General features: G+C 38.1%; 3 non-coding genes across 3 annotated transcripts; all 3 read right to left on the bottom strand.

The window, feature by feature from the left end:
• Positions 1 to 24,020: 24,020 nt before the first annotated feature.
• Positions 24,021 to 24,124, bottom strand: LOC112725876 (small nucleolar RNA R71). The gene has a single exon (XR_003164957.1). It is a non-coding gene; the product is annotated as a small nucleolar RNA R71 (small nucleolar RNA).
• Positions 24,125 to 41,229: 17,105 nt separating this feature from the next.
• LOC112725033 (small nucleolar RNA R71) lies at positions 41,230 to 41,337 on the bottom strand. Its single transcript, XR_003164164.1, has one exon. It is a non-coding gene; the product is annotated as a small nucleolar RNA R71 (small nucleolar RNA).
• An 8,491-nt stretch (positions 41,338 to 49,828) lies between these two features.
• LOC112724979 (small nucleolar RNA R71) lies at positions 49,829 to 49,932 on the bottom strand. The gene has a single exon (XR_003164114.1). It is a non-coding gene; the product is annotated as a small nucleolar RNA R71 (small nucleolar RNA).
• Positions 49,933 to 72,089: the final 22,157 nt, after the last annotated feature.

The raw sequence follows: 72,089 nt of genomic DNA, 5'->3' as shown, positions 1-72,089 counted from the left end.
TTCTCCACTGTCTGGGAGGATAAACTTGGTCTGCATGATATCAACAGTGTTATACGCACCTTCCTATATTTAAAATAATCGACATTTAATAATAATAGAAGAGTCTTACATTAACATAGTTCCACATGAATTTCTTAGCTTTAGGAGTTACAGCATGCCAGCTAGTGTACAAAAGACTCACAAATCTTTTATTTCTCCCAATTGTTCCTACAAAACTAGTTAAATTAGACACACTTTGATCGGTTGGTCCTACTGGCTGTCCAATATCAAAAATAACTTCTTCCCGCTGTTCCATAGTTTTTTCATAAATCTCTTTGCAAGTTGTTTTTCCCCGGGTTTTCTTCTTCTTTGGCTCTCCTAGTTTCATGCATTAGGGGGAAAATTAGGGAGTAATTAGTGATGCCAATTGAAAAATTAAGCATTATGATTTACAAAAAAATATAAAAAATGATAGAAATAAATTACCTTCGTCATCATCAATGTCCTCCATCACATGTGAATAATAATTTTCATCAAGTGGAAAGCTATCTCCTACATCATCACTTAGTTTAGAGCTTAGTCCGTCAATTTCTACATCTATCCCATTTTCAAAAACGAAAATCTGTAATAATGAAATGAGAGGTCTAATCACACCAAAATCTGGAAAGGCTCCCAATAATTGATGAAGAAAGGGGCTCCATGACTTCCTAACGCTAGAAATGACCCCTGCCATTGGATTAAGAAAAAAAATAAAAAAATAAAAATGGTCATCATTCACCCCATAACATGCTCAGTCGTATCCATAGGGTTAATTATTAAAAATTACATTATCATAAATATAGTATTAGTATTCAAATTTGAAAGGCTGGTGAGAAGTATGTATATTTTGGAGAGTAATAATTAATAAGGGAAGGGTAATTATTGGGTTAGAAGGGAATTTTTTGCAGAGTTAATTGTGATATATATGTCAGTTAATTGCATCAATTGTCGCTTCATACTGAAAACAAATTAAAATGGTAAAGTGGTTGCACTTTGAATCAAGTATTGAGTTAGAAAGACTTTAGCCAAAACAAGCAAAAAGAATAAATAAAAGCACTCCTCAGAATCCTGACAATAATTGATTAACATATAGTCACATATAAAGAGAGAAGGAGGTAACTTCAATACTTCATCCTAATCCTTTTTACAAAACCAAAGTATAACTAATCCATTACAAGCACCAAGCTTATTTGTGTTAGGGCAAAACAAAAACCATTCTTATTGCTTAGTTAGCAACAAAAAACTTTATGTTTGTCCATATATATTTTCTAACAATAATGTTCCACATTTCCACTATATGTGCCTAATAAGAAAATTCCACATTACTGTTGAGTTAAGTATTTATATTTAATACATAATATATGTCAAAACAGTTTAACATAAATAATCCAAAACAACTACCCTAATACTAATGATTGTCATGCATCTAAAATGATTGTCATGCATATTGGAATCTGAGAAAAGCTGTTAGATTGAAATCTACTGGAAATAAGCGTGCAAAGCCTTCCAAACTTGAGGACAAGGATCATGCAGATAATTCAAAGGACAAGGACCATGCAGATAATTCAGAGAACAGTGCTACTGTTTCATCAAATGAAGATGCAAAATGAATTTTGAAAGATATGTCATCTGCAGAGCAAAGTGATCTATTTGCTATTGTTACATTTAAACGTGAAAATTTTGTTCAGAGTCGGCACCCACCAGGAAAGCAATATGATACAATTCATTGGTGAGTTGCTGCCAACTTATTCATTGAGAAAACAGAAACGGAAGCTGAAAACAGAGAAGGAGAAGCCAACTTATTCATTGAGAAATCACAGAAACAAAAACTTATTAACGCTGCATTTGGATTCAGTCTCAGAAACAAACCCTAAAATACCACAAATCTTCATCAACAATAGCATGCATGTTATCAAATTGCAGTTCACAAATCCATATTTCACAGATTAAAACCCCCAAATTAAAACCCCTAAAATAGGAACCCTAAGCCTCTGATCAATTTCAGAAGCAAATAGAAATTAATACATACCTATTCAATGATGTGAGCACAGCGAAGATGAGAAGCACGGAGATGACGATGGCGAGAACGGCGCAGCGACGATGGTGAGAGCGGCTCAGTGACGATGGTGAGGGTGGCACAACGACGATCAGTGCAAGCGATGGCGAAGAGGAGGCGAAGAGGAGTGTCTAGTGGGGAGTGGGGGGTGAGTGGGGAGTGTCGGTCAATGGTGAGAGTTACAGGGTTTCTTCTTGTAGGGCAACGATGGCGAGGGCTTCTACTTCACGATGAAGGTGATGAAGGTGATGAGTGAGCTTTCAGGAAAAAGTGAGACTGAGGGTTTACGAAAGGGGACGAAGGTGATTGAGTGACATTTGGAGGGAATTGAATCACAAAAATTTTACTAAGTGTGATGAGTTTGCTTTCAGGAAAGAGGAAAAATTTCACTAAGTATCAAATTTTTTACTCTAGATACATTAGGCATCGCTTTTTAAGTGCACCCAAAACTTAAAAAATAGGCTACCCTTTAAAAGCGTCTCCTCTGATACGAAAAGTGAAGCTATAGATATCAACCTACAGCTACGCTTTATAAGTGATTTCTATAATACATAAGGCTACACTTTTTAAATGATGCCGCATTTGTGTATCATTTTCTCTTATAAAAAGGCAACACGGAGAAAAGCGTAGCCTATTCCTAGAATAGGCTACACTTTTCAAATGTAGCTTAAAAAAAGTGTGGCTGAATGGGTATTTTTCTTGTAGTGACAACAGCCCTCGCATACCTTTTTTATGACGTACTCTATTTGTTCAGGTCGGAGACACTTCAGGAGCGGTTGTGAGAAGCCCCTTCGGTATAGCACCCCTTGTATTACTGTGTACTTGACTGCTTCTCACTTCAAAATCTTTGGCTTAGACGGGTCCTACAGGAATTCATCCTTTTTGATAAACCTCTTAATTAGAACTTTCCAGTCTTGGTTCTCTCCTTGGTTTATGGTTAGGGTTACAGAGGACTCTTTGACTTTGTGCTGACTAGTTTTGACATTAGGTTAGCTCTCGCATTCTTTTTTCGAGGTACATGATGAACCATTACCTCATCGAAAGACACGCAAGGCTATTTAGTTTTCTCCAATTATTTTTGTAACGACCCAATTTCCAGCCTTGATATGTTATATGATTATGTAGAGGAAGAAGAGAGGATCATTTTGGTGAAATCGGAGTTTTGATTTGAGTTTTAGTTCAGAAGAAATCAAGCTTTGAAGATTTAAGTGTCATGAAAGTTTCTATCTTTTCTCTCTTGTTATTTTTGGCCAAAAATAAAGAAATGAGACAGCCTTGGAGGTCTTGGGGATGTAGGGTGAGTTGTGATTGGTTGGCTAGGAGGTGCATTAAAATAATATTAAAATATCTCAAGTGTATAACTACTAAAACTAGGTGTATCGGAACACTTGTAAAAACATCTCTAGAAATTATTTTCTGAGCTACTAGCATAAATGACACTAGTAACATATTTAATATGAGAATAGAACATGTATTATGAGACCTTAGCATTGCTAAAGTCTTCAGAGAGTGCTGGTGCTAAACTGCACCAATAAACTGTGAACCCGGTTAAACCAATTTTCCGTTTTTAACTAAAACAGATCAGGTAACCTTATAATATCATTCAAGCATCTTCTAATACTAATATAATGATAATATTATACTATTATCTCTCTTCTCTCATGAATCGAGTCTGATTCATCAAACAGAGAGTATTTACAAAAACTAGAATCAAACTCCTAACTGATACGGTTCAAAAACTAGGTTCTTCATGATTGCGTTATCGAGCTTGCCTCAGAAGAGGTTCTAGCTTAAGAATGACATAATGACAATGAGGATTGAGATGCTTGATGATATATAAGAGGTGTTCCCTTTACTGATCTTCCGGAGAAATCCGTGCCTTCAGAAAAGATCTCGTGTACTCGAAAAATCGGGGTTGTTACATTATACCCTCCTTAAAGAAAATTTTGCCCTCAAAATTTCAGCCGCGTGTAAGAATCTTTCTTCAAGTGGTCTATTTCCTTCAAGCCATCCTAACGAAGAGATCGGTCCATTCTTGACAGCATCCAAATCTCACACAGCCATAGCCATTAAGATTATAACAGCTATGAAGATAGCTGTGGCTCACGTCGATTCATCGTTCGGAGCTCGATTAAACCATGCCTATTCACAGTCATTGAGGTCTTATCTGCACCAAATAATCAACATTAAGGTGATCAGTCTTAATATCTCAAGTTAGGCACAAACATTTCCAAAATGAGCACTGATAGACATTCATGCCAAATGTATCTTGAAGATACCCTAACAGCATGAGACACACAAGAAGAGTATGCAATGAAGCATAGTCAGTCCACTCCCCAGGCTCTACTGGAAATGAACTGCTCTGATATCAAATTATAACAACCCAATTTCCAGCCTTGATATGTTATATGGTTATGTAGAGGAAGAAGAGAGGATCATTTTGGTGAAATCGGAGTTTTGATTTGAGTTTGAGTTCAGAAGAAATCAAGCTTTGAAGATTTAAGTGTCATGAAAGTTTCTATCTTTTCTCTCTTGTTATTTTCAGCCAAAAATGAAGGAATGAGACAGCCTTGGAGGTCTTGGGGATGTAGGGTGAGTTGTGATTGGTTGGCTAGGAGGTGGATTAAAATAATATTAAAATATCTCAAGTGTATAACAACTAAAACTAGGTGTATCAGAACAATTGTAAAAACATCTCTAGAAATTATTTTCTGAGCTACTAGCATAAATGACACTAGTAACATATTTAATATGAGAGTAGAACATGTATTATGAGGACTTAGCATTGCTAAAGTCTTCAGAGAGTGCTGGTGCTAAGCTGCACCAGTAAACTGTGAACCCGGTTAAACCGATTTCCTGTTTTTAACTAAAACAGATCAGGTAACCTTATAATATCATTCAAGCATCTTCTAATACTAATATAATGATAATATTATACTATTATCTCTCTTCTCTCATGAATCGAGTCCGATTCGTCAAATAGAGACTATTTACGAAAACTAGAATCAAAACTCCTAACCGATACGGTTCAAAAACTAGGTTCTTCATGATTGCGTTATCGAGCTTGCCTCAGAAGAGGTTCTAGCTTAAGGATGACATAATGACAATGAGGATTGAGATGCTTGATCATATATAAGAGGTGTTCCCTTTAATGATCTTCCGGAGAAATCCGTGCCTTCAGAAAAGATCTCGCGTACTCGAAAAATCGGGGTTGTTACAATTTTCGTAGCAGGGATTCGAGCTTCATAAGTCCCATTAATGCAGGATGTGACGACTTGAGAGTCGCTGTATACATCCAACATTTTTACTCCTACTTCCTTGGCCAATGAGAGTCCAGCGATGGTGGTTTCATACTCTGCCTGGTTGTTAGAAAGTAAAAACTTGTATTTAATGGACTGATCATATAGCACTTCATCCAAGCTCTCAAGGGTTATATCGGCGCTGTCAGACACTTGATTGGATGCTCTGTCTATGTGGAGTTTCCATCATGGGGTTGGCAGATTGGAATTTCTTGTGACGACCTCCTCCAGGAAGTCCACCATCACTTGGGCTTTGATGGCATTCCTTAGTTGGTACTTTATGTCAAACTATGAGAATTCTTTGGAGCAGGTCATCATTCTTTTTTCCAGGTCTAGTTTCTGCAAGACTTTCTTAGTCACATGATTTGTTCAAACGACGATTGGATGACTTCGAAAATACTGTGGTAGCTGCCTAGAGGATGTGAGTAGCAGAAAGGCTAACTTTTCCAACCGGGTGTACCAAGTTTTTACATTTTGGAATACCTTGCTAATAAAGTACACCAAAAATTGTAGCTTGTCTTTTTTGCGGATAAGCGTTGCTGCCATGGCCTCATCGGTTTTTGATAGGTACAAGAACAAAGCTCCCCTTCTACTAGTTTACTAAGTATGGGGGGTTCGAAAACTAGTTTTTTGCAATGCTAAAAGCTTCCTCGCATTCTTCCATCTATTGGAAAGTGATTCCCTTTTTCATTCAGTTAAAGAATGGGAGTTCTTTGTGAGATCAGGCTCCTATGAAACGGGATAGGGTGATAAGTCATTCCGTCAACCTTTAGAGATCCTTTAAGGTTTTTGGGCAAGCCATTTGGATGGTGGCTTCACACTTATCTGCGTTTGCCTCCACTCTCTATTGTGTGATCATAAAACCCAAGAATTTCTTGGCTTCTGCTACAAATGCACATTTTGCCAGGGTTCAATTGCATCTTATATTTCTGTAGGGCTTCAAATACTAATTTCAAGTCTTTTTCCAGGGATCCTATGTCAGTAGTTTTGATTAGCATGTCGTTAATGTAGACTTCCACCGACTTGCCTATCTAGTCGCTGAATATTTTGGTCATTAACCACTAGTATGTGGCTCCGGCTTCTTTTAAGCTGAAGGACATAATCGTGTAAAATTATGTTCCTTATGGATTATGAATTCTATTTTTTTCTCATCCATATGGTGCATTGGAATCTGGTTATATCCCGAGTATGCGTCCATAAAGATAGGATACTTAAATTTTGACGCGAAATCAACCAGGTTGTCGATGCTAAGTAAAGAGTCCTTGCGGAAAGATTTGTGGAGGTCGGGGTTGTCCAAGCACATTCTCCACTTCTCAGTAGCCTTCTTTACGAGCACAATCTTTGATAGCTAGGTTGAGTAAGGTAATTCCCAGATGAACCCCACCTCCAGGAGGTTGGTCACTTATTTCTTAACTTCGGTGGCTCTATCGGAGGACATCTTTTGTCTTTTTTGGGATAAGAATATGATGTCTAACTTTGTTGACAACTGATGGGACATGTCCATAAGGTCTATCCCGGGAATGTTAAAAGGTGTCAATGCGAACAGGTCTCAATTTCTTTAAGGGTCGCTATCAGGGGCATTTGAGTTCGTAAGGAATGTTCCGATTAAGATCGGTGTATTTTTCTCCGAATCCTCAATCTGCACCTTCTCAAGGTCCCCTTGAGGCTCTAATCAAGGACGGTTTTCTAATCTCGCATCCAAGTCTACGATGAAATTCCTGTTATATCCCGTGACTTCTTCCTAAGGCACGGGCTAGCATTGTTTCAGACGATTGCCAACTCATCATCCCCGTTGACTGTTTCAATGGTTTTATCATTGGCCCAATACTTTATTGTTAGGTACTTGGTAAAGACCATAGCATAACCACCATTGTATGTTGTGGAGTCATCAAGAATAACGAAATTGGCCATAGCTGACTTCGTTGTGTTCCCGATCCTGATGCAGATTGGTGATTTGATGTCACTGTCTGGTCTGATAAAGAAATTTTTGAGGCCTACTACTCCAGTTGGTGTCTTTTTAATTCCGTTTCTTTAAACCTAAGGGCATCGACAACATTCCAGAATAGTATGTTTGAGTCAACACCCATATTGACTAGGATTCATTTGACTACACCAATACCGATCTTGGCTGTAATGACCGTAGGAGGATCGTCTGTAAGCTAACTGAACTTGCAATCCTATGGGCAAAAATTGTTGTCAGGAAACCTGGGTGGGTGTTGAGGCTCTGACATGGTCGCGAAAAGAATCTTGAGCTCTTTTTTCTATGAAGACTTCAATTTTTCATAAGTCCTCTGCGTTACGACGTTAACAATGATGGTTGGATCCAGGTCACTTTCTTCACGCGTGGCAGGTTTGATGGTTCTAGAATTATGCCCTTCACCAATCTCAGGTGACCTTTTGTGAGGGGTCTTTTCGGATCGCAAATAATTTTTGCAAATTCGAGGAGCTTTCCATCCCTGATGGCTTGCTCGAGGGCATCTTTCAAGTCTATGCAATCATATATTTTGTCCACGCATCCTTTGTGGTAATCACGGTACAGGGAGTTGTTGCCTCCAATGTTGTCTTTCAATTGCCTAGTTTTTGGCAAGACACCTTGGTTCATGATCTGTTGATAGACTTCTACAATCGGTGCTATTAGGGGGTGTAGTTGGTGACTCACCAAGGGCAAGGTGGCTTAGCTATTTTACCTTTTGGGCCCTCCCGGGTTATTTATGAATGATCATTTTTTTGAGGCGCTAAATTAGCGACCTGCCACTTATCAACTGCCACCACCAAGCTTACCTCCTAATCGTTTATGTATTTCCTAGCCACACTTTGGATCTCGTTCATGGTCCAAACGGGTTTAGTGGTAAGATATTTTTAGGAGTCTTCATTTGTCAGCCTGTTGGCTAGGCATAGGGTGGCAACTGAGTTCGTGAGGCTATCTATTTCAAGGCATTCATCGTTAAACTGATCCAGGTATTTTCTCATTGACTCATCATTTCGCTGGGTTACTCCCATAAAATTTATTGGGTACTTGGCTTTGACTATTTGCGTTGTAAATTAGGGCAAAAATTTTAGGAGATGTCGAGAAAGTCATGATGGATCCTTGTGGTACAGAATTGAACCACTTAATTGTTGGACCTACTAGGGTTACTAGGAAAGCACGACACCAGACTACGTCAGGAACTTCCTCCAAGTTTTTCCTGGCCTCGAATGCAGTCAAGTCTTCTTTGGGTCCTTTGTTCCGTCATAACACATGTCCATCGGCTTGCCAAACTTTTTGGTGAGACGAACTCGGAGGATCCTATCATCAAAGGGGGTAGCTCCCATGACGACAGACTCATCTCGCCATCTTTTTTTCCCTTAGGGGATCTACCATTTCTTTTCTTGAGGTGACCCTGATAGTCGTAACTCGGGGATTTTGTGTCTTCGCCATGAAGGTGGCTTTGACGTTGGTCGTTGGCATCACTCATCTCCCTAATGACGTCTAGCTTGTCGAGTGGGCGAACGGGAGTAACGCCTCTTCCAAGGTTGCGCCCAGAGTGTGCTTCGAAACTCAATACGAGTTGATATCGATCGCTAGTAGTGACCTCTCTTTCATGGTTTTGAAGTCGATGACATAACTTTTAGATGATACGTGCATTGTTGGATCCTGTTCCCCCAAAGGGCCTAAAATGCAGAATCTGGGTGTGAATTTTTACCATGTCGTGGCTAGTGGCTAGGTGTCACTGACATGGACTATGCTTGGAATTCGTACCCCATTCAGAGCTTGGAGATGTTTTGGGGGATTATACTCCCCATTATCTTCCGGCAGGTTTTGCAAATGTGGCTGTCTAGAGGTCATGGAGTTTTTCAATAGTGATATATACAGATGATGCCAATGTTTGTGAATTACCTTTGAAGCATTGGACATCTCTTCCTCAAACTTCATGTTGACCTCCTGTCAAGCCCCTATGGTGCGTGAAATAGGTAGGGAATAACCTAAAAAGATATTTCAACGATCAAGTCAGTAAGTGTCAATGAGGTAGGGTTTATCAAAGTTTGATTTGTCATACCTGGAGAAGTGGGTAGCTCTTCTTTATATAAGGTTGGGTGTTAATCATATACCCTAGATTGTTATGAGATTGGGAGCTTCAAGGTTTTTTAATTCAAAAAGTCGTTAAAGCGTCGTGGAGTCAAGTGATAAGAGAAGGCTCTGCGCTTTGGGATCGTGTGGAGGTGGGAGCTCCCTCTTGGGTCATACTTGGGCCGTTAGGGCCTAGGGTCAAGTTTGTAACAATTAACTAACATGGGGAAAAAATATTTTTTACGTATTTTATTCTTTTTCATTTGATTAATATGTTATTCAAAGAAGATACAAAATTAGCCACTAAATGTGTATAAATGTATATACCGTATAGTACATATTTTTCATATTATTTTGTATTTTAATATATATTTTTTTATACAGTTGATTTGATGGCTTATTTTTTCTATAGACGTAGTATAAGTTATTAGAGAAAGTATCATTATTCTTTTTTGAAAAATGATAAAATATTACTCTTCTCTTCTTGTAAAATAGATAATTTAGTTTATTTGTCTAACACCATTAAAATAATTGACAAACTATTTTTTTAAAAAAAGTTAAATTTTTTATCAAATAAAATTCGAAATGTAATTTACAATTCTACCCATTCGTTTCTCTCCTTGGAATTGTCTCTATGTATATTAAAGAGAAATAAAAAACCTAAACCGCTAGTATCATCCACTCTAACATCATTTCATCATCAACATCACCAATAGAAAAGACACATGGTTTGCCACTTGATGGTCTTCCCATCAAAAAGCTGGTCATCATTGAATAATAGAGAGGCACCACGGTGCTTTAGATGAGGTACCAGAGGATGGTGGTGCAAAGACAAGTCGGTTTGAGAATAGATGACTTGTCGACGCGATTGGCAATGTCTGTGGAATGCCCTGCTGAAGCTGCTACAAATGTCAAAGGGAGCTTTCTTCGATACTATACTATGTGACAAGAACTCTATAGAAAGTTACTTGGGAAGGTATAGATGGAGGCTCTATAGCAAAAAAGTAGCAACAATAGCGTAGATCTACGCAGCGACATAAATGTGGAGTCGATAATGGTGGGAGCTAAGGATAAAATACGGAGGTGAAGCGTGTAGTAGAGGATGATAGAAGCAGAGGTCATGGTGAGGGATAGGAGAAGGGGATGGCGTATATGGGAAGAAGAGTGTGATGAAGGAGTCCTTCTCACCTTTTCTTGTTATTTTCTTTATTTGATTTATTTTTATATTTTTCTTTATTTATTATATGAGGAGAATCCTTTTTTTTTAACTCTTCCATCTCCACTACTTTTCCAACTGCGCAATCACTTGAAACAAAAGAGTAATGGGGTGTGTGAAACAGCATCAATGATTTTATCTAAACCACTAAAGCTTTACCTATCTTATTTGGTATGTAGGTTGGCTTGCGAAACACAATCCTATGCTGGGGTTAGCATTTTGATTTGCAATAAACCCCAAATTCTTATTGATAGGCTTGATAGAACCTTTATATTTGTTATTGATTAATTTAATCTCACCTTGGTCTCCTCCCACATACACTTCCTTGACACCAATGACTCCTTTGTCTTTCTTCTCTCGTCTTACAATCAATTTCTATCCCTAATCCTATCCTAATCCCAGTTCCTCTATCCCAAATTTTCTCTCCTTTAATTTCATCATAAAATCGATAAATGGATTAGGCAAATCTTGGAGATTTAAATTTGAATCAACATTAAAATATGGATTAGGATTCGTTACTTTCTCAGTCTGTATATGATACCATCTTAGCTATCATAGGCTCAACACTCGTCACGGGTTGCCTACCACCAAATTTATATTCTCTTCTTAATGGATCATACCAATTACAATGACAACATAGTGAAAGAAGTCTTTGATACTTCACAACATAGCAACACCATTGACCATGATACAATGGTGAACTAGTGAATCCAAGTCAATTTCCACACAAGTTCTTGTAATTTTCCTTTCTAAGCTATAGTCCTGGTTGTATTAACCCTCATATGATCCCTCATATGGCCCATTGATGATAATATCAGATAGTCATCCATTTAAACCAAACCTACACCATAGTGCTACCAAATGTTTCCTTTGTTAACTTAAACTTTTTGTGTCTACTACTTAACTGCCAAATGCAATACTACTACCATCCATGGGCCACCATTCACAATTAACACTAGGAAGTTATTTTGGTTCATTAATCTTGACAAAGTTAACAATTTTATTGTAGTGACATAGTTTAGATTTACCAAAATTGACAAGGTCAACAACTCTACTATAGTGAAAATAGCCATAAATCTACCTTAGTTGGCCAAACTAAGAATATAAAACAACATCTTACTCTTTAAAAGAGCCTAAAGGAAAACTAAGAACAATGCTTAATTCATATTCAACTCAACTTCACTATTTAAACAAAAAGTACATTTATTTACACTAATGGGAAGGCAAAGTCTAGATAAACTAGACAATGTGAGACTAATAATAACATTAAAATTCAATATCTTAGATAATATGGGACTTGTATGTGCTGATTACAATTAACTAATATACTTAACCTACTAATTCTGTAGGTTCTTGCATCATTCTTCCTCTGTTTATCTTTGAAAGGGTCAAATTTCACCGATTTTGGTAGTCACTAAAACCTTGGTTGCTAAATTAGAAAATAACAACCGACTCTGGTTGCTAACCGTTAGCAACGGATTTTATTGACCGAATTTTAACCAAGGTTACTAAACCACTATCAAACGATATCGGTCGCTAACAAAATCGGTTGATAAATAGAAACTAATTTTTTGGTAAATAAATTAGTCGCTAAGAAAATCGATCGCTAAATCAGTCGTTAATACTTGATCTAAAATTCTAAAATCGGTCACTAAATTGATCGCTATTACAAATTTCCTAATTATAGATTTTTACTATATTTCATATATCCTATTGTTAAAATTTGATTTTTCATAAATAATTATATTTCAACAAAACATATAAATGATAAGTGATAGATCAATTCAATTTTTCAAATAAATCGATTAGATTCATAATCCAGATATACATTGATAGTTTTATAGCCAATGATCTCAAATAGTGCAAAGAACAAGCATAGGAAAAGGAATTTCATTTATATAAAAAGAGTAAAAAATCCCAAGAACCTTCAGAATCCTATATGTATATATACAACAGGCTTGGCAGTTAGCAACTAAAATGTATTTATAATCTAAATCTCAGTAATGAGCGGATATTTTATACGATTTTTGGCATCATTTTCATATAGTTTTTGTTATGTTTTGTTTAAGTTTTATTATATTTTCATAGGTTTTAGTGCAAAATTCATATTTTTAGATTCTACTTTGAGTTTGTGTGTTTTATGATTGTAAATCATGTTGCTTGTATGCGAAGTTTGTATTCGTAGGTTTTGATGAATGACAAACCAACAAACGACATGAAAGACAAACCAACAGACAACTTGAATGAACAAGCATATTGAAAGATCAACCAACATTCAACGTTGAGGAATGAAGAGTTGAAAGCAACACAACAACAACAAGAAACTCAAGTCCACAACATTTGAAGACAAGTATAGTGTCTTAGGACTTAGTTTGTATTCGTAGGTTTTGATGAATGACAAACCAACAAACGACATGAAAGACAAACCAACAAACAACTTGAATGAACAAGCATATTGAAAGATCAACCAACATTCAACGTTGAGGAATGAAGAGTTGAAAGCAACACAACAACAACAAGAAACTCAAGTCCACAACATTTGAAGACAAGTATAGTGTCTTAGGACTTAGGTAACTTCTTGTTAAGAACCAATTGCTAAATCTCTCAACACACACTCACAAAATGTTTTGATGCACATCTTGCAATTCGATGCTAGCCAAATGGTTTAAAAAACTTGTTTTCAAAGGTACAAAAGCATAGGAATTGACTCCAACAAGTTTGAGATCAATCCTAAGTATTTTGAAGTGATTTTAAGCCATTCTTTAAGGTTTGCATCGATGCACACTCATCTTGCATCGATGCAAAGCATGCAACGACTTGTTGCATCGATGCAAAGATGTTTGCATCGATGCAACCTAGCTGAAAATTCAAATTTCAGCTTCAAAGACACATTTGCATCGATGCAAAGTGTTATGCATCGATGCAAATGATTCAAAAACATAAAAAACGGCTAGTTTTAACAAAACGGCTCCATCCCATTAACTCCCCAACGTTTCTAAGGTTTGGGAGGTCTATAAATAGATGGATTAAAGCCTTATTTCACACACGTGAGTATTTGCAAACTATCTTGTTCATATTCTTTCATTCTACACATTTTTAAGGTGTTATAATACACAATTTGAGAGAGCAATATCAATTGGTTCAATAGTGCTAAACTTGTAATCATACACTCTTCTAGAGAGTACTCATTTCATCTCAACAATTCTTTGAGAATTGTTTTCTTGTAACACTTTGTAAATTGGAGTGTGATCTCCAAGGTTGAGTCAAGAGTTATAAACACTATAGTCGGTGAGGATACCAAAGAAGTATACTAAGTACTCAAGGCAAATCTTAGAGAAGGAATCTCTAAGTGGAGTGGGTTAGTATACGAGTGGTGATCATATACCGTGAGGTGTTAGAAACTAAGGACTCGGATTGTAAACGGTTTTGCGCGAGCACCTTGAAGCTTGGCAATAGTGGAACTTCTCAATAGCGATTGAGAAAGAAAGTGGACGTAGGACAAGGATTGTGCCGAACCACTCTAAATAGCGTTTGCGTCTCTCCAAACTCATCTCTTCTATATTATTGTCTTTTACCTTTGAGCAAATAAATTGTGATCGAAAAGTAGCTTCGTAAGTACTTAAGGAATAGCTTAAGTCTGATTGGTGAAAAGCTTGATCAATTTATTTGAGTTGGTGTCTATTGGAAAGTAAAAGCTCCTTATAAATGCTTAGCAATTGAGTTAAGCTCTTGGAAAAATACTAGTACAATAACACTTTTGTATATTGTCTTTAACTTTCGCAAAAAAGATTCATTGTTATTGCAATACTCAATTCACCCCCCCTCTTGAGTAACTGTGCATAGGTTCTACAAGTGGCATCAGAGCTTAACCCTTTGAAAGACTTAACCGTTTAAGGGAAAAGATCATGGCAAGCACAAGCTTTAACAACAACAACACTAGTGAAGGTAACTCAACCGCTAGACCTCCTCTTTTTAGCGGAACAAATTACTCTTATTGGAAAAATAAGATGAGAATTTGGATCCGTTCTCAAGATGTGAGAATTTGGAAAGTGATTGAGAATGGAAATCACATTCCAACAAAGACAACAAGCGCTAAAGAAGGAGAAGTCTCCGTCTTAAAGCAAGTACCGAAAGGAGAAAATGAATATAGTGACGATGATTGGAAGAAAGTGGCAATGAATGATAAAGCCATCAACTTCATTCATTGTGCACTTAACGAGCATGATTATATGAAGATCTCTACATGTGAAACCGCTAAAGAGATTTGGGATAAACTCCAAATCACTTACGAAGGAACCGACCACGTTAAAGAATCAAAGGTATTTATGTTGGTTCATGAATGGGAAAATTTTAAAATGAAAGATGAAGAGAGCATTGAAGAAGCTCTTGAAAGACTCTCCAAGATCTTCAACAACCTAAGCATGCTTGGCACAAAATACAATGATAAACAAATTGTGACCAAGGTGCTTACAAGCCTTACACCAAAATGGAACTCCAAAGTGAACGCCATTGTGGAAGGAAGACTCTATGATCAACTTACATTTGATCAACTACGAGGTAATCTTCTCACCTATGAGATGACTATGCTAAATAGACAAAAAGGTGAAGAAAGCAAGAAGAAAAGTCTCGCCCTTAAAACAACATCACTACAAGAAGAGAGTGATGATAATGAAGAAGAAGGAGATGAAGAATTTGCACTCTTATTAAAAAGATTCAATAAGTTTGCAATGAAGAAAAACTTCAAGAGCAAAACAAAGGTACCAAAATGCTATGAGTGTGGAGAAGTTGGACACATTAAACCCAATTGTCCAAAACTTCAAAAGGAGGACAAAAACAAGAAATTTAAGAAGAAGGAGAAAGCATACATATCATGGGAGAACGAGGATGAATCCGACTCCGATGACGACGAGGTTGCAAATCTTTGCTTAATGGCAAGCGAAGAAAAGGTTAGTAATGACAACTCCACTTCTTTTAATTTACAAGATGAATATGATGCCTTACTTGAGGTGTACACAAAACTTACCCAAGATTATTCTCTCCTAAAGAAAAAGAATATGGATCTTTTAAAACAAAATGAGATGTTGAAAAACGAGAATATCAATCTTGGAAAAGATAAGTGTAGCACAAGTAGTGATCCATACAAATCTTGTAAAATGCATGAAAATGAAATTACAAATCTTAAGAACACTTTAGCTAAGTTCAATGAATCTTCAAAGAACTTAGATAAAATGTTGAAAAACCAAAAGCATGTTCATAATAAGGAAGGTTTAGGTTTTGAAAAAGGAAAATTTAAAAATGCTAAAACTCCTATTAGGCAACCGCAAGCCCAAAAGGCAAGCATGCCTAAAAGGAATGAAGCCTTTAAACATCCTCCTCAACATGCTTCATTTAGAAATTATAATCACAATGCATATAGATAAAAAGATGTTGCATTTAGGAAACAACCTAGGCAACCATTTAGAAACATGCATAGGATGCATAATCCAAATGTCATATGTCATTATTGTAATAAAGTAGGTCATATAGCACCCGTATGCTTTACTAGAATTAAACATATAAACTTTCGTAGTCAAGATACGAGATGGGCACCTTATGGGCATTATGCTCATACTAACCATCAAGGACCCAAATTCACTTGGGTACCTAAATCCCAATTTTAATTGTTTTTGTAGGTACGTGTTGGAGCTAAGGATACAAATTGGTATGTTGATAGTGGATGCTCCAAACACATGACCGGCGATGAATCAAAGTTCACCGCAATAGAGCCTACAAACGGAGGAAACGTGATCTATGGAGACAACAACACCGGCAAAGTAATCGGCGTTGGAAAAGTTGGTAAAAATTCTTCTACCTCCATAGATAATGTTATACTTGTCAAAGGTCTCAAACATAATCTCATTAGTGTTGGCCAACTTTGTGACAAAGGAAACTTAGTCACCTTTGATTCAAAATGTTGTTTGATAAAAAGGCAAGACACTAATGAAATTGTGCTAATTGGGCACCGTGTTGACAATGTATACATGATTAATCTAGATGAAGTTTCCTCAAATGATGTGAAATGCCTTGTTAGTAAAAATGATGAAACTTGGTATCTTGGATTCTAATCTAATATGATTTGTTTGAATTCATTGTATTTATATTGCTATTTTTGTATCTCTTACTAACTTAAGCATTGGAGATATCCAATTAAGCCATTGTTTTGTAGGTTTATGAGTTGATGAATGAGTGATTAATCTTGAGGTAGAAGAATTTGAAGATTATAAACAATGGAGGATCAACAAATTGAAGTTTATAATGGTTTAAATGAGTATATACATGATAGAACTCAAAGGATTGAAGAAAGAACCACCAAAGGATGAAAATTTGGTGATTTTGGGCAAAATGATGCATGTTGCATCGATGCAACCAAGCTTTGCATCGATGCAAAGCACACAACGTGCTATGTGCATCGATGCAAAGCCCATTGCATCGATGCAAACACGACCAAATTGCACAAAAACACGTGAATTTGGCATTTTTGAGCAACAAAACCCCACTTTTTCATCATCTTCAACCTCACAACTCATATCACCTCCAAACCTCCATAACCTCCAAAACAAGCTCACATATAGCTTTATACAACTCACAAAACTTAGATACCCACTACAAACAAATTACATATTTGAAGTCCCCACATTCTCTTCTACAAAACCCATAAAACAAAATCATCCACAATGCCTAGAATCAAGAGAACCGTCAAGAAGTCAAAAGGCTCTTCAAGTGTGGTTCCACCTCCCAATAATCATCCTTTGGCAAGGTACTTTGCTTCTAATGAAGATCTTCAATTCTATGAGGCAAGGCTCGCCGGAAGAAAGGAAATTCCTCCGAGGTATTTGGATCCGACCCTTCTTGTCATTCATAACTTTGATACTCTTAAGGCTATTCTAGTTCATCAAGGTCTCATGGATTTTGTTCAACTTAAGAGTAAATTTTATCCGGATTTAGTTGCCATAGCCTATAGTACACTCATGATTGAGATTGATGAGGAAGATGAATCAAGTTTCACATTATTCTTCAAGATAGGAAGAAAGGATTATAGGCTAGATGGTGATGAGTTAGCCACCATTTGGGAGTTGCCAAATCAAGGTGACTTGTTTAAAGGTGGTAAAACCCCAATTGATGAATGGGGTTATTCAAAGGACAATGCCATGCATTTATTCAATCTTGTACAAGGAGCTCATTCCAAAATTAGTTGCAATTCAATGAGTGCGGAACATAGAACTTTGTTATATCTAGTCACCTATGTATTGCAACCTAGAATATCCGGGCATGCGAATGTAAATGATGAAGATTTGATTGTCATGTGGGCTATGATGAATGGAATTAAGATTAATTGGCCATACTTTATAATACAACATATGGTTAGGCTCAAGATGAAGGATAGGAATGGTGGATTAGGATTCCTTTGCCTATGGTCTAAAGTCTTTGATTATGTTGGTATTGATATATCAAATGAGATTGCCAAGGAAGTACCACCTCAATCTTGTATCAACACTTATATTCTCAACAAAATGGGAAGAAGAAATGTTGATGAACAAGGTCCTCAAGAGCAAGCTCCTCCACAAGCACCTCAAGCTCAAGAACCACCCTCCTTGGTTGATGTAATGAGAGAATTACAATCCATCAACCAAAACATCCAAAGGATTAACGTAGAGCATGGTAGGCAACTTGAAGCACTTAATCGTCGTGTGTCTCGTGTAGATCATCGCACGGGTCGCTTGGATCGTCGTATTGATGACTTATATGAGCATTTCGGGATCCACCTACCATATGAAGAGGACACTGATGATGATGAAGACCAAGATTGATTGTCTCCTCTTCATCAAGTCAATTTTTATTGCTTTATGTTTATTTGATTATATGAATTGTTAAACTAACTCCTAGTAAGCTAAGGATTTCTATTATGGTTTTAATACTTTGATATGTTCTTCATAATTTTGTTTAATGATTAATGCTTGTATGCTTATTTGGTGAATAACTCAAAATAGGCTTGGTACCCCTATTTTAAGTTAATGTGCATGCTTTAATATATTTCACTTATTTAGGGGGAATTATGCATGCTTGTTTTATATATAAAAAGAGGAAATCAAATTCTTTTTGAAAGGGGGAATATCTCATCCTTGAAATTAATAGAGAAATTGAACTTAAAAAAAATTCATTGTTTTATGCATGCTTCTATGACACATTTCAAACTCCTTTCTTTTTGATAATGTCAAAAGGGGGAAGAAAAGTTTGAGGATATTTGAAGTTTTGAACTTTTGAAAAAGAAGAAGTTTGAGGATTTGAAAAGAAGACATAAGTTTGCGAAACAATAATTTCAAAAAGACTTCCGCTAAGCAAAAACTTTTCATATCTAAATCGTTTTCTTTGATAAACGCCCTTTAAAGGAACAAATGCACATATTTAGGGGGAACTCCTGCAAAAATTTTTTGTGAAGTCTTCTCCAAAGCTTTCTATAAAACAAAGTGCATTATTGTTGCTTTCAAAATCATTTATAAATGCATATCCTCAAAATTGGTTTGTCATTATCAAAAAGGGGGAAATTGTAAATCATGTTGCTTGTATGCGAAGTTTGTATTCGTAGGTTTTGATGAATGACAAACCAACAAACGACATGAAAGACAAACCAACAAACAACTTGAATGAACAAGCATATTGAAAGATCAACCAACATTCAACGTTGAGGAATGAAGAGTTGAAAGCAACACAACAACAACAAGAAACTCAAGTCCACAACATTTGAAGACAAGTATAGTGTCTTAGGACTTAGTTTGTATTCGTAGGTTTTGATGAATGACAAACCAACAAACGACATGAAAGACAAACCAACAAACAACTTGAATGAACAAGCATATTGAAAGATCAACCAACATTCAACGTTGAGGAATGAAGAGTTGAAAGCAACACAACAACAACAAGAAACTCAAGTCCACAACATTTGAAGACAAGTATAGTATCTTAGGACTTAGGTAACTTCTTGTTAAGAACCAATTGCTAAATCTCTCAACACACACTCACAAAATGTTTTGATGCACATCTTGCAATTCGATGCTAGCCAAATGGTTTAAAAAACTTGTTTTCAAAGGTACAAAAGCATAGGAATTGACTCCAACAAGTTTGAGATCAATCCTAAGTATTTTGAAGTGATTTTAAGCCATTCTTTAAGGTTTGCATCGATGCACACTCATCTTGCATCGATGCAAAGCATGCAACGACTTGTTGCATCGATGCAAAGATGTTTGCATCGATGCAACCTAGCTGAAAATTCAAATTTCAGCTTCAAAGACACATTTGCATCGATGCAAAGTGTTATGCATCGATGCAAATGATTCAAAAACATAAAAAACGGCTAGTTTTAACAAAACGGCTCCATCCCATTAACTCCCCAACGTTTCTAAGGTTTGGGAGGTCTATAAATAGATGGATTAAAGCCTTATTTCACACACGTGAGTATTTGCAAACTATCTTGTTCATATTCTTTCATTCTACACATTTTTAAGGTGTTATAATACACAATTTGAGAGAGCAATATCAATTGGTTCAATAGTGCTAAACTTGTAATCATACACTCTTCTAGAGAGTACTCATTTCATCTCAACAATTCTTTGAGAATTGTTTTCTTGTAACACTTTGTAAATTGGAGTGTGATCTCCAAGGTTGAGTCAAGAGTTATAAACACTATAGTCGGTGAGGATACCAAAGAAGTATACTAAGTACTCAAGGCAAATCTTAGAGAAGGAATCTCTAAGTGGAGTGGGTTAGTATACGAGTGGTGATCATATACCGTGAGGTGTTAGAAACTAAGGACTCGGATTGTAAAAGGTTTTGCGCGAGCACCTTGAAGCTTGGCAATAGTGGAACTTCTCAATAGCGATTGAGAAAGAAAGTGGACGTAGGACAAGGATTGTGCCGAACCACTCTAAATAGCGTTTGCATCTCTCCAAACTCATCTCTTCTATATTATTGTCTTTTACCTTTGAGCAAATAAATTGTGATCGAAAAGTAGCTTCGTAAGTACTTAAGGAATAGCTTAAGTCCGATTGGTGAAAAGCTTGATCAATTTATTTGAGTTGGTGTCTATTGGAAAGTAAAAGCTCCTTATAAATGCTTAGCAATTGAGTTAAGCTCTTGGAAAAATACTAGTACAATAACACTTTTGTATATTGTCTTTAACTTTCGCAAAAAAGATTCATTGTTATTGCAATACTCAATTCACCCCCCCTCTTGAGTAATTGTGCATAGGTTCTACAATGATGATTTCAGGTATTTTCTGGCTGAAATTGAGGAGCTTTGGAAAAAGTCTGATTCAGAGACAGAGAAAGGACTACAACTATTGTTAGGATCTAACCTCCATGCACTCGAAGGAGTATTTCTGGAGCTACAGAAGTCTGAATGGCGCGCTCTCAATGGCTATGGAAAGATAATATCCAGGGCTTTCCATAAATATATAATAGTCTATACTTTGCTCTCGAAATGAAGGTCCAAAACTGGTGTTCAACGCCAGTACTCCACCCTTTTTCCTGCGTTGGACGCCCAAAACGGAGCAGCTGGCGTCCAACTCCCAAAAAGGAGTCCAAAGCTGGTGTTCAACACCCAAGAGGAGTCCTAGGACGTGGAGACACCCTTAGCTCATCCCAAACGCTCACCAAGTAGGCCTGGAAAGTGGATTTTCGTACTATAAGACTAGTTTATCTTATTTCTGTAATTCTTAGTTATCAGATTAGTATATATAGGAGAAGATCACCCATGTTTATGATCTTCTACCTCATATTCTTCCCCCACTTTTACATTCGAACACTATTCTATGTATAGTAGGAGTCACTAACCTCCTAGGTTAAGGTTAGGAGCTTTGCTGATTCTTATAGATTAATAATATCACTATTCTATTTCAATCTATGCTTGATTCTATTCTAAGATGTATCTTCATTCTTCATCCTAATGAATTGGGAGTGTAACTTGACCGTCATCCCTATTCTACATGGGTTCTTGCGAGTCCTTGACGGGATAGTATTGAACCACAACCTTGATTATACATCTCTTAGACGGCTAATCTACAACTTCGTTGGGTACTTGGAGACATCAGTGCAGCCGAGGTACGGAGCGATTAGGGCTTTTGTGGTATAGGCTAGAATTAATGGAGCAGTGTTCCCTAATCCAGAAGATCCGTCCTTGTCTGTGGCGCTTTGAGTAGGATCACCAAGGGAATGGACTGCTAGAGCTTCACCCTCGTTCAGATTGGGTGACCACTGACCCGGCATTTGACCTGAAGCAGAGGAGATTAATGACCACTGACCTGGCGTTAGTCACTTACAGTCTGCCATGGAATGAATCATCAGAAGTTAGAGTAGATAGTGAGAAAAATTGATCCAGAAAGAGGAAGCATCTCCAAAGCCTCAATCGTTCTCTCATCACTGATTTCACACCAATTAAGTAATTCTGTTTTATTCTATTTTTATGCATTTTTTGTGACAAACTATATTTTCTATCCGCCTGACTAAGATCTGCAAGATAGCCATTGCTTGCTCAAACCAACAATCTCCATGGGATCGACCCTCACTCACCTGAGGTATTACTTGGACGACCCGGTGCACTTGCCAGTCTATCTGTGCGAATATTGTGGCAATTTCGTGCACCAAGTTTTGGGTGCCGATGCCAGTGATTGTTTGAGTTTGACAAACTACCGGATTATCTTGTTGCTTAGATTAGGTACTTTTTACTATTTTGTTTTGTGTCTTTCGTTTTCTTTTTCAAAATCCATCTTTTCTTTGTCTTTTGTTTGAGTCTAGTGTCAGTTCTTAAGTTTGGTGTCCTTTTTGTGTTCTTTATTTTCTTTATTTTTGAATTTGTTCTTAAGTGTTCTTCTTGGTATTCAAGTTGTTCTTATTTCTTTTTTATCTTAAAATTTTTAAGTTTGGTGTCTTTTGGTTGTTTTTCTTTAAAATTTCAAAAAATTAGTGTTTTTGATCTAAAAATTTTAAGTTTGGTGTCTTTTGGTTATTTTTCTCTTTCTTCATTGATTCAAAAAATAAAAAATATCTTTTCCATCTTAATTCAAAATTTTCGAAAATCTTATTTCTTTTTTTTATTTTGATTTAAAAATTTTAAAGTTTGATGTTTTCTTGTTAGTGAAGTTAAATTTCAAATCTTATCTTTTTAAATCTTTTCAAATCTTTTCTTTTAATTTAATTCTTTCCTATCTTATCTTTCTTTTAAATTTTAAAAATCAAATCTTTTCAAAATTCAAATCTTTTTCAAATCTTCACCATATCTTATATTTTCAACTTATTTTCAAATCTTTATCTTATCTTGTTTCAATTCCAAAATTCAAAATCAAATATTTTTCAAATCTTTTCAATTCTTATCTTATCTTGTTGACTTTTTCTTTCCAATTTTAAATTTAATTTTTTTAAAAATCAAATCTTTTTCAAATCTCCTATCTTATCTTATTTTCAAATCTTTCTTAATTAGTTACTTGTTTTCTCTTCCCTCTTTTTCAAAACTTCCTAACTAATTCCTCTTTCTTCTATTTTCGAAAACTTCTTACCTTTTTCTCCTTCTTTTTTTTCGAAAATCACATTCAATATTCAAATCTTTTTAATTCAATTAATAATTAAAATAAAAGTAAAAATATTTTAAGTCTAGTTTTTCTTTTTACTTCTTTTTTGAATCCTTCTACCCCCTCTATTCGAATTCTTCTTCTCATTCTTCTTTCTTCTTCATATCTCACAAGGAGTTCTCTATACTTTGACATAGAAACTCCCATTCTCTTTCTTTCTTGGTTTTCTTTTTCTTGTTTATGAGCAGGAATAGAGATAAAAAATCTCTCTTTGATCTTAATCCTGAACCTGAGAGGACTCTAAGGAGGCGTTTACAACAAGCTAAAGCACAACACTCCAGAGGAAATCTCACAGAACTTTTTGAATAAGAAACTGAAAACACAGATATGGCAGTTGAACAGAACAATGAAGGAGATGCAAGGAAGGTTCTGGGTGATTTCACTACACCCACTACTGACTTCTATGGCAAAGTATCTCTATACCTACCATTAGAGCAAACAACTTTGAGCTAAAGCCTCAGTTAGTCTCTCTAATGCAACAGAATTGCAAGTTCCATAGACTTCCACAGGAAGATCCACATCAGTTCTTATTTGAATTTTTACAAATCTGTGACACTGTTAAGACTAATGGAGTGGATCCTGAGGTCTACAGGCTTATGCTTTTCCCTTTTGCTGTTAGAGACAGAGCTAGGGTATGGTTGGATTCTCAACCTAAGAAAAGCCTAGACTCTTGGGAAAATTTGGTCAATGCATTCTTGGCCAAGTTCTTTCCACCTCAAAAGATGAGCAAGCTCAGGGTGGAAGTTTAAACCTTCAAACAAAAAGAGGGTGAATCCTTCTATGAAGCTTGGGAAAGATACAAGCAACTGATAAGGAGATGTCCTCTTGACATGCTCTCAGAATGGACTATCCTAGGTATCTTCTATGATGGTCTATCTGAGATGTCCAAGATGTCCTTGGACCATTCTGCTGGTGGATCACTCCACCTGAAGAAAACGCCTGAAGAGGCACAGGAACTCATTGAAATAGTTGCAAACAACCAATTCATGTACACTTCTGAGAGGAACCCTGTGAACAATGGGGTAGCTCAGAAGAAAGAAGTCCTAGAGGTTGACACTCTGAATGTCATCTTGGCTCAGAATAAGATCTTGACCCAACAGGTCAATATGATTTCTCAGCATTTGACTGAAATGCAAGCTGCAGCTAGCAGCACTCAGGACACCTCCTATGAAGGAGATGCTTATGATCCAGATCAATCTACCATAGAAGAGGTGAATTACATGGGAGAACCCTATGGAAACATCTACAACCCTTCATAGAGGAATCATCCTAATTTCTCATAGAAGGATCAATAGAAGCCACAGCAAGCCTTCAACAATAATCAAGGTGAAAAAAACCAGAATAGGTTTAACAGTAATAAACCATTCCCATCTTCTCAGCAACATATGGAGACTTCTAAGCAGAGCCTCTCTAACTTAGCAACCATAGTCTCTGAACTCTCTAAGACCACTCACAGTTTCATAACAGAAACTAGGTCCTCCATTAGGAATCTGGAGGTACAAATTGGTCAGCTGAGCAAGAGAATCCCTAAGACCCCTCCTAACACTCTCCCAAGTAACACTAAAGTAAATCCAAGAGAAGAGTGCAAGACCATCACTGTAGAAGTTGAGGCCGAATCTGAAGGGGATACTCTGGCATTGAACGCCAGTAAGGAAGTCCTTACTGGGCGTTCAATGCCCAAAGATGAGCCATTCCTGGCGTTGAACGCCAGTAAGGGAGTCCTTACTGGGCATTCAACGCCCAAAGAGGAACCATCATTGGCGTTGAATGGCAGTAAGAAAGTCCTTCTGGGTGTTCAACGCCCAAAGAAGCACCATCACCGGCGTTGAACGCCAGTAAGGAAAGCGGTACTGGGCGTTCAATGCCCAAAGAGGCACAACATCTGGCGATGAACGCCAGTAATGGGGCAGCTGGGCGTAGGGATGGCAACGGGGTAGGTAGGGGCAGATTTTTGCTCTACCCGACCCCGCCCCACCGTACAAGAATTCGCATAGAACCCGCCCCGCTTCTACCCGTGGGTAGTAAAACGTTGAACCCTAACCCGTCCCTGCGGGTACCCGCCCCGCCCCTACCCACCCCTATAATTATTAAAATCTAATAAATAAAATTAAATTTCAAAATTTATATAACTGTCATCACATACATAACATAAATTAAAGTAAAAATTTAAATATGATACAATATTATTAATCATTTACTAATTATTTTACATATATTATACATATTATATATTAAAATTATATATATTATATATATAGCGGGGTGGGTAGGGGCAGGTATTACCTAAACCCGACCCTGCCCCGCCCCTCCTAAGAACCCGCCCCCCTAAAAACCCGCCCCGAACAGGTAGGGGCGGCGTGGGTACCCGCGGGTTCGGGTTGTTCAACACCCACTAAAAACTTTTCTATTGAAGAACTGAAGGCAACTAAGGCTCATGAGGAGACCATAGAAGTTTCATTGAATTCCTTGTTGCAAATTATGGATTATGAATATCACTCCTCCTCTGATGAGGAAGAGAAAACTAGGGAAGAGCAAGTTGCTCGATACATAGGAATTCTGATGAAGCTAAATGTCAAGTGTTCAACAAGGAACTCAATGCCTTGGTTCAACAGAAACTACCTCAGAAGCTGCCAGATCCTGGACGCTTCCTAATTCCTTGTACCATAGGCACCATTACCTTTGAGAAGGCTCTGTGTGACCTAGGGTCAAGCATAAACCTCATGCCACTCTCTGTAATGGAGAGACTGGGAATCATTGAGGTACAAGCTGTAAGAATCTCACTAGAGATGACAGACAAGTCAATGAAAAAGGCATATGGTCTAGTGGAAGATGTCTTAGTAAAGGTTGAGAACCTTTACATCCCTACAGATTTTATAATCTTGGATATTGGGGAAGAAGAGAATGAATCCATGATGACATGTCATCATGTCATGTTTTTCTATGCTTTTTCATACAAGAAATTGATGATTAGTCCTTAAATATTGAATGCTTTTGTGCTTAAATGGTATATTTCTTTGATCTTTTAATTTTATAAACTTTGTAGGAAATAATAGAAGAAGAAGCAATAAAAGCACTAAAAAGAACAATCATACTCCCAAGGTGGCAAAAGAGTTGGAAACAAACTCAAAGAGGCTTCTGAGTTGAGCAAAGAGGATTTGCAACCCTGACCTCTTCACACTCCAACAGAAATAACTCAAGCTACAAAGCTTCAAATGAGGTGATTCTAGTAGCATTAGAAAGTAGGAATCTAGAGCTTTCCAAGCATATATGGCACTGCATGGTGGACACTAAATCTAAGGGAGAAAACTTACCCTGAATGTGCAAAGATGAACATAGTATCAACCTGCAGTAAGGTCAGCTGACCTCTTCACCTTCCAAGAAAGATAACATGAGGTGTAGAGCTTTAAATTATGCTCTCTCAAATGAATTGTAAAGTAGACATCCAGGGCTTTCTAATGATATATAATAGTATGGGGTGAACATTAAGTTTGGGCCTCAAAAGTTGGTGCTAACTTTGGCCTCCAATGCAGCGTTCAAGCAAGTGAACGCCACGTTCACTTTAGTGAACGTTTTTGGCCTCCAAAACAACGCAACCATGCCTTCTTCAAAGGACCATAACTTGAGCTACAGATGTCCAATTGATGCGCTTCCAGTTGCATTGGAAATCTGACATTCAGAGCTTTCCAACGATATATAACAATCTATATTTGGCATGAAATTGAAGCACAAGTGACAGACATCTTTAAGGCCCAAAAACCAACCAAGGAAGGCTCAGCAAAAAGGGGAGCGTTCAAAAAGTGAACGTCAAGTTCACTAAAGTGAACGTTTTCGTGACTTTTGCCAACGAAAGCAAGGCGCGCACCAAAGAAACCAAGAGAGAGCATTGGGTGAATGAACGTAGCGTTCCCTAATGTAACGCTGGGAGCCAAATGTGCACCAAGGAAGCACACATAACAAGTGAACGTGGAGTTCACTGCTCCAAACGGAACCCTTCACTGGGAGGGAACCAAAATTTCCTTTTCTGCAATTCTACTTTCTGCACTTTACATTTGAATTTTCTATGAGCTTGATTTACATTTCCTACAAATTTACATCTTCTGCATTTGTTCTGAATCTGATCTATTACTTCATTTAATTTTCCAGCACCCAAGCCCCCTTTACACTTGATGCAATTTACTTTTCTTGCTCTTTAAACTTCTGCCAATTTAAGCTTCTGTTCAATTTACTTTCTGTATTTTATAATTCCTGTAATTTACATTCTGTTGCTTCAATTTCATCCAATTCACCAATGTTAACTTGACTAAACTAATCACCTCACTAAAGTTGCTTGATCCATCAATCCCTATGGGATCGACCTCACTCTTGTGAGTTATTACTACTTGATGCGAGCCGGTACAGTTGCCAGTGAGTTTGTGAGAAGTCTAGATTAAGCATTTTCTTTGTTTTTATTCTTTTAATTTTCTGATGCCAAGGTGTTTGAGTTATTGCCTCACTAAGAAATTCCCACTTGTGACATGAATTTCAATTTTCATTGGTGATGTATTTTACAAAATTCAAATAGAGTTCAACTCATCTTTTAATCAAACAAATTTTCTAGGATATTACCCACCATCACCAATCTCTAATGGTGGCTGGGAATATCACCAAGAAATTACAGATTCTGAGCACTCCAATCAATGGAGATATGCTTCAGAGACACAAGATGAGCAAGAGAATCATATGCGATATTTCCCACCACCACAACTTAATTCAAGTCATTATTCTAATGGTGGCTGGGAATATCACCAAGAATCAATAGATTATGAGCAATCCAACCAATGGGGATATGCTAATCAAGACAATTCCATGGAATACTACCCAACACCACAAAATAATTCATATTATTATGCTAATGGTGGATGGGAGTATCAACAAGGAATGAAAGAGTATGAACACCTCCCAGAGCCACAACATGACTCATACTGCTATAACAACCACTCACATTGTGACTGGGAGGGGAAAAATCAAAGGGATCTTAATGATCCATACTCCGTTCATCAAGAAATATCATCATTGGAGTGTGCTTTCAATAAATTCATGCAAGATTGTCCCCCAATACAACAATATGATCCATACTGTGATGAATTCAACAATTCTTCAAGCTGTGCTTGGGAGGATAAAAACCAGGAAGTATTTGACAGTTCATACCCCACTTATCAAAAGCCATCATCACTTGAGCTAACCTTCAATTCATTTATGCAAAATTGCCCAATCTCACCTCCCAGTTCTTCACTTGAAAATTTTTCATCACTTGATTTTGTCTCAACACAAAGTTTCCTCTAAGATCCATACAACTCATCTCACCAACCACAAGATTCATTTCACTACACAGAAGACTCATTTCAACATTCATAAAATTCATTCCACAACTCACAAGATTCATTCCATACCACTCAAAGCAACCTCACCACAACACATCCATATCCACAAAATCTCTCTCAACTTTCATCTTTTGAGCTAGTAGCTGAGGATCCCTTCAAAAGTCCAGAGAATTATTGGAAAGGCAAGAACAATTCTGGAGAGAACAAGAAATCATTCTTCAAAAGATGGAGGAGTAGTTGGAAAAAATAAGGAAACACTTAGAAATACTAAGAAAGGAAGATGAAGACCAATTGGTGGATGTGAAAGAGGAAGTGAAAAAGCAAGAAGAAGAGGCACCTGTATCAAGCAAAATTTCAATGAAGAATGAGGTGGTGGAGATATTTGAACCTGAAATTGCATATCAACAGAAGTCACTTGAGATGACAAAGGAATATGAAAACTCACAACCTCCACAAACTCACCTGAACCATAAACTCTCAACACTTGAATCTGTGATTAAAAGATATGAAGAGGAGATGAAGAAATCTTGGGAAGAACAAGAAGCCTCCTCCATGAAAGTGGTATTAAGTCAAATGTTGAGTGCAGAGGAGGAAGTGGAAGAACAAGAAAGTGAGGAAGACAATCAAGGAAGTTCATACTCAAGTGAAGCAGAGGATTACATAGATGAAGGGCTCATGGAACCACCAATTTAAGAGGCTTTTGATGAAGATAAAGCTCCAACAATCACACAGCAACCATGTCTTGATATCCAAGGAGTGAAGGCAACCAACAAGAACACCGAAGAGAGGATTGTGACCAAGGTACCAAGGACAACATTCAAGAAAAGGTCAACTGCAAACAATCCTCCTCCTAATCCAGCAAGCAAGTTAAATTCAGCAAATAACAAAAAGAAGCTTGCTAAAGAGAGGCCAAGACAGGGGACACTAGCTGGTTCATCTCTCCCCTTGAGGTCATTCTTCTTAACAAACTAGAAGAAGAGGAAGAAAGTGAAGAACAACATGTTAAGCTAATGACACTAAAAGAGCGCTTGTTGGGAGGCAACCCAATCTTAGGTAACATTTCATTTCTCTGCTTGGTTTATTTCCTTTCTTTGCTTTGTTTAAATTTCAATAAACTGGCATATGATTACATTCTAAGTTTGGTGTTGCCCTGCAACAATCTGTTTTTAATCTCTATGGATGATTGCATCAAATCTGAATTGAAAGTGTTACACTAAGATTCTAAGTTTGGCGTGCCACTTATTTTTCTATGTAATTTATCCAGCAACACCACTTGTCTGCATAATCTTAATGCCTTTACAGTGTTATCTTTCTTCTTACATCTTTATTTTTCTCTTTGTTTTAGTCATTTCTTTGTTTTTAATGCTTTCTTTTATTAACTATTTTTGTTAATACATCACCAAGAGATCCTTATTCATGACAGATTCTTGGCTTGGTGATTGTACTTAACATATAACAATTTCATTTGTTTAGTTTTAGTTCAAATAAATTGACATATGGTTGCATTCTAAGTTTGGTATTGCTATGCAACAAAATTTGTTTCCAATCCATACTGGATACTTGCATCAATTCCAAGTGAAAGTGTCACACTAAGTTTGGTGTGCCACTTATTTTCTTTATGCAATGTATCATGCACACCCTCTTATTTTTGCAATCACAATGTCTCTGTTTCTCTGTGCCTTCATTGTTATTATTCATTTTGCTTGCTTAAAATACATGTACTACTAACATTTCATTGTGTAAGACACTCATGATCCATCTTAGCCCCATCACCAGTGTTCTAATTGTTGCTTGAGGATGAGCAAGCATTCTGAAGTTGGTAGGGGAAGGGGAAGAATGGGAGGAAAATGACAACAATAGAGAAGATGAATTACAAGGTTGTAAAGTTTTTTTTCCTCTCATTTGTTTCCAGCACTTTAAATTGCATGATTGTCTTTATCTTCTCTGTTTACATGTGTGTATGAATAAGCATAGCCTGAATTTTGATCTGTAACATGTTGCTATGCCATTATGACTACCAACCTGAGTTTTGTGAAGTTCAAAGCAGTAAAGTATCATGATCATAAACAAACAAGGAATTAAAGAACTTAGCATGTGCATACAAATATTGGAAGGCTAGTATGATTAATTGTTGCTCAATTGTATTAGATTTTATTTAATTGAAGTTTTCATCTAGGACATTTTGTGAAATCTTTGGAAATCATGAAAATCTTGAAAGAAGCAATTGCAAGTTAAGGCAAGAAAAGAAAAAGGGAAAGAATGAAAAAGCTGAAGGCTCTGAGTACTAATGACAATTCATTTGTTAAATACTTGTGGTGTTTATGTATCAGGCAAAAAGCTTGAAAACAAAAAACTTAGAAGTCAAGGCTAGGCTCAAGTGCAAAAGCACTCCCTCAAAGCTCAAGGTTCTGAGCATCAATAATTAGAGAATCAAGAAAAGAAATAAATGAGCTTAATGAAGTCCTCTAATTCAATGCTTGTGGTGCTTATGTATCAAGTGGTAATACTTGAAAACAAAGCATTTAGAATCGTAGCTTTGTTATCAACTCATGGGGTAAAACACCTAAAAGGAGAAGCTAATAAGACAATCAAAAGCTTGTTTCAAGGAAGAAACATAAGAAAAAGATTTCATAAAATGATCTAGATAGAAGCATTAATCATTTACATTTCTTTTGTGATTGTAGCATACATAGAAAACTAGCCTACCACGAACATTAACATGCTATTCTTCTCACCTTGGTTTGTCAAAATGTACTGCACGATTCCTTTCTTGCTTGGGGACAAGCAAGGTTTAAGTTTGGTGTTGTGATGACATGTCATCTTGTCATATTTTTCTATACTTTTTCATACAAGAAATTGATGATTAGTGCTTAAATATTGAATGCTTTTGTGCTTAAATGGTATATTTCTTTGATCTTTTGATTTTATAAACTTTGTAGGAAATAATAGAAAAAGAAGCAATAAAAGCACTAAAAAGAAGAATCATACTCCCAAGTGGCAAAAGAGTTGGAAACAAACTCAAAGAGGCTTCTGAGTTGAGCAAAGAGGATTTGCAACCCTGACCTCTTCACACTCCAACAAGAATAACTCGATCTACAAAGCTCCAAATGAGGTGATTCTAGTAGAATTGGAAAGTAGGAATCTAGAGCTTTCCAAGAATATATGGCACTGCATGGTGGACACTAAATCTGAGGGAAAAAACTTACCCCGAATGTGCAAAGATGAACATAGTATCAACCTGCAGTAAGGTCAGCTGACCTCTTCACCTTCCAAGGGGGATAACTTGAGGTGTAGAGCTTTAAATGATGCTCTCTCAAATGAATTGAAAAGTAGACATCCAGGGCTTTCCAACGATATATAATAGTATGGGGTGAACATTAAGTTTGGGCCTCAAAAGCTGGTGCTAACTTTGGCCTCCAATGCAGCATTCAAGCAAGTGAACGCCACGTTCACTTTAGTGAACGTTTTCGGCCTCCAAAACAGCGCAACCATGCCTTCTTCAATGGACCATAACTTGAGCTACAGATGTCCAATTGATGCGCTTCTAGTTGTGTTGGAAATCTGACATTCAGAGCTTTCCAACGATATATAACAATCTATATTTGGCATGAAATTGAAGCACAAGTGACAGACATCTTTAAGGCCCAAAAACCAACCAAGGAAGGCTCAGCAAAAAGGGGAGCATTCAAAAAGTGAACATCACGTTCACTGAAGTGAATGTTTTCGTGACTTTTGCCAACGAAAGCAAGGCGCACACCAAAGAAACCAAGAGAGAGCATTGGGTGAATGAACGTAGCGTTCACTAATGTAACGCTGGGAGCCAAATGCGCACCAAGGAAGCACACATAACAAGTGAACGTGGAGTTCACTGCTCCAATGGAACACTTCACTGGGAGGGAACCAAATGCACCCTAACCCATGCCACTTGAACCAAGCCATCCGGATCTACTCTTCTTCAAATCTAAAATTAAAAAGCCCATGGACATGACTCAAAGGCACAAGAAACAATTAGATTAGGAATTTCATTTGAATTGTAATTTGTTTTCAATTTTAATTTTATTTTTCATTTTGTAAAGCCTATATAAAGGCATCAATTTCATTTCATCAAAAAAGAGGCTGGCTCTGTTAGAGAGCAATAGGAGTAGGAGTAGGATATATTAGAAAGCTCTTCTTGAAACACTTTTATTTTTCTGCACTTTTATTTTTCAGTATTGGATTTATGAAATTTCAGTTTCTGCGACCTTTTGCTACGATTTCCTCCTCTGCAATTTTACTTTTCTGTTTACATTGCTCCCAATTTAGCTTTATGCAATTTCCATTTCTATGTTACAAGTTCCATTTCTCTGCTAAAATTTCCTTTTCTGCAATTCTACTTTCTGCACTTTACATTTGAATTTGCTATAAGCTTGATTTACATTTCGTGCAAATTTACATCTTCTGCATTTGTTTTGAATCTGATCTATTGCTTCATTTAATTTTCCAGCACCCAAGCCCCCTTTACATTTGATGCAATTTACTTTTCTTTCTCTTTAAGCTTCTGCCAATTTAAGCTTCTGTTCAATTTACTTTCTACATTTTACAATTCCTGCAATTTACATTTTGTTGCTTCAATTTCATCCAATTCACCAATGTTATCTTAACTAAACTAGTCACCTCACTAAAGTTTCTTGATCCATCAATCCCTGTGGGATCGACCTCACTCTTGTGAGTTATTACTACTTGATGTGACTTGGTACACTTGCCGGTGAGTTTGTGCGGAAATATAATTTTCACCCATCAATCCATCATCCTTGGATGACCTTTCCTAGCCACTGCCAATGCCATCATTAATGTAGCAAAGGGAGAGCTGATTCTACAGTTATGGGAGGACCACTGATAAACCACCATTTTATGGTTTATTTTGTATTGAATTGAGTGGATTTTGTCAAGTATTCTCACACTTATCCATATAAATTGCATGTTTTTAAGTTCCTCCTTAATTTTGTGCTATGATTGAAACCATGCTTCTTTGGCCTTAAATTTGCTAATTTTAATCCTATCTTATTACCATTCGATGTCGTGATATGTCTGTTAAATGTTTTCAGGGTTTATAGGGCAGGAATGGCTTAGATGATGGAAAGGAAGCATGCAAAAGTGGAACAAACACAAGAAATTAAGGATTTCAAAATCTGGTAGGGACGCGCACGCATGGACGACGCATATGCGAGACTGGTGCAGCAGATAAATGACGCGCACGCGTGGATGACGCATAAGCATGGCCAGTTCATTATCCAATGACGCTTACGCGTGGCTGACGCGTATGCGTGATGAGCGTCACCTGCTGCACTTAACAGAACTCACTGGGGGCGATTTCTGAGCTGATTTGGACCCAGTTTCAAGCCCAAAAATACATACTAGAGGCTGGGATAGAGCTGAGACTGAAGACACTTCACTTGACACTTAGCTTAGTTTTTTATTAGTTTTGAATTCTAGAGAAAAAAACTACTACTTCTCCTAGGTTTTTTGACATTCTTAGTTTTGCTTTGGATTTGGATCTTGGAAGAGCTGTTGCTACCTTCAATTAGAGTCATTTTCCTTATAGTTTTCTTTTCTAATTTCTCTATTACTCTTTTCTATTTGATTATTTTTCATTCATGTTTAGATCTTGTTACTCTTGAATTTTATTAATGCATTGAATTATTTTTATGTTTATTTTTATTTCTTGTTTGATCATTGTTAATTATTGTTAGTGCTAATTTTGATTTAATTAATTTCTCATAATTATCATGTCTTTTATTTACACCTACCATGTGTTTGTGAAAATGGCATTCATATTAATGGAGTAAATTTCTCAACTTGGGTGGGGGTTGAGTAATTGGAACCCCTTGAGTTGTTATACCCAAGTATTAATCTGTAATTGAAAATTGCTGGCTAGCTCAAATCTCACTAACCCTAGTCCTTCTCCATGAAGTGACTAGGACTTGTTAGCTAGAGTTAGTGATGCCTACTTGACTTTCCTTCAATTGCTAAAGGATAACTAAGTGGGAGCAATGAACCTCTATCATTATACTTGGGAAAGACAAGGATAGAAATTCCAATTCTCTCCCCTAACCAAGGCCTTTTATTTTGATTAATTATCAACTCTTGCTAGTTATCCATTGCTTTAATTTCTAGCTATTTATTTTTCCGTTCCTAATTCAAAAAAATATTCAGAAAAATCCTAACCAATAATTCGTATCTTGTGTCAACTCTTAGGAAAACGACCCGGGATTCTACTCCTGGTTATTTATTATTAATTGTGACAAATTTGAAATTGATAGTGAAAATTTCGTCGGTTAATGCTGTACTTGCAACGCTATTTTAGAAAATACTTTTTAGAAATTCTTAACTGGCATTTATCCGCACATCAACCACATATTGTTCAAGATACCTAGTCCTAACTCTCCCTCTGACAAAAGAGAGACAATTGTGCAACACCTAGTGTTCCAACCCTCTCTCTCAGTGCAAAGCTATACAGAGCCCCTAGACACCAATTCTAAGTTCGGTGTTGGGTGGCCATCATTAAGCACTGAGAATAAAGGTACTAAGAAGAAGGTACCTAAAGGATGGAGGGACAAGAAAATCCCCACTGAAGGCCTCTCACCTGGCATGAGAGTTGTCATCACTAAGAATCCAGTCATTCCACACACAATGAATAGGATCCTGTCTTTAGAACTTGTAGAACTCATCCATGAAAGCACAGGTAAGAAGTTCACTGTAAGGGGCAAAAATATGAGCCCCTATCCATCTCCGTAAGGAGCTAACTGTCAAGCTAGTGACGTTAAAGAAGCGTTTGTTGGGAGGCAACCCAACCGTTCTTAGTTATTTTTGTTTTTCTTTAAGTTTATCATACATTATTATTTCTTTTAAGTTTATGATCATGTGCAGTAGTTAGAACAGAAACAGAGATAGTCAGAAATGGAAACAAAACACCTTGGAGCACGTACCTTGCTGGCATTGAACGCCAGACAAGGAGGCCAGAGTGGGCATTCAACGCCACACAGGGTATCCTTAATGGGCGCTCAACGCCCAAGAAGAACAGCATTGCTGGCGTTGAACGCCAGCCAGAGAGCTTGTAGCTGGCGTTGAACGCCAGCCAGGGAGCAGAGGCTAGGCGTTCAATGCCCCAAAGGAGGCAGAGACCTGGCGTTGAACGCCAGGAAGGAAGTCCCTCAAGGGCGTTCAACGCCCTATGAGGAGCATAAAGCTGGCATTGAATGCCAGCTAAGAGAAGGAGCTGGGCGTTCAACGCCCACAAGGGTGCAGGGAATTCAAATTTCCTAGCCTCCCAGGATCAGTGGGTCCTACAGAATCCCCACCTACCCCACCTTCTTCTCTCTCTTACTTTCACTCTTCTCCACACACTCTTTCCCATAAACCCTCAATCAATCACATCCATATCTCTTCCCAAAACCATCATAACTCCCACCAACCCCCACTACTTCAAATTTAAAATTTACCACCCAATTCCCACCCATTCATTCAAACCCTACCCTATCCCACCCTTATAAATACCTCTTCTTCCAACCCTTTATATACACACATATTATACACTAAAAGCCCCCACTTGGCCGAATCTCTCTCCCTCCATGTCCACTATTTCTCTTCTTCTTCTACTCTTTTCTTTCATATTTTGCTCAAGGACAAGCAAAGCTTTTAAGTTTGGTGTTAGAAAAGCCTTGCTTTTTGCTTTCCATTCACAACTATAGCACCCAAAGTCGGAGAATCCTCTAGAAAGAGGAAAGGAAAAGATGTTGCTTCCATCTCCGAACCTTGGAAGATGGAGAGATTCATCACCAAAGCTCATCAAGACCACTTCTATGAAGTAGTGGCAAAGAAAAGGGTGATTCCTGAAGTCCCCTTTAGGCTAAAAAAGAATGAGTACCCGGAGATCCAATGAGAAATCTGGAGGAGAGGTCGGGAAGTCCTAACCAATCCTATCCCGGAAGTTGGAGTCTTGATGGTGTAAGACTTCTATGCTAATGCATGGGTCATTAAAAACCATGACACAATCGTGAACCCAAGCCCCAAAAATTGAAGCACCATGGTCCGAGGGTGACCCTTAGATTTCAACCCGAAAAGTGTAAGGTTGGCGCTCCATTTGCCAATAATGCAAGGAGACCCACATTCTTACACTAGAAGAGTCAATTTTGATCAAATGTTGGATCAAGTCCTTTCAGACATTTGTGTGGAAGGAGCTCAGTGGAAGAGGGATGCTCAAGGCAAGCCTGTCCAACTAAGAAGGCTTGACCTCAAGCCTGTAGCTAGAGGATGGTTGGAATTCATCCAACGCTCTATCATCCCTACTAGCAATCGGTCAAAAATGACCATTGACAGGGCCATCATGATTCATTGCATCATGCTTGGAAGTGAGGTGGAGGTACATGAGGTGATACCTCAAGAATTGTACAAGAAAGCTGAAAAGCCTTCCACCTTAGCAAGGTTGGCTTTTCCCCACCTTATTTGTTACTTATGCAATTCAACTGAAATTGTCATAGAAGGAGATATCCCCATTGAGGAGGACAAGCCCATCACTAAAAGAAGGATGGAGCATGCTAGAGAGCCTACACATGCACCTCAACAAGAGCATATGGAGCCGCCTCAATAAGAAATCCCTGAGATGCCTCAAGGGATGCATTTTCTTCCCCAAGGCTATTGGGACCAATTGCATACTTCTCTAGGAGAATTGAGCTCCAACATAGATCATCTGAAGATGGGACATCAAGAGCATTGCACCATTGATGAGCGAATAATTTATACGCTTTTTGGCATTGTTTTTACATAGTTTTTAGTATGATTTAGTTAGTTTTTAGTATAATTTTATTAGTTTTTAAATAAAAATCACATTTCTGGAATTTACTATGAGTTTGTGTGTTTTTCTGTGATTTCAGGTATTTTCTGGCTGAAATTGAGGGACTTGAGTAAAAATCAGATTCAGAGGTTGAAGAAGGACTGCAGATGCTGTTGGATTCTGACCTCCCTGCACTCAAAGTGGATTTTCTGGAGCTACAAAACTCCAAATGGCGCGCTCTCAATTGCGTTGAAAAGTAGACATCCAGGGATTTCCAGAAATATATAATACTCCATACTTTGCCCGAGTTTAGATGACGCAAACTGGCGTTCAACACCAGTTTCCATGTTGCATTCTAGAGTTAAACGCCAGAAACAAGTTGCAAAGTGGAGTTAAACGCTAGAAACAGGTTACAAACTGGCGTTCAAATCCAAAAGAAGCCTCTACACGTGTAAAGCTCAATGCTCAGTCCAAGCACACACCAAGTGGGCCCCAGAAGTGGATTTCTGCATCATTTACTCATTTCTGTAAACCCTAGTAACTAGTCTGATATAAATAGGACCCTTTACTATTGTATTAGACATCTTTGATTAGTTTTATGCTATTTTAGACCTTTATGGAGGCTGACCATTCGGCCATGCCTAGATTTTGTTCTTATGTATTTTCAACGGTAGAGTTTCTACACACCATAGATTAAGGTGTGGACCTCTGCTGTTCCTCATGAATTAATGCAAAGTACTATTGTTTTTCTATTCAATTCAAGCTTATTCCTATTCTAAGATATTCATTCGCACCCAAGAACATGATGAATGTGATGATTATGTGACGCTCATCACCATTCTCCCTATGAACGCGTGCCTGACAACCACTTCCATTCTACATGAAGATGAGATAGAATGAGTATCTCTTAGATATCTAATACAGGGGACCGAGTCCGAGATATTAGAGTCTTCATGGTATAAGTTAGATCCCATGGACGGCCATTCCTGAGGTCCAGGAAGTCTAAACCTTGTCTGTGGTATTCTGAGTAGGATCTGGGAAGGGATGGCTGTGACGAGCTTCAAACTCGCGAGTGCTGGGCGTAGTTACAGACGCAAAAGGATAGTAAATTCTATTCCAGTATGATCGAGAACCGACAGATGATTAGCCATGCAGTGACAGCGCATTGGACCATTTTCATAGAGAGGACGGGATGTAGCCATTGACAACGGTGATGCCCAACATACAGCTTGCCATGAAAAGGAGTATGAAGGATTGGATGAAGACAGCAGGAAACCAGAGGTTCAGGAGGAATGAAAGCATCTCTATACGCTTATCTGAAATTCTCACCAATGACTTACATAAGTATCTCTATCCTATTTTACGTTTTATTTATCTTTTAATTATTAAAACTCTATAATCATTTGAATCCGCCTGACTGAGATTTACAAGGTGACCATAGCTTGCTTCAAGCCGACAATCTTCGTGGGATCGACCCTTACTCACGTAAGGTTTATTACTTGGACGACCCAGTGCACTTGCTGGTTAGTTGTGCGAAGTTGTGACAAAGTGTGATTCACGTTTGAGAGCACCAAGTCTTTGGCGCCATTGTTGATGATCGCAATTTCGTGCACCAAGTTTTTAGCGCCGTTGCCGGGGATTGTTCGAGTTTGGACAACTCACAGTTCATCTTGTTGCTCAGGTTAGGTAATTTTATTTTATTTTTAAGCTTTTTTTTATTTTTTTTATTTTTGAAAATAACATAAAAAAAATTTTCTTCTTTTTTGTTTTTCCCAAAATAATTTTCAAAAAAAAAAAAACAAAAAATTCTTATAAAATCATAAAAACCAAAAAATTTATGTTTCTTGTTTGAGTCTAGTGTCAAATTTTAAGTTTGGTGTCAATTGCATATTTTTAATTTTTCTTAAAATTTTTGAAACTCATGCATGGTGTTCTTCATAATCCTCAAGTTGTTCTTGATGATTTGCTTTGTTTGATCTTTGCATTTTTATGTTTTGTGTCTTTTCTTGTTTTTCATATGCATTTTTAATTTGTTAGTGTCTAAAGTTTGAAAATTTCTATGTTTGGTGTCTTGCACGTTTTTCTTTTCTTAAAAATTTTCAAAAATAAGTTCTTGATGTTCATCTTGATCTTCAAAGTGTTCTTGGTGTTCATCTTGACATTCATAGTATTCTTGCATGCATCATTTGTTTTGATCCAAAAATTTCATGCATTAAGTCTTTTTATTATTTTTCTCTCTCATCATTAGAAATTTAAAAATAAAAAAAATATCTTTCCCTTTTTCTCTCATAAATTTTCAAAAATTTGATTTTATTTAGTCAAAAAGTTTTAAAAATCTAGTTGTTTCTTATGAGTCAAATCAAATTTTCAATTTAAAAATTCTATCTTTTTCAAACCTTTTTTCAAAAATCAAATCTTTTTTTCAATTTTTCCTTCATATTTTCGAAAACTTTATGATTGATTTTCAAAATCTTTTTCTTATTTTGTTTTATAATTTCAAAATCTTTACTAACAATTAATGTGATTGATTCAAAAATTTTAAGTTTGTTACTTGCCTAGTAAGAAAGGTTCAATCTTTAAATTTCTAAATCATATCTTTTTGTTTCTTGTTAGTCAAGTAATCAACTTTAACTTTCAAAATCAAATTTTTTTAAATTTCTTTTTCAAATCTTTTTTCCAAAATAAGTTTCAATCACATCTTTTTCAAAATTAATTTCAAAATCTTTTCTAACTTCTTATCTTTTCAAAAATTAAATTTCAAATCTTTTTCAATTAACTGCTTGACTTTTTGTTTGATTTAAAAAGTTTACTATTTCAATCATATCTTTTTCAAAACTACCTAACTAACTCTCTCTTTCTAATGTTCGAAAATCACCTTCCTCTTTTTCAAAATTCCTTTTTTTGTATTAACTAATTAATTTTTACTTTAATTTAATTTCATTTTTCTTTTTTTTTTTGTATTTTCGAATTCTAACTTTAAAATTAATTTAAAAACAAAAATATTTTTCTTTTCTTTTCAATGATTTTCAAAAATTCTTCTCCCTCATCTCCTTCTTATTATTTATTTATTTACTGACACTCCTCTTCATCTAAGAATTCGAACCCACTCCTCTCCCTTGTGTTTGGATTCTTATCTTTTCCTTCTTCTATTCTTATCTTCTTCTACTCACATAAAGGAATCTCTATACTATGACATAGAGGATTCCATATTTTCTTTTCTGTTTTCTTCTTTTTCATATGAGCAGGAACAAGAATAAGAACATTCTTGTTGAAGTTGATCCTGAACCTGAAAGGACTCTGAAGAGGAAGCTAAGGGAAGCTAAAGCACAACTCTCTGGAGAAAATCTGACAGAAATTTTCGAAAAAGAAGGAGACATGGCCGAAAATAATAACAATGCAAGGAAGATGCTTGGTGACTTTACTGCACCAAATTCCAATTTACATGGAAGAATAATCTCAATCCCTGCCATTGGAGAAAACAATTTTGAGCTAAAGCCTCAATTAGTTTCTCTGATGCAACAGAACTGCAAGTTTCATGGACTTCCATCAGAAGATCTTTTTCAGTTCTTAACTGAATTCTTGCAGATCTGTGATACTGTTAAGACCAATAGGGTTGACTTCGAGGTCTACAGGCTTATGCTTTTCCCGTTTGCTGTAAGAGACAGAGCTAGAATATGGTTGGACTCTCAACCTAAAGATAGCCTGAACTCTTGGGATAAGCTGGTCACGGCTTTCTTAGCTAAGTTCTTTCCTCCTCAAAAGCTTAGTAAGCTTAGAGTGGATGTTCAAACCTTTAGATAGAAAGAAGGTGAATCCCTCTATGAAGCTTGGGAGAGATACAAGCAACTGACCAAAAAGTGTCCTTCTGACATGCTTTCAGAATGGACCATCCTGGATATATTCTATGATGGTCTGTCTGAATTATCTAAGATGTCATTGGACCATTCTACAGGTGGATCCATTCACCTAAAGAAAATGCCTGCAGAAGCTCAAGAACTCATTGACATGGTTGCAAATAACCAGTTCATGTACACTTCTGAAAGAAATCCTGTGAGTAATGGGACGCCTCAGAGGAAGGGAGTTCTTGAAATTGATACTCTGAATGCCATATTGGCTCAGAACAAAATATTGACTCAGCAAGTCAATATGATCTCTCAGAGTCTGAATGGATTGAAGGAACCATCCAACAGTACTATAGAGCTATCTTCTGAAGAAGAAGCTTATGATCCTGAGAACCCTGCAATAGCAGAGGTGAATTACATGGGTGAACCCTATGGAAACACCTATAATCCCTCATGGAGAAATCATCCAAATTTCTCATGGAAGGATCAACAAAAGCCTCAACAAGGCTTTAATAATGGTGGAAGAAACAGGTTTAGCAATAGCAAGCCTTTTTCATCATCCACTCAGCAACAGATAGAGAATTCTGAGCAGAATCCATCTAGCTTAGCAAATATAGTCTCTGATCAATCTAAGACAACTTTAAGTTTCATGAATGAAACAAGGTCCTCCATTAGAAATTTGGAGGCACAAGTGGGCCAGCTGAGTAAAAGGGTCACTGAAACTCCTCCTAGTACTCTCCCAAGCAATACAGAAGAAAATTCAAAGAGAGAGTGCAAGGCCATTGATTTGACCATCATGGCTGAACCTACAAGGGAGGAGGGGGACGTGAATCCCAATGAGGAAGACCTCATGGGACGTCCTCTGACCAATAAGGAGTTTTCCTTTGAGGAACCAAAGGAATCTGAGGCTCATCTAGAGACCATAGAGATTCCATTAAACCTCCTTTTACCCTTCATGAGCTCTGATGAGTATTCATCCTCTGAAGAGGATGAGGCCATACTGAAGAGTGAGTTGCTAAATACCTTGGTGCAATCATGAAGCTTAATGACAAATTATTTGGTAATGAGACTTGGGAAGATGAACCTCCCTTGCTCACCAATGAACTAAATGCATTGGATAGGCAGAAATTATCTCAAAAGAAATAGGATCCTGGTAAATTCCTAATTCCCTGTGACATAGGCACCATGACCTTTGAGAAGGCTCTGTGTGACCTGGGGTCAGGAATAAACTTAATGCCACTCTCTGTAATGGAGAACCTTGGGATCTTTGAGGTGTAAGCTGCCAGAATCTCATTAGAGATGGTAGACAACTCAAGAAAATAGGCTTATGGACTAGTTGAGGACGTGCTAGTAAAGGTTGAAGGCCTTTACATCCCTGCTGATTTCATAATCCTAGACACTCGGAAGGAAGAGGATGAATCTATCATCCTTGGAAGACCCTTCCTAGCCACAGCAAGAGCTGTGATTGATGTGGATAGAGGAGAGTTGGTCCTTCAACTGAATGAGGACAACCTTGTGTTAAAACTCAAGGATCTCCTTCTGTAACCATGGAGAAGAAGCATGAAAAGCTTCTCTCACTGCAGAGTCAACCAAAGCCCCCACAGTCAAACTCTAAGTTTGGTGTTGGGAGGCCACAACCAAACTCTAAGTTTGGTGTTGAACCCCCACATTCAAACTCTAAGTTTGGTGTTGGGAGGTTCCAACCTTGCTCTGATTATCTGTGAGTCTCCATGAGAGCTCACTGTCAAGCTATTGACATTAAATAAGTGCTTGTTGGGAGGCAACCCAATGTTATTTAATCATATCTATTTTATTTTCTTTTTGTTATTTCGTGTTTTATTAGGTTGATGATCATGTGGAGTCACAAAAACTACTGAAAAATCAAAAACAGAATGAAAAACAACATTAAAAATAGCACACCCTGGAGGAGGAGCATTCTGGCGTTTAAACGCCAGAAACAAGCATCTGTCTGGCATTTAACGCCAGAAACAAGCATCTACCTGGTGTTAAACGCCAGAAACAAGCAGCAGTATGGCGTTAAACGCTAGGATTGCACAGCAAGGGCATTTTACACGCCTAATTGGAGCAGGGATATTAAGTCCTTAGCCCCACTAGATCTGTGGACCCCACAGGATCCCCACAGGATCTGTGGACCCCACAGGATCCCCACCACTTCTTCTCTCCTTTTCACACCTTTTCATAACACTCCATACCTCTTCCAAAACCATCATACAACCCACCTACACCCACCCACTCAAATTCAAACCATCACTCCTTCCTTTTCACACATCACACCCCCTTGGCCGAATTCACATATCTCCCTCCATCTCCTCCATTTTCTTCTTCTTCTACTACTTTCTTTCTTCTTTTGCTCAAGGACGAGCAAACCTTTTAAGTTTGGTGTGGTAAAAGCATTGCTTTTTGTTTTTCCATAACCATTAATGGCACCTAAGGCCAGAGAAATCTCAAGAAAGAGGAAAGGGAAGGCAATTGCTTCCACCTCTGTGTCATGAGAGATAGAAAGATTCATCTCACAAGCCCATCACTAAGAAAAGGATGGAGCAAGTAGGAGAGCCCACTTATGGACCTCAACAAGAGTATGAGGAAATTTCTCACCATGAAATCCCTGAGATACCTCAAGGGATGCACTTCCCTCCACAAAACTATTGGGAGCAAATCAACACCTCCCTAGGAGAATTAAGTTCCAACATGGGACAACTAAGGGTGGAACACCAAGAGCACTCCATCATTCTCCATGAGATTAGAAAAGACCAAAGAGCTATGAGGGAGGAGCAACAAAGACAAGGAAGAGACATAAGGAGCTCAAGAGCACCATTGGTTCTTCAAGAAGAGGAAGACGACACCCTCACTAAGGTGGACTCATTCCTTAATCTCCTTGTCTATTTATTTTACTGTTTTTCGATTTTTGAGCTTTATGTTTTATTTATGTTTGTGTCTTCACTATATGATCACTAGTGTCTAAGTGTCTATGCCTTAAAGTTATGAATGTCCTATGAATCCATCACCTCTCTTAAATAAAAAATTGTTCTAAAAACAAAAGAACAAGAAGTACATGGTTTCGAATTCATCCTTGAAACTAGTTTAATTATTTTGATGTGGTGACAATACTTTTTGTTTTCTGAATGAATGCTTGAACAGTGCATATGTCTTTTGATATTGTGGTTTATGAATGTTAAATATGTTGGCTCTTGAAGAATAAGAAAAAAGGAGACATGTTATCTGATAATCTGAAAAATCATAAAAATGATTCTTGAAGCAAGAAAAAGCAGTGAAGAACAAAGCTTGCAGAAAAAAAATGCGAAAAAAAAAAGAGAAAAAGAAAAAACAAGCAGAAAAGGCCAAAAGCTCTTTAAACCAAAAGGCAAGAGCAAAAAGCCAATAGCCCTTAAAACCAAAAGGCAAGGGTAATAAAAAGGATCCAAGGCTTTGAGCATTAGTGGATAGGAGGGCCTAAAGGAATAAAATCCTGGCCTAAGCGGCTAAACCAAGCTGTCCCTAACTATGTGCTTGTGGCGTGAAGGTGTCAAGTGAAAACTTGAGACTGAGCGGTTAAAGTCGAGGTCCAAAGCAAAAGAAGAGTGTGCTTATGAACCCTGGACACCTATAATTGGGGACTTTAGCAAAGCTGAGTCACAATCTGAAAATGTTCACCCAGTTATGTGTCTGTGGCATTTATGTATCCGGTGGTAATACTGGAAAACAAAGTGCTTAGGGCCACGGCCAAGACTCATAAAGTAGTTGTGTTCAAGAATCAACATACTGAACTAGGAGAATCAATAACACTATCTAAACTCTAAGCTCCTATAGATGCCAATCATTCTGAACTACAATGGATAAATTGAGATGTCAAAACTATTTAAGAGTCAAAAAGCTACTAGTCCCGCTCATCTGATTGGAGCTAAGTTTCATTGATATTTTGGAATTTATAGTATATTCTCTTCTTTTACATAGTTTTTAGTATGATTTAGTTAGTTTTTAGTATAAATTTATTATTTTTTAAATAAAAATCACATTTCTGGACTTTACTATGAGTTTTTGTATTTTTCTATGATTTCAGGTATTTTCTGGCTGAAATTGAGGGACTTGAGCAAAAATCAGATTCAGAGGTTAAAGAAGGACTGCAGATGCTGTTGGATTCTGACCTCCCTGCACTCAAAGTGGATTTTCGGGAGCTACAGAACTCCAAATGGCGCGCTCTCAATTGCGTTGGAAAGTAGATATCCAGGGCTTTCCAACAATATATAATAGTCCATACTTTGCCTGAGTTTAGATGACGCAAACTGGTGTTTAACGCCAGTTTCAACTTGCATTCTGGAGTTAAACGCCAGAAATAGGTTGCAAAGTGGAGTTAAACGCCAGAAACAGGTTACAAACCGGCGTTCAATTCTAAAAGAAGCCTCTACACGTGTAAAGCTTAATGCTCAGCCCAAGCACACACCAAGTGGGCCCCAGAAGTGGATTTCTGCATCATTTACACATTTCTGTAAACCCTAGTAACTAGTCTGATATAAATAGGACCCTTTACTATTGTATTAGACATCTTTGATTAGTTTTATGCTATCTTAGACCTTTATGGAGGCTGGCCATTCGGCCATGCCTGGACCTTGTTCTTATGTATTTTCAACGGTAGAGTTTCTACACACCATAGATTAAGGTGTGGAGCTCTGCTGTTCCTCATGAATTAATGCAAAGTACTATTATTTTTCTATTCAATTCAAGCTTATTCCTATTCTAAGATATTCATTCGCACCCAAGAACATGATGAATGTGATGATTATGTGACACTCATCACCATTCTCCCTATGAACGCGTGCCTGACAACCACTTCCATTCTACATGAAGATGAGATAGAATGGGTATCTCTTAGATATCTAATACAGGGGACCGAGTCCGAGATATTAGAGTCTTCGTGGTATAAGTTAGAACCCATGGACGGCCATTCCTGAGGTCCGGGAAGTCTAAACCTTGTCTGTGGTATTCTGAGTAGGATCTGGGAAGGGATGGCTGTGACGAGCTTCAAACTCGCGAGTGCTGGGCATAGTGACAGACGCAAAAGGATAGTAAATTCTATTCCAGTATGATCGAGAACCGACAGATGATTAGCCATACAGTGACAGCGCATTGGACCATTTTCACAGAGAGGACGGGATGTAGCCATTGACAACGGTGATGCCCAACATACAGCTTGCCATGGAAATGAGTATGAAGGATTGGATGAAGACAGCAGGAAACCAGAGGCTCAGGAGGAACGAAAGCATCTCTATACGCTTATCTGAAATTCTCACCAATGACTTACATAAGTATCTCTATCCTATTTTACGTTTTATTTATCTTTTAATTATTAAAACTCTATAATCATTTGAATCTGCCTGACTAAGATTTACAAGGTGACCATAGCTTGCTTCAAGCAGACAATCTCCGTGGGATCGACCCTTACTCACGTAAGGTTTATTACTTGGACGACCCAGTGCACTTGCTGGTTAGTTGTGCGAAGTTGTGACAAAGTGTGATTCACGTTTGAGAGTACCAAGTCTTTGGCGCCATTGTTGATGATCGCAATTTCGTGCACCAAGTTTTTAGCGCCGTTGCCGGGGATTGTTCGAGTTTGGACAACTGACGATTCATCTTGTTGCTCAGATTAGGTAATTTTATTTTATTTTTAAGCTTTTTTTTATTTTTTTTATTTTTGAAAATAACGTGGAATGGGAGCAAGCTTGCAACGTTAGTGGTAAAGTTACCACCAATAACGCCTTCGAAAGCCATCATAACCCACATTAGTTGCTACGTTAGTTACATTAACGTGGGAACTAACATGGAAGGAAAGAGAAGCTCCAACGTTAGTGGTCAAAGTAAACACCACTAACGTTCCAAAAGGCCACACTTGGCCACGTTAAGAGTCACGTTAATCCAATTAACGTGAACTCTAACGTGGAATAAGAAAGAATCGCCAACGTTAGTGACACTCACCTTTGTCACTAACGTTGGATCAGGCCAAGATTGCCTACGTTAGTGGTCACGTTAAGACCACTAACGTGAAGGGTAACGCAGAGTAAAGGATGATGTGCCAACGTTTGTGACACTACTCTTTGTCACTAACGTTGGAGATGGCAAGCACACCCACGTTAGTGGTCACGTTAATGCCATTAACGTGAAGCACTAACATGGAAGGAAGGGGCATTTTGAAGCGTTAGTGACAAAGGTAAGTGTCACTAATGCTCTCGAGATTTGGCATGCCCACGTTAAGGGCCACGTTAGTTACACTAACATGGATCATTAACGTGGAAAAGAGGAACAAGGAGCAACGTTATTGGTAAAAGTAAGTGTCAACAACGCTTGCAAAGGGCTAAGAGGCTACGTTAGTGGTCACGTTAGTACCACTAACGTTGAAGTTAACGTGGATCAACTAGTTTGGTACGTTAGTGACAAAGTTATTGTCACTAACGCTTTCAAACCCAAGTTTACATTTAACATTAACGCCACTAACGTCCTAACTAACTCCCCATCATGCCTAACTCACATTCTTTCTGCAAGCAAAGCTGAGCCCACTAAAGACTGTAACTGCTTCAACTAAAGATCAAAGGCCCATATTCAAGACTTGAAGAGCTAACTAGAAGATCAGAATAGTAGTATATATAGGGATAGTTTTGAATTAAAAAGGGAGCTGGGAAATTTGGGGAACTACACTTTGTATATTTTACTTTCTCTGCAACTTCTAGTTTAATTTTAGAATGCACTCTTTTCTATCATCTTCCATTTCCAGAGCTATGAACAACTAAACCCCTTTTTCATTGGGTTAGGGAGCTCTGTTGTAATTTTATGGATCGATTATAGTTTTCATTCTTCTTCCTCTTTCTTTTCTCTGGATTTTACAAGAAAGCTTTCGATCTTAATTCAATTGGTTAGTTGTCTTGGAAAAGAAACTCTCCATACCTGGATCTCCTTGGAACCTTGGAAGAGGAATGAGGAGATCATTCTAGAAATGCTTTCTCATGTTGGACCAAATTGGGGTTTGGATGGATATAGTGACATATAATCCTACCAACACTTTGATTTGAAAATACATGTGGTATAATCAGTGACCATACTTTATCTCTTTCCATGAGCAATTAAATCAAGGAATTGGGCAATTGTTCAAGCTTAGAGAGATTGGGTTGCCAAGGAATTGGGATCCAATCACTTAAGATTGCCAAGGAGATCAATGAATGCATTGATTGAGGAAGATATGAGAATGAACTTGATCCGGAGAATGCGACATCTCCTAAGCCCAATGAATCCCCCATTTCTGATCTTACCCATTCTCTTTACCTTCTGTCATTTACTTTTATGCTCATCTCCCCAAATCCCATTTAAAATTATGCAATTTACTTTCTGAAAATTTACATTCCGCCATTTATTTTCAGTACTTACATTTTCTGTTATTTACTTTCCTGCCATTTAATTTTCTGCAATTTCTCAACTCAATTTCTGCTTAGCTCAACTAGAACATTCCTCTAATTAAAGTTGCTTGACCAATCAATTCCTGTGGGATTTGACCTCACTCTATTGTGAGTTTTTACTTTCCGACAATTCGGTATACTTGCCGAAGGGAAAATTGTTGAGAGACAAGTTTTCGTGCATCAAGTTTATGGCACCATTGCCGGGGATTGATTTTGTATCGACAATGATAAAGTTGGAGGATAACTAGATTGAGCAATTTTCTTTTGTTTTGTTTAATCCCATATGAGTGATTTACTTTCATTTTTAGCTATTTTCTTCCCTTTTTCCCTTGCCCGTTTGTTGTGCTTTCTTAGTTGTTTACAATTTAGTTCACTAACCCACTAACTGTTTGATATATTGCACCGCTCACACTAACATCCATTCTAACAAGAGTAATTTCTTCATTCATTTTCTTTCTTGCTTTTTGCTTTGTTGGTTGTATGATAGGTAGAAGAAGCGGGGCTTCAGCTTCCTTTGATTCTGAACCTGAGAGGACCTTCCTTAGATTAAGGAGGGAAGTAAGAGGAAAGAGAGTCGTTGGTGCTGAAGAAGAGGAAGAGTATTTTGAAATAGACATGGAGGAGAATATAGAGAATCACCATGAAGAAGAAGCTCACAACCATGCCAGAGAAGGTCCAGTAAATCATGCTGGGCAAGAGAGAAGAGTTCTAGGCTCTTATATTAATCCAAACCCAGGAAATTGTGGAAGTAGCATCCAAAAGCCAACCATGCATGCCAATAACTTTGAACTAAAGCCCCAGCTCATCACCCTCGTTCAAAATAACTGTACATTCGTAGGAAGCGTCCAAGAAGACCCCAATCAATATCTAACCACCTTCCTAAGGATATGTGATACTGTGAAGTCTAATGGTGTTCATCCTGACACTTATAGACTGCTTCTGTTCCCCTTTTCACTCAAGGGTAAAGCATCTAAATGGCTAGAATATTTCCAAAAGAAGAGTTTGACAACGTGGAAAGATGTGGTGAACAAATTCTTGGCGAGATTCTACCCTCCTCAAAGAATCAACAGGTTGAGAGCTGAGGTACAAACCTTCAGGCAACAAGATGGTGAAACTCTCTATGAAGCATGGAAGAGGTTTAAGGACTTAACAAGAAGGTGCCCGCAAGACATGTTCAATGAATGGTGTGCAGTTACACATTTTTTATGAGGGTCTTTCTTATGAATCAAAGAAGGCAGTAGACCACTCATCTAGAGGATTTCTAAACAAGAAGAAGACTATTGAAGAAGCCATAGATGTCATCGAGACTGTAGCTGAGAATGACTACTTCTATGCTTCTGAAAGGAGCAACACTCGAGGAGTGATGGAGCTGAACAACATGGATGCACTGCTGGCTCAAAACAAGATGATCACCAAGCAGCTGGCTGACTTTACCAAGAAGATGGAAAGAAACCAAGTTGCAGCAGTCACCACCTCACCAGCAGCTCAAGAAGGAGTAAATACAGAGGAAGAGGGTGACCGGGAACAAGCCAACTATATTAGGAACTCACCTAGGCAAGCCCATGATCCATACTCCAAAACTTATAATCCTGGTTGGAAGAACCACCCAAACTTTGGGTAGGGAAATCAACAAGATCAAAGCCAAGATCACAGACGTCACAACCCCAACAACAATGCAACTCACCAACATTCCACACAGAGATCATATCAACACCCACACAACAATACCTCTCAACATCCATATCAAAACCAAAATGGCCTTATCCCCCCCTCCCCCAATCTCAACCCACCATCACCATCCGAAGATAGACTCTCCAGAATTGAGACTCTACTTGAAGGTATATGCAAGGAAGTCCAAGACAACAAGGTGTTCAAGGATGAAGTGAGAGCTAATATAAAAAACCAGGGACACCATCAAGAGGCTGGAGTCTCAAGTGGGATATCTCTCTCAGCATATTCCCAAGCCTACTGATAGTTTCTCAAGTGACACAGAGAAAAACCCGAGAGGTGAAGTAAGGAAAGTAAGATGGGAAGAATGCAAGATGGTCACTATAAGTGATGAGGGGAGTGTGGAAGACCTGAACAAACCATTAGAACACTCTCGAGATATTTCAATAGAGAAGCAGGAAGAGAGTGACCAAGAAACCAAACCTATATAGAAGGAAGAGTTAAGGGAGAAGGAGATTCTGAACCCATATGCACCTTTTCCCCAAAGACTTAATGGGGGTGTAGAAAGGAAAATGTACTCAAAGTTCCTCGACATGTTTGCATCTCTTCATGTAAACATACCATTCATCAAGGCTTTCCAACAAATGCCCTCATATATTAAGTGTATGAAAGAGCTGCTGACCAAGAAAAATTCACTAAAGGGAGGACAAACAATAGTGATGAATAAGGAGTGTAGTGATCTCATTCAAATAGAGTTGCCTACAAAAAGGAAGCATCTAGGGAGATTTCACATCCTTTGTGCTATAGGAGAAACAGTGATTGATAAGGGACTCTGTGACCTAGGAGCAAGCATCAACTTAATGCCTTTGTCCCTCATGAAGAAGCTTCAAATCAATGAGCTAACACCCACGGACGTAATCATTAAGTTGGCTGACAAAACTCAAAAACAAGCCATAGGAGTGGTTGAGAACGTGCTAGTGAAGGTTGGAAACTACTTCCTTCCCACAGACTTTGTTATCTTGGAGATGGAAGAGAGTCACCTCCATCCAATCATATTGGGAAAACCATTCCTAGTCACATCCAGAGCACTTATAGATGTGGAGCGAGGAGAGCTAATACTACGGATACATGATGAACAACTTACCTTCAATATCTTCAGACCCTCACAAGAAGCAGATCAAGAAAACAAGGAATCAATGGAGGATCACAATAAGGCAATGGTGGAAGAAACAAGCACTGAAGCACAAACAATACCCCTGGGAATCCCTTTGGTTGACAAACAATACAGTCAGAAGGCACAACAGCCAAGGGAAACCCAAGAGGAGCTAAATCCACCAGAGTCATATGAGACCAGCAACAAAATTTTCCTGGAAAATGAGGCCACAAGGAGCAGGATAGCATTAAAAGAAACAAGGAAGAAGGCGCCAAGGGGATGGAGGAACAAGAAGATCCCTACAGAGGATTTCTCTCCAAGGGATGAAGTAATCTCTGCTCATTTCCCAGCTATTCCACCTCATCTCCCCACCATTTCATCTCAGCTACCTTAAGTGTACACCATCAGCAGAATTCTCTCCTTGGAACATGTAGAGATTCTTAATGAAGCCAATGGAGATAGATTCACTGCGAGAGGAGAAGATTTGAGGCATTACCAACCACCCTGACAAAGGCTAAACGCCAAGCTAATGACGCTAAAGAAGCACTTTATGGGAGGCAACGCATGTTTCATATTTTTTTTAGGGGTGTTTAAAGTAGTTAATAAAGCAAGGTTCATGAATTCCAAATCAACTTTGATAAACACTTAGATGAACCCTTGTATTCAACACATAGTGAACAACAAGTTTGGTGTTCAAGGCACACTAAGAGGACATGAACACAATTCATATCGTGTTGATCTTAGAGCCTTAATCAACTCTTTTTACACTACATGGTCACAAACTAAGTTTGGTGTCACCAATGTTGCATACATGAACACTAAATAAGTCAGTTGGTTTGCATTCATGGATAGCATTTAGATGTTTAAAAACAAAAATCTAAAAAGTAGCCAGCCCACTCTTTGACTTTTGCCACCAAAAATTCAATGCTAACTTTTGCTTTCCTTTTGTCTTGTGTAGGAAATGAAGGAAGGATTGAACAGAATTGATGAGACAAATTGAGAAGGAGGTTCGGCCACTTCACAAAGGGGGAATGTTGCCATGCAACATTGGAAGAATGATATCCTTGGAGACCGAACCAAGAACCTCATAAAAGTGATGATCCTTGTGCTCATTTCATACCAAACCCCAACTATCCATCCTTAACCCATAAATATTGATCCACACATTCCACTTAGTCATTACCCTTCCATAAAAGTGGCCCTCCCATTTCGTACCGTCCCACATTCTAGAACCCTCTCCTCACATTTCTTACTTTCGAAAAACACCCTCAAAACTTCTTCCTCCATCAAAAGCTTTTTCACACACTTTCATAGCTACATCTTTTAAGTGGCAATCATCCATACTTCTACAAATTCAAAATCAAAGGTCACTCATGGCATCGTCAAGCTCTAAAAGAAGAAAAGGGAAGGAGCCTATGGAGCAACACCCTTTTGATGAGAAGAAATTTAGAACCTTTCACCATGCATTATAATTTGGGTGGATGGCTGGTAAAGAGATCATATATGAGCTAGGCTTTCAAGTCAAGAAAACTGAGTGCTCCGAAATCATAGAGAAGGTGGAAAAGAGAAGATGGGAGCTCCTCACTGATCCGGTCACAAAAGTAAACGCAACTCTGGTGAGAGAGTTTTATGCAAATGCAGTCAGGTATGATAGGGCAGATGAATCCTATATAAGCTTTGTAAGAGGGGTAACGGTGGATTTTAGTTCCATGAACATCATGAGGGTGTTAAAGCTACGAACCATACTATTTGCAGAAGAGAGCTATCAATCAGAATAGATAGCAGTCCCAATTATGACCAGATTGTGAAAGATATCTGCATACAAGGAGCGGATTGGGTACGAGATTCCCATAGGAAGCCCAAATTCATTAAGAGAGGGGATCTCACCCCTGAAGCAAAGGGGTGGTTCGAAATTGTAAGGAGATCCATCCTCTCTGCCGGAAACAACTTAGAGGGGAACCTTAAGAGAGCAACAATGGTGCAATGTATACACATAGGGGGAGAGATCAAGGTTCATGAACTCATAGCTCAAGGCATTCGGAAGTTGGCTGAGAAAAGTGATTCTGGAGGAAGGTTAGGCTACCCCAGTACCATTTTCCGTCTGTGCGACAGGGTTAGGGTGGTGTTCGAAAATGGAGACCCCGAGTGGATAAAAGTTAGCATCCCACTTACTGTTCGACGGATGCATTCTGTTGCATCTCCCCTACCTCAATGAAGGATAAGAAAGAGGGCAGCCCATCAAGCTGTAGAAGGACAAAACCCAGAGGAGCAAGCCCCAGCCACTTTAGACATGCACCAATTACAAGAAGCCATAGATGGCTTGTCTAGGCAATACTTGGAGAATCAAGGGGCACAGAAGGAGCTTCAACTACAAATGATGGATTGCCAAGAAGAATCATTCTCTAGATGGATGAATCAACAAGGGGAGTGGCAAAAGTAATTGATGGAGCAGCAACTGGAATAAGAAAGACAGTGGGGTGAATCCTTCCACAGGTTGAACCAAAAGCAAGATAAACAACAAGAAGCCATCCAAAAGCTAATCAACATCCAAGCACATCAAGGTGCGCACATTCATGAGATGCATCGGAAACGAAGAGAACAGGCAGATCTCTTCGATGAATACAGGGCATTTTCAGAAGGAGTCTATATGAGTGAGACTGGATATCATATGAACACTCAAGCCAGGCTCGGATACTTAGTCAGACAACTGCCTATATTGCACCCTGGGATCACAAGGTATGAAGAAGTAAAGGATGAATTAGCACGAGAGGAAAGAGAAAGAGCAGAAAAGAGTCATGAATCAGTAAGGAAGGCACTAGAAGATTGAAAAAGAGCCAGAACGACACGGACACAGGAAAACGCAAGTGGATACAAAGAGGACAAACAAAAAAGAGAGCATGGGCATCCCCATGAGTAAAAGGTGGCGGAGTTTCTTTTTTTTTTTTCTTTCTTTCAAGCCTAAAATAAGGAAGATCATGTATGAAATAGAACATGCATCCATAGTAGCTTAGGAATTTTCAATTCTGTCTTTGAGATTTCATTGCTTAGTTCTATGTGTGCTGGTCTAAGTTCCCTGTTTCCATTTTCATCCTGCTTAAATGTATGCTTGTCCTTTAAGCCAAATAAAAGAAAATGTTATGAAAAACCAGAGTGAGGTTCATCTTGTAAAGTAAGTTCTCAATGTTTGTGGTGTGGTAATTGGTTAGCTAAGTTGGTTTACCAACAAGGTATACAGGCAACTATATGTTCTGAATCATATGCTTGAAGCACATTCTATGAGACTATCTAAACAACAAGGTCCTAATAAGAAAAAGGAAAAGAACAGTGAGAGTTTGAAAAAGAAAGAAAAAGAATAAGAAATAATGCTAGGAACCAAGGGTTTAAATCTTGAAGCATGTGTCTGTGATGTTCTTGTGCAAAGGATCTGCTTGGATGAATAAGTTCTCAGGAGTGCCTCATTGATGAGCGGATAATTTATACGCTTTTTGGCATTGTTTTTAGATAGTTTTTAGTATGATTTAGTTAGTTCTTAGTATATTTTTATTAGTTTTTAAGCAAAATTCAAATTTCTGGACTTTACTATGAGTTTGTGTGTTTTTTTGTGATTTCAGGTATTTTCTGGCTGAAATTGAGGGACCTGAGCAAAAATCTGATTCAGAGGCTGAAGAAGGACTACAGATGTTGTTGGATTCTGACCTCCATGCACTCAAAGTGGATTTTCTAGAGCTACAAGAATCTAAATGGTGTGCTCTTAATTGCGTTGGAAAGTAGACATCCAGGGCTTTTCAGTAATATATAATAGTCCATACTTTTCCCGAGTTTAGATGACGCAAACTGGCGTTCAACGCCAGTTCTCTGCCCTATTCTGGCGTTAAACGCCAGAAACAGGTTACAAGTTGGAGTTAAACGCCCAAAATAGGTTACAACCTGGTGTTTAACTCCAGAAACAGCCTAGGCACGTGTAAAGCTCAAGTCTCAGCCCCAGCACACACCAAGTGGGCCCCGGAAGTGGATTTCTGCACTATCTATCGTAGTTTACTCATTTTCTGTAAACCTAGGTTACTAGTTTAGTATTTAAACAACTTTTAGAGATTTATTTTGTACCTCATGACATTTTCACGTTTTACATTGTATCTCTACGGCATGAGTCTCTAAACTCCATGATTGGGGGTGAGGAGCTCTGCTGTGTCTCGATGAATTAATGCAATTACTTCTGTTTTCTATTCAATCACGCTTGTTTCTATTCTAAGATACTCGCTTGTACTTAACCATGATGAATGTCATGATCTGTGACACTCATCATCATTCTCAACCTATAAACGCATGCCTGACAACCACTTCCGTTCTACCTTAAATTGAGTGTATCTCTTAGCCTCTTGGTTTATGATCAGAGTCTTCGTGGTATAGGCTAGGATTATTGGCAGCCATTCCTGAGATCCGGAAAGTCTAAACCTTGTCTGTGGTATTCCGAGTAGGATCTGGGATGGGATGACTGTGATGAGCTTCAAACTCACGAGTGCTGGGCATAGTGACAAACGCAAAAGGATCAATGGATCCTATTCCAACATGAGTGAGAACCGACAGATGATTAGCCGTGCGGTGACAGCGCATTTGGACCATTTTCACTGAGAGGACGGATGGTAGCCATTGACAACGGTGATCCACCAACATACAGCTTGCATGGAAGGAGACCTGCGTGCGTGAAGAAAAAGACAGTAGGAAAGCAGAGATTCAGAAGACAGAGCATCTCCAAAACCTCAATCTGTTCTCCATTACTGCATAACAAGTACTATTTAATTTATGCTTTTTACTCTTCGTAAATATAATCACTCTTATCATTGATTTCCTGACTAAGAATTACAAAATAACCATAGCTTGCTTCAAGCCAACAATCTCCGTGGGATCGACCCTTACTCACGTAAGGTATTACTTGGACGACCCAGTGCACTTGCTGGTTAGTGGTACGAGTTGTGAAAAGTGTGATTTACAATTCGTGCACCAAGTTTTTGGCACCGTTGCCGGGGATTGTTCGAGTTTGAACAACTGACGGTTCATCTTGTTGCTTAGATTAGGAAAATTTTGTCTTTTGGGTCAGAGTCTTTTATTTTCGTTTAAAAAAGATTTCCAAAAATTTATTATTTTTCTTTATTAATCTTTAGAGTTTTTCTGTTTGAGTTTAGTTTCATATTTTAAGTTTGGTGTCAATTGCATGTTTTTATTTTCCTTTAAATTTTCGAATTTGTGTTTATTGTTCTTTCTTGATCTTCAAGTTGTTCTTGCTATTTTTCTTGTTTGATCTCTAGTTTTTCCTGTCCTGTGTCTTTTCTTGTTTTTCTTGTGCGTTTTCAAATTATCAGTTTTCAAAAAAAATTTTATACATTAAATACTTTTTTAAAAAAAAAACACTTTAAATTTATAACTCAATTGGCTAGAGCGTTGTGTTTATGTTCTTGATAATTGGGAATCTTCCTTTTAAAACTTTTTTTAAAATAATTTTTCTTTGATTAAATCTCGTGTCAAACTTTTAAGTTTGGTGTTCTCTTGTTATTTTTTATTTTCGAAAACTTATTTTTAGTTTTCTAAAAATTTTAAGTTTGGTGTTCTTTTTATGTTCTTGTGAGTCTTCAAAGTGTTCTTGAGGCTTCTTTGTGTTTTGATCTTAAAATCTTTAAGTTTGGTGTTCCTTGGTGTTTTCCCTCCAAAACTTTCGAAAAAACAAGGAGCATTAGATCTAAAAATTTTAAGTCTTGTGTCATTTTATTGTTTTTCTCTTTCCTCGTTAAATTCAAAAATATCTTTTCTCTTTATTTTAAATTGAATTTTTGAAAATTACTTTTAAAAATTCAAATTTTTATTTTAAAAATCAAATCTTTTCAAAATTCAAAATCTTTTTTCAAAAATCATATCCAAAGTTTTTCAAATCTTCTTAATTAAGCAATTATTTTCATTTTCAAATTTATTTTTTTCTTGGTTTTCGAAATTTACATTTTAATTTCTAATTATTTTATTTTATTTTATCTTATTATTTTTATTTATCTTAATAATTTGGTTTGTTTTACTTCAATAAAATAAAAACAAAAATATATTTTCTTTGCAATTCACATCATCTCCCTTTCTCCGTCATGGATCTAAGTGGAAATGAACAGTTCAGAAGGACTCTGGGATCATATGCTAATCCCACTACTGCTGTATATGGGAGTAGTATCTGTATACCTCCCATCAAGGCAGGCAGTTTTGAGCTCAATCCTCAGCTCATTGTCATGGTGCAGCAAAACTGTCAGTATTCCAGTCTTCCACAGGAAGAACCTACTGAGTTTCTGGCACAATTCTTGTAAATTACTGACACAGTACGTGACAAGGAGGTAGATCAGGATGTATACAGGCTGTTATTATTTTCGTTTGCTGTAAAAGATCAAGCTAAAAGGTGGTTAAATAACCAACCCTCAGCAAGCATAAGAACATGGAAACAGTTATCAGACAAATTCCTGAATCAATATTTCCCTCCAAAAAGGATGACACAGCTAAGGCTGGACATCCAAGGATTTAAACAAGAGGATGATGAATCCCTTTATAATTCCTGGGAAAGGTACAGAGGGATGCTAAGGAAATGCCCCTCTGAAATGTTTTCAGAGTGGGTGCAATTAGACATCTTCTACTATGGGCTTACAGAAAGAGCTCAGATATCTTTAGACCACTCAGCTGGTGGATCTATACACATGAGAAAAACTATTGAAGAGGCTCAAGAGCTTATTGATATAGTTGCCATAAATCAGCATCTGTACATAAGTAGTGGGTCCTCCAGAACAAGTTGCTGAACTCAATCAACAATTATGTTTTCTAATAAAACAGCTAGCAGAATTCAAGGAGATGTTACAAGACACTAAAAATGCTAATAAAAATATGGAAGCACAATTGAATCAAACAAAACAGCAGTTATCAAAGCAGATAACAGAAGAGTGCCAGGCAGTCCAATTAAGAAGTGGAAAAACATTAAATACCTCACTTCAGAGTAGCAGAAAGCCAAGAAAAGAACAACTAACAGAGGATGAGCAAAATATTATCCAAAATTCCTCTGAGGACAGTAAGAGCCCGGAGAGGAACAACTCTGGCATTCAAACGCCAAAAAAGGATGCAAAGTTGGTGTTAAACGCCCAACCCACGCGCAGTTCTGGCGTTCAAATGCCAGAAACAGGCAAGGAGTTGGCGTCAAACGCCCAATGGAAGCTCAGTTCTGGCGTTCAAACGCCAGAAACAGGTAAGAAGTTGGCGTCCAACGCCAATCAAGCTTCTAACCCTGGCATTCAAACGCCAGTGAGGGATCAGACACACACAAGTGCTGATAGCAACCCCTCTAAAAAGGCTTCTCCAACCACCTCTGTAGGAAATAAACCTGCAGCAACTAAGGTTGAGGAATACAAAGCCAAGATGCCTTATCCTCAAAAACTCTGCCAAGAGGAGCAGGATAAGCAATTTGCCCGCTTTGCAGACTATCTCAGGACTCTTGAAATAAAGATTCTATTTGCAGAGGCACTTGAGCAAATACCCTCTTATGCCAAGTTCATGAAAGAGATCTTGAGTCATAAGAAGGATTGGAGAGAAACGGAAAGAGTTCTACTCACTGAAGAATGCAGTGCAGTCATTTTGAAAAGCTTCCCAGAAAAGCTTAAAGATCCCGGGAGCTTTATGATACCATGCATATTAGAGGGTAATTGCACCAAGACAGCTTTATGTGATCTTGAGGCAAGCAACAACCTAATACCTACATCCACAATCAGAAAGCTTGGTTTAACTGAAGAAGTCAAACCAACCCGGATATGTCTCCAACTTGCTGATGGCTCCATTAAATACCTATCAGGCGTGATTGAAGACATGATTGTCAGGGTTGGGCCATTCGCCTTTTCCACTGATTTTGTAGTGCTGGAAATGGAGGAGCACAAGAGTGCTACCCTCATTCTAGGAAGACTTTTCCTAGCAACTGGACGAACCCTCATTGATGTCCAAAAGGGGGAAGTAACCCTGAGAGTCAATGAGGATAAGTTTAAGTTGAATGCTGTCAAAGCCATGCAGCATCCAGACACACCAAAAAACTGCATGAAAGTTGATCTTATTGACTCTTTGGTAGAGGAGATCAACATGGCTGAGAGTCTCGAATTAGAGCTAGAAGACATCTTTAAAGATGTCCAGCCTGATCTGGAGGAATCAGAGGAATTGAAAGAGCCTCTAAAACTTCCTCAGGAAGAGGAAAAACCTCCTAAACCCGAGCTCAAACCATTACCACCATCCCTGAAATATGCATTTCTGGGAGAAGGTGACATTTTTCCGGTGATCATAAGCTCTGCTTTAAATCCCCTGGAAGAGGAAGCGCTACTTCAAGTGCTAAGGACACACAAGACAGCTCTTAGGTGGTCCATAAGTGATCTTAAGGGCATCAGGCCAGCAAGATGCATGCACAAGATCCTATTGGAGGACGATGCTAAGCCAGTGGTTCAACCACAGAGGCGGCTAAATCCAGCCATGAAGGAAGTAGTGCAGAAAGAGGTCACCAAGTTACTGGAGGCTGGGATTATTTATCCTATTTCTGATAGCCCCTGGGTGAGCCCTGTCCAAGTTGTCCGCAAAAAGGGAGGCATGACAGTGGTTCATAATTAAAAAAATGAACTGGCTCCTACAAGAACAGTTACAGGGTGGCGCATGTGTGTTGACTACAGAAGGCTCAATATAGCCACCAGAAAGGATCATTTTCCTTTACCATTCATAGACCAGATGCTAGAAAGACTAGCAGGTCATGATTATTACTGCTTTTTGGATGGCTATTCAGGCTACAACCAAATTGCAGTAGATCCCCAGGATCAAGAGAAAATAGTATTCACATGTCCATCTGGAGTATTTGCCTACAGAAAGATGCCATTTGGGTGTGTAATGCACCTGCAACCTTTCAGAGATACATGCTCTCTATTTTCTCTGATATGGTGGAAAAATTTCTGGAAGTCTTCATGGATGACTTTTCAGTATATGGAGACTTATTCAGCTCCTGTCTTGATCACCTGACACTGGTTCTGAAAAGATGCCAAGAGACTAACCTGGTTTTAAACTGGGAAAAATGTCACTTTATGGTGACTGAAGGGATTGTCCTTGGACACAAGATTTCGAACAAGGGAATAGAGGTGGATCAAGCTAAGGTAGAGATAATTGAAAAATTAGCACCACCTGCCAATGTTAAGGCAATCAGAAGCTTTCTGGGGCATGCAGGATTCTATAGGAGGTTTATAAAGGATTTTTCAAAAATTTCAAAACCTCTGAGCAACCTGCTAGCTGCTGACACGCCATTTGTGTTTGACACAGAGTGTCTGCAGGCGTTTGAAACTCTGAAAGCTAAGCTGGTCACAGCACCAGTTATTTCTGCACCAGACTGGACATTACCATTCGAACTAATGTGTGATGCCAGTGACCATGCCATTGGTGCAGTATTGGGGCAGAGGCATGACAAGCTTCTGCATGTCATTTATTATGCTAGCCATGTTTTAAATGATGCCCAAAAAAATTACACAATCACGAAAAAGAATTGCTTGCAGTGGTTTATGCCATTGACAAGTTTAGATCATACTTAGTAGGATCAAAAGTGATTGTGTATACTGACCATGCTGCTCTTAAATATCTACTTATAAAGCAGGATTCAAAATCCAGGCTCATAAGATGGGTGTTGCTTCTGCAAGAGTTTGATATAGAAATAAGAGACAGAAGAGGGACAGAAAACCAAGTGGCTGATCATCTGTCCCGGATAGAACCAGTAGAAGGGGCGTCCTTTCCCTCTATTGAGATCTCTGAAACTTTTTCGGATGAGAATTTGTTCGCCATTCAGGAAACACCATGGTTTGTAGATATTGCAAACTATAAAGCTGCAAGGTTCATACCCAAGGAGTACAGCAGGCAACAAAAGAAAAAATTAATTACTGATGCAAAGTACAACTTGTGGGATGAACCCTATCTCTTTAAGAGATATGCAGACGGAATAATCCGTAGGTGTGTGCCTAGAGAAGAGGCACAGAAGATCTTATGGCATTGCCATGGGTCACAATATGGAGGCCATTTCGGAGGTGAGCGAACAGCCACCAAGGTCCTCCAATGTGGCTTCTACTGGCCTACCCTCTATAGAGATTTCCGAGAGTTTGTGCGTAACTGTGACAGTTGCCAGAGATCTGGTAATCTGTCTCATGGTTACGCCATGCCTCAACAAGGAATCTTAGAGATTGAGTTGTTTGATGTATGGGGTATTGACTTCATGGGGCCTTTCCCACCATCATACTCAAACACTTATATTCTGGTGGCAGTCGACTATGTATCCAAATGGGTAGAGGCCATTGCCACACCCACTAATGATACTAAGACAGTGCTGAAGTTCCTCCAGAAACATATCTTCAGTAGGTTTGGTGTCCCTAGAGCACTAATTAGTGATGGGGCACTCACTTCTGCAACAAACAGCTTTATTCTGCTATGGTCTGATATGGAATTAGTCACAAGGTGGCAACTCCATATCATCCACAGACAAACGGGCAAGCTGAAGTCTCTAATAGAGAACTAAAAAGAATCCTGGAACGGACTGTAAGTACCCGTAGACAGGATTGGGCGAGAAGCTTGGATGATGCTCTGTGGGCTTACAGAACAGTATTCAAGACTCCTATAGGGACCTCTCCATACCAGCTTGTGTATGGTAAGGCCTACCATCTGCCCGTGGAACTGGAGCATAAGGCCTACTGGGCAATCAGATTCCTAAATTTTGATGCCAAATTAGCTGGAGAAAAAAGATTGCTCCAACTGAATGAGCTAGAGGAATTCAGATTGACTACTTTCGAAAATGCCAAGTTTTACAAAGAGAAAGCAAAAAGGTGGCATGACAGAAAGCTGTCATCTAGAGTCTTTGAACCAGGACAGAAGGTTCTGCTGTTTAACTCTAGGCTCAGGCTATTTCCCGGGAAACTGAAATCTCGGTGGAGGGGACCATATGTGATTACAAGTGTGTCACCATATGGCTATGTGGAGCTTCAAGACATTGATTCTAATAAGAAGTTTATTGTTAATGGACAGAGAATCAAGAATTCTCTTGAAGGCAATGTTGAGCAAGAGTGCTCAAGGCTGAGGCTAGATTAAAAGCTCAGCAAAGTCCAGCTAACGAATAAAGAAGCGCTTACTGGGAGGCAATCCAGTCATTAGCAAAGCTTTTTATTTATTTATTTATTTATTTTTAATTATACAAGTTTAATATAAATAATCTTCAAGGTAAAGAATCAATTGCATAAGTTCACAGGGTTACAGAAGAATTCAGAATACAAAACAGGGAGAAGGAGTTCACTGGCAAGAAAAGGCCAGTAAGAGGTACAATTGGGCGTTAAACGCCCAAAAGAAGCATCTACTGGGCGTTTAACGCCCGTAATGATACCTTTTGGGGCGTTAAATGCCAGAATGGGTACCATTCTGGACGTTTAACGCCATACTTGCAGCATCCTGGGCGTTCAGAAAAATGCCAAGTGACGAAAGATTTTTGGCGTTTAACGCCAGCCAGAAGCAACAGCTGGGCGTTAAACGCCCAAAAGAGGCTACAGATGGGCGTTAAACGCCCAAAACAAGCAGCAGTTGGGCGTTTAATACCAGGATTGTGGAGGAGAGGAAGTTTTTGTTCCCAACTTGATTTTTTTCAAAATTTCATATTTCCATCCATTTTTCTTGCATAAACATGTTCCCATACTTTCATTTTTCAAACTTTTTCCAAAAAAAAAATTTTTAAAATATCTTAATCCTAAAATTAAATATTTCTCAATTCTTCTTCAACCTCTTCTCAAATCTTTTTCAAAACAAATCTATCTTTTTCGAATTTTTTCAAACTCATCAATATCTTTTTTAAATCTTCACAATATTTTTAGAACAAATCTATCTTTTTCAAATATCTTTCATATCTTCTCAATTTTAAATTACATCTTTTCCTATCTTACTTATCTTTTCCAAATCACATTTTCTATCATATATTTTTAAAAGATTTTCGAAAACCCAACCCCCCTCCCATTTAAATCCTCGTTCGGCCTCCCCCCTCTCATCCACAAATTCGAACTTGGCTCTCCCTCTATCCCTCTCCTTTCTTTTCTTTTGCTTGAGGACAAGCAAACCTCTAAGTTTGGTGTGTTTATCCGTGATCACTAAGCCAATACCCACCAAGATCATGGCTCCTAAGGGAAAACAAACCAACTCAAGAGGCAAAAAAGAGAATATTCCAAAACCACTTTAGAATCAAGGGAAGTTCTTAACCAAAGAATATTCAGACCATTACTACAAAATAATGGGTCTAAGGTCAGTGATCCCGGAAGTTAAATTCGATCTGAAAGAAGACGAATATCCGGAGATCCAAGAGCAAATTCGAAACAGGAGCTGGGAAGTCCTAGCTAATCCTGAAACAAAGGTGGGAAGAAACATGGTTCAGGAATTCTACTCTAATATGTGGCAGACAGACAGGCAGAGAATAGCTGGAACCGCATTCTATGACTATCGAACTCTGGTCAGAGGGAAGATTGTTCACACCCACCCTGACAAAAATACAGAACTTAAGTATATTATTTCTAATTATTTGTTTTGAGCATTTTATTGAGAATAATTTGTGAAATTGATGAGCAAATAGTATTTTTATACATTATTATTGTTGGGTTAAAAATTCATTTCTATTTACTACTATATTGTCCCTATTTTCATTTGAAATTACAAATGTAACCCTAACCCTAATTTTTGAAAATGAAACCCTACCCCTGAAACCCTAACCCATGACCCGGTTTCCTCACAACTGCTGCATCCCTCCCTTCTAACAGCAGCACACACAGTTTCATTCCTCTTCTTCCATGAAAGGAAAGAGGCAGAAACAGAAAAATGGAGAAAAGGGGAAAGGGACTGCCGATCTGAGAAGAGATGAAGGACGGCACCGGCGGGCGTCACTGCCGCCGCGCCGCCGTGTTGCACCGGAGAGGATGAGAGAGCGAGGAACAGATCCGAGAGGGGAGGAGGGCGATGCAGCCGCCGAGCCGATCGTCTTCCTCGCCGCCAGTGCCATCATTGTCACCCTCGATGGAGGAGAGAGGGGAAAGCGCTCGCGAGGAGCTACTGCAGAAGCCATCGCGCGTTGCTGCTGCAGCCTAACCGCGTCGCCGCCGACTGTGAAGCTGCCGCCGATTAGTCGCGCGAGGAGCCCGTGTCGTTGCCGATCATCCTTGCGCTGCGTCGGAGGCAGACCTGCGAACTGAAGGGAGCGCAACCCATAGCCACAGACAAAGAAGAAAGGACGCGTGCGGGAGGTTGAAGCCGCCGCTGTCACCGCCGTTGCCGTGAATGGGGTCGTTACCATCGCCCTGCACGCCGGCGCCGTACACCACATTGCCGGAGGGCCAGAACGCGATGGAGGAGAAGCCTACCTTCGCCACTGCCTTTCACTGCCGCCTACCTCTGCCACTACCAACCTACTGCTCCGCGGTGCTTAGCTGGCGCTTCTGATACTGTCGCCGGAGTTCTGAGGCCACGAGAGCCACCGCCGAAGCTTCTGGCTACTTCTGCCGTCACCAGAAAACTCTACCGGTAAGGGCTTTGAACTTGGTTTTCATTCGTTTAAGATTCCGGAAGCTTTAACGTCTCTGTATGTGGGTTCCAGGCGCCATTGCCGGAGTCCAGTCGCCGCTGCTACTTGAGGTGGCTGCCGGGCTGCTGCCAAACCGGTTCAGAGATCGCCGCTGTTTCGGTTCAGCTGCTCCTTCATTCGGTAAGCGTTTTTGATTTGAAAGCCCTTTTGTTACTGTTCTGTTATCATACGTTGAGGTTGTGGCATTAATTGCTATAAGATTAAGTCTCAGTTATTGTATGTTGCGATTAGTGTTTCTATGGATATTGCGAAAGTGGTTGGGAGCTGAGGTTTTGACTGCCGTCAGTTCGGGTTGAGGCGAAAAGGACTCTGTGAGGCATTTGGATTATGGAATTTGGCGTTTTGAGGTAGGGGCGCTTTCCAAAAACTATATTTTATATATTGGAATTATTACATATGGATACTGATGTGAGTGAATGTGTATTTGGTGATTGTATCGACCTTATGTATGGCTTGATTTGCCTTGGTCGGTTATGAACGTCTGTTGGTTGAATTGTTGTGTGGTTTTGTGAAACGAAATGCTTTTCAAGTTGATTCTTTTAAAGCTTTGAGATCGAGTTTAACCCGTTGAGAATTGATTTGAGTTAATTTTATTGAGAATGTGAAAAATAGAATCCACTCTTGAATTCAGCCTGGCTGGCTTTAAATGATCTGATTTTTGATAAATGATTGTTACTGAACCGTTTTTTTAAAGCTTTAGAAATGAGTTTATTCGGCTGATAATGATTTGATGTTGAAACGGTTTTCTAGAAATATAGTATTGAGGTTGACTGTTGAATTTTGGCTTGCCTTTGAATTGATTTTAGATTTTGGGCTGTTGGAAAAGGATTGTGGAATGGTTTAGTTGGGACCCGAACCGGGTGGCAAAGTCCAACTTTTAGGGGAGGTGCTGCAGAAATTTCTATAAAATCCGAGTCTTTATTGAATGTTGTATGGAAAAATGATGAGTTAAAGACTTCTACTATTTTACTTAAATTATCAAGAAAAGAATGATTCATGCTTTTGAAATGAATTATTAAAGAGGAAATTGTGATTTAGTCTTGCTTCTTAAGAAAGGCATTGTATCTCTTTCAGAAGAAAGTTATTTAGATGAAACTTGTGTTTTAAGCTATCTGAATGTGAAAAGGATTTATGCCTTTGAATTTGACTTGGGGATTTCAATTAAAGAAGTTTCAATGACTTTGAAAGAACCTAAATGTCTATTGACAAGTTTCATTTTGAAATGTTTTGAGAAAGGTTTTAAGTACTCTTTGAATCCGGAACTTTTGCAAGACAAACAATTTTGAACAGTTGAAACGCTTTAGAATTTATCATGGGGGTTGAAGCTGGTTTTGTCTAAGTAAAGGAAACCGCTTTGAAAGAAGTAAATGATTACGTGACTCGGTTTGGCTTAGATCATATTTCAGTACTCAAATCGGAAAGCCAAGGTTTTAATGATTTTAAATGAATTTGGCGAAATGAGTTATGCTATTCTCCCCTAACGACTTGGGGCTCTGCCAAGGAACTTTTGTTATAAAATCCCATTGTTGAATGGATGATTTTGAATGTTTCAAAATAAATCTTTAACTTGCCATGTTATGGAAGCTTGGAAAGAGGATGCCGAGAGTGGCATTGTTTTCAAAGGGGAATTTACCTTGAGTAAAAGTGGCTTATGAGCCTGAGATGATTTGAGAAATGAGATCTTTAAAGCCAAGGCTGAAAAGAATTGAAACTCGATTTCAAAGTGAAATGAATTGAGAAAATGATTTATGGCTTAAATGCCAACTTTATGAATTTAATGATGTTGAATGGTGGAAGTGCTGTTTTATTGTGAGCCGAAATGGCTGTGTATGATTTATGAATGTTAGCTGGTTCTGGATTGAACCGTGAGCCGGAATGGCTGTGTATGATTATCAATATTGGCTGGTTCTGGATTGAACCGTGAGCCGGATGGCTGAGATGGATGTTGATCCATGGCTGAGAATGAATGCATATATGCTGAGATATTGATAATTGTAATTTTTGCACTTCCACTATCTGAGATACAAGTTTTCCTGGGTAGTAGCAGTGGCTAGCCACCACGTGCTCCAGGTTGAGACTTGATACTCTGTTGACCCTATGTCGTAAGTGTGGCCGGGCACTGTGAAAGCCCCGGATGAGCTCGCCCCCGTGAATATTCACCAGTGAGGGTGATGGATATGGATCATGATTATGATCAAGTTTATGATGAGTATAACTCGAGTTGGGGATGCGCGACAGAGGGACAGTCCAATGGTTAGCTACCAGGACTTGTCGGGTTGGCTCTATAACCGACAGATGATATCATCAGCCACTAGGGACAGGCATGCATCATATGCATCTACGTGACATTATTTGAGTGTACATATTGTACTTGGTTTGCCTTTGTGATTACTTGTGATTAACTGCTATTTGTTCTACTTGCTGTAACTGTTTGTTTGTGCTTGACTTCCTATCTGTGTTTACGACTGGGACTCTGTTGGATTGTGGTGATTGGTTGATGGTTAGATTGTTTGGGCCTAGGGCCGTGGTTGAAATGAGATGGACCGATGGTTGGTTTTGGTTGTGTTCTGGTTTGGAAGAATATGAAAGGCTATTTTGGTTCAGTATTGATAAACCATTTTGAAAGGCTTTTGAGTTTTTGAGAATTGAACTGTTCCTCTTTCAGAAAAGATTTCAGATTTCTATTTATTGTAAACCGTTGTTTTTGAAAAGAGGCATAAGACAGTTATTAATCACTGGTACGGTTTATCTTCACGTATCCTATTACAGTAATTTCCAAAAACCCTCTACTGAGAACCCTTTCGAGGATGATGTTCTCACCCCCCTACATTTTTTCCCTTTCAGGATATGGGTGCAGAAGTTACGAAGAGTTTCTTTATTTTTTTGTTGAGATGCTCTGTATTGTTTTAGTTATGGTTTATTGTACCCTCGCCATTATCTTGATATATTCTGTAAGAGGGATAGGAATTATATTGGATAATGATTGTAATATTATTTATGTATATATATACATGTATGTACGCTTTATGAGTTGTTGTAAGTGTATTGTATGTATGGATGTACGTTGTATAGCAAAAGTATTTGTGGGAGCGGTTTTGCGGTTTAAAGTTTTAAACAGGGTCATATTTTAGTATTAAATAGTATATAAGTCGTTGTAATGTCCGAACTATCAGAGTGGCGCATCCGGAAGCATGAACTTTGGTAGTTAGGGTGTTACATTATGGTATCAGAGCAGTCCTTCCTGTAGAGCCTGAGGAATGGACCGACTATGTTTCAGTTGCATACTCTGAGTGTTTGTCATGTATTAGGTCTTGTTGAACGACGAGAATTAGAGCTTTATGCACATGACGGTCTATTGATTAACGCTGTTAGTCTTGCATTGCATAATTCTTGGTATTAAGTTTGGCCGGCTTAATACTAGTGAATTATGTATATGAGAGCACTAATGGGTTATCATAGATGATATACGAGTTTTGAGTAAAGCGAATCGCGGGTTTTGGGAACGTTAGAAACTATTTCTCGAGGCTATTCAGTTGTGTGTCTTGAATTCTGTTCGAGTTGACCTGTTCCTTCATGACCTAACTTGAAGTACTTGTTTGCTAATCCCTTTGAAAAGTAGATTGATTTTTCGACTTTATTCCTCTATTCATATGCATTCTTGTTTGATCTTAATTGCATATGCTTGTTTGGAATCCTTGTTGCATCTATCTTCCTCTGTTTGGGTTCTTCTTGATTCACGTGTTCCTTGATGTAGCTTCGAACTTGTCTTAATGTGTTGTGCCTTTTAACTCCGGGTTCTGAGTCCATTCTTTGAGAACTTGTTGATTCAGTTTTCCTCTTATTTGACAGTGATTACAGCTAATTTTGAGATTTTTATAAAAATTGCTATTGACTAGATATACACTTATTTATATGTGGAACTTTGAAGATTTCTTATACAGTTTAACAACTATTTATTTCTAATACGTTGCCTACACTTTTACTGGTTTACGGAATTGCACTTACTTTAAAAGTAAATTGACTTTCTAGTAATTTTACTATAGTTCCAATGCACATCTTCAATTGATTATGTATTTGGAATATTTTTCAAAATTCTGGAAAGAAAGGGGATTTTTCACTTTTATCCCGGTTGAGTTTCATTTGATAAACTTTACTTAATTCATTTTGATTTGAGTTTGATTTAGCATACTACATGGTTTATTCTATTGTTGTTCTTTTGAAAATGTTGGACTCATAGCTTTCTTCTTATGATCAGACTCGCTCCTTCTTAAGCTTTTCACCTCTATGAATGTCATACATGATTCTGTTTTTAACTAATCTTTTACATCTTGTGAAATTACCATTGATCTTGGTTTGTCCTCTCTTGTGAATCTCATCCGTATGTGAGTCAGTTTGATTTGTTTCAAATTAGTGCATTGTTTATTCTCTCATTTTCTCTACAAGAGTTTTTAGTTAAAGATTTACCTTTGAGAAATTACTAATGATTGAGTTGTCTTTTCCTATGACTTTTGTATTCTTTTGGATCAATTGAAAGCTTGTTTGATGACTCATGCCTAGTGAATCTTGTTTGGACTACTTTGGTTTAAGATCCTTTCTTGCAAGGCTTGACTCCTTTTTAGTACATCTTAAACTTCTTGAATGTTCTTCTGAGATGGTGATTTTAAGAACACTTTTGGGAATCTTGTTCTGAACTTTTTAAAGAAGTTTTGAATTCTCTTGTAAGAAGTTTTAAACGGAATTTATCTTCTGTTGCTTGATTTAGATTGAAACCATTGATCAATTTTGACGAAGTTAATTTAAAGTTGGGATGCACTATTTTAAATGAAGTTTTGGAAAGTTTCCTTGTTTAGTGGAAACCGGTTCGTTTGTAACGCACCACTTGTTTCCTTTACCAATTTACAAGCAAACTTTTACCTTGGATTTTCTTTCTAAAAAGAGTTTAACTTCTTCTTTCGCCCTTGCTATGAATATTATACACGCTTGTTTAAATATGGACTTTGGAGATTTTTGAACAAGCATTTGATTTCTCTTCCGAGTTTTATGATTGCTTTTGGTTAAGTTGTGCACCTAATTATCTTTCTAAAATATTTGAGGGAATATTTTAGCTCCTAGCCAAACTTGTGAGCAAGTTGTTTTTTTTAAAAAAAAAAACTCTATATGATCTACTTCAGCATGAAATTGTATTGAAGTAAAGCCACGTTTATGCTTTTGCTACTCTCTTGAAGAATGTTTGTTACTCAACTTTTCTTCTAGGCTGCAAGGTGGCTTTTTCCGCAAGTTTTCGACTCTTTCATGAACAATGTATTCAAAAGTAATTGTAATCGTGCTCTTGAGTTCTGTGAGCTTTGCCTTGGGTCTGAGATGTTCTTTTCTGTGAACCTTATACTTCTTCGACTCGGCTTGAGTTTGTTTCAAACTGATGCGCTGGTTTTCTTCCTATTGATCTTGTTGAACTTCTTTGATCCAAGGGTTATCTTTGAAGTTGTCAATTGAATTGAGTCTAGCAAACTTCATTGCTTGAGTGTCCTTGTTTATCTGGAATTGGATACATTCTCTCAAATCTTTGCGTGCTATCCTTGACATTTGACTCTCCTTTTAAATCTTGTATCATTCTGAGTAGACTCGAGAATTGTTTTGATATCACGTGCGACTTGTAGACGTAATAACGCGATGCGTTAGTTCTTTAAGACGTGATATGTGTATATGGAATGTGAAGTGGTAGGTGTGTGACGTTATGATGAGTTGTGGATGTTTTGTCCCTTGCAAACGAGCTTGCGATTGTTAGGCTTATGATCGGATATGGGAATTGTGAAGTGCTTGATGGAGTTGGAAGGTTGAAGCTTTGAGGTTGAGATGAGATTAGTGTACGGATGTTGAGCGCGTCGTTGTAACCTCATCCTGTTTTATAACCTTCAATGCCTTACCTTACTATCACATGTTTGACCCATGTCACCTTTTGCATTGAGCCTACCTTGTAGCATTTGCTTTGCACTCACACTTCTACCTTGGCATCCTTATGCATATGACAATCAAAGTATTTGGAAACCGTATATATGTTTATATTTTGAGATATTTTTGCTTCTTCCTTAAATATGTTCAAAGGTGAACTGTTATGGAATTTCTTTCATTTTGTATCAATTTTCGAGGGCGAAAATTTTTATAAGATGGGTAGAATATAAGACCCAGAACTTTTGAAAAGTCTTATTATGATCAAGTCTCAAAATCATATAGTTATTTATAGCCTTAATTTCAGAAATTATTTTATTAAAGATAATTAAGGCAGGTTGTGATTTATTGGATTTGAGATAAGTTATGATTATTATCCAATTTTACAATTATTGGATTATTTTCTATATTTGAATTATAAAGTTAGTAGTTGAGAAATAATAAAGATTTTATATGATTCGGATTAAATATTAGTATTTTAAATATTAATACTGCTGTTTTAGAAAAATAGAGAACTTAAGTATATTATTTCTAATTATTTGATTTGAGCATTTTATTGAGAATAATTTGTGAAATTGATGAGCAAATAGTATTTTTATACATTATTATTGTTGGGTTAAAAATTCATTTCTAGTTACTACTATATTGTCCATATTTTCATTTGAAATTACAAAAGTAACCCTAACCCTAATTTTTGAAAATGAAACCCTACCCCTGAAACCCTAACCCATGACCCGGTTTCCTCACAACTGCTGCATCCCTCCCTTCTAACAGCAGCACACACGGTTTCATTCCTCTACTTCCATGAAAGGAAAGAGGCAGAAACAGAAAAACGGAGAAAAAGGGAAAGGGACTGCCGATCTGAGAAGAGATGAAGGACGGCGCCGGCGGGCATCACT

The sequence above is a fragment of the Arachis hypogaea genome, chromosome 11, assembly GCF_003086295.3.
Source record: "Arachis hypogaea cultivar Tifrunner chromosome 11, arahy.Tifrunner.gnm2.J5K5, whole genome shotgun sequence".
NCBI classification, from domain to species: Eukaryota; Viridiplantae; Streptophyta; class Magnoliopsida; order Fabales; family Fabaceae; genus Arachis; species Arachis hypogaea.
Note: the sequence above shows the minus strand (reverse complement) of the source record. Positions and strands in the feature narration are given on the sequence as shown.